Genomic DNA, 71,798 nt, shown 5'->3' on the forward strand with positions numbered 1-71,798 from the left:
AGAAATTCTTGAAACAAAGCAGGTGTCAATGAGGTCAGTGAAAATCTGGATATCCAGGTTTTCCAAAAGCCACCCCTTGTCTTAGGTTTCTAGCAGAAGAGTCTATGGGCACTTGTGGATATAATCATGTAGACAGTGGGAATAATAATGTGGGCATTGCTCAGACTGGAGGAATTGCCAGCGTACTGCAGAGAAAAGTCTTTGCAAGAAGTTCACGAGGAATATCCTGTTATAATGTTCTACCTCACTTTGCATTAAAGATGCAGAGCTAAGGAGTTCTGTCCTAACAGAAGAAAGTATTAACAATACTTTCTTATATTTTTCTCATCACTTTAAGATATCTTTGGCTCACTCAGTAGAAAGATCTAGTGTTTCCAAATCCTGCCTTTGAAAAATCTTGACAACTTCTTACTTCTATATTTTGGAAAACTACCTTTAAAGAGCATGAAGGATTCACTCTCTATTATTTTTTAAGTAAAAAACTTTGATTTCTAATGAGTAATAATGAGATCAAAGGTTAACAACAGCGGCTCATTGTGCCATAAATAAGCCTCGTTCTTTCGTTCTTTCGTTCTTTTTTTTTTCTTTATAGTACATTTTGGAGAATTTACAAAAAAAGGAGAATTTACAAAAAAAGGAGAAATCATTTGTTCTACATTACTGACCATCGTTATTGCAAGAGTCTACAAATGTGTCTCAAGGAAGCCAGTAAAGCTCTAGGGCTTTATCTAAGCAGATCAAACCTACAGCAGCATCTGCATCGTTAGAAAGATGTTAAAATATTCCAAAAACCTTTAAGAAACTTTAAAGTCTTTATGAAACAAAGAAGATGATCAAGTGAAAACATAAGAAGAAATGATTGGCATGGTTCATGTTTCTGTGTTGCAAAGTCGATACAAGACAGGAGGTAAAATCTTAGTGGAAAGCAGATGATACGAGCTACAGTGCTGTTATGGTATAATTGGTCTAAGTCTTTCATTTCTATGCAAATTTTAGGTGCTTGATTTGTTGGTTAGTTCAATATTATCTCTGGCTTGTGCTTAACCCGCAACCCAGAAAGTCARTGGAAAGCTTTACAGTGTCTTAATTTCATCCAACCCCATATATGTACTGGAATTAACTCCATTTTTAAAAAGATGGTTAAGTGCTGCAGCCAGACTAGCTCTTGCTTCTGGGTAATTTGGGGCAATATTTATTTTAGGTAAAAATTATTGGCAGCAATAACTTGTTTTTTTCCTAGTAGTACCACCATTATCTCCAGCAGTTTGAAAACATGTGGTTTWGTGTGTTAAACAAGTTAATACTGCCATTTGCCAGATGGATGATTAACCAGGTTTCCTGTTACTTGAATTAAGTATTGAGCTAAACTAGAGCGAAGTTATTCATTCTAGGGCTTTTGAACTGTGTCAGAAATTACGTAATAAGGAACTGGATGGAGTCTTGCAGAACAGCAGAAAATAATGAGCAAATGAGGGATGGCATGGAAATGGATTTTGCATCGACATACACTTATTTGAAAAGTCCTTTGAAGTTTACACATGTAAGMTTCAAAGATTTGGTAACAGATTTGGCTTGCAGATTTGGTAACTTCTCTAAAAGTGATGCAATTCAATTTCAGTGCAGGAATTAGCAAGACTGCCCATCTGAATGATGCTAGCTATTGATTTTATGCAAGATTCATAAAAATGGATAAGTTATTAATAAATCTTGTGTACTCTCAGTACTACTTGTTTGTGTTTAACCTAGCAATCTCCACAAATACACATCCTTAGTCCAGAGCCTAGTGCAGATTAATGTGGATTTAGTACAGATCAAGTCTAGTTTTCATGATTTCTTCTAACCTTAAGTTTAGAGAAGTTGTGCATTGAAATGTAAGCACAGTTGCTTGGAGACTTGGGTATGTGGGCATGCTTTCCCTGTGCCTGTACTGCAGATGCCTTGTCAGGCAAAGATGGGAATGAGGAATCCAGAGAAAAAGGAGATCCCAGGTAGGGAAAAAAAAAGTCCTTTTATGCTTGTTCGCATGTCCATCTGACCGGTAATAATACCTATTTTCTTGTTAAAAGGATTTTTATTGAAAATGCTGCTGTTCTGGTAGATCCAGAGAAGAACTTTTTGAGACAGATGACTAAAAGGCCTCAAGTTCCCGATTGTTTATAGTTATAGAACAGCTTGATAAATAAAGCTGCTGGTATCATACATCAATTTAAAATGAACAGATGTGCAAGATTATTTTTCAGTTTAAGATGCCCATTTCTAAATGTCCAAAGAGTGCAGCAGAGAGAGTAGCCTTGGTAGAGATGAAGTGCATTTTTTCCTTCTCTTAATTTCTTGATGAAAAATTCTGAAAATATTGGTTCTAGGGAAGAAATATAGTTTAGAATAAATATGTAGTTAGGTCCTATTGCTGATGAACAATATTTTTATCTTATTTAAAAAAAAAAAAATTGTCAAAACCTGTACTTTTTCTATACTTTCCCCTTGCCTCCAATAGGCCTGAGTTAGCAAGAGGCTCATCAGGGATAAAGAGYTGGTAAGTATCCCAACTATGCAGCACTTAAATGTTAATAAAAATCTTGGAATATATGCTAAAGGAAACATGGCTTTGCAAATCAGGGAGGGCTTTATTTAGTATAGCAATTTKATTTAGAGATTGCTCATTAATTCTTTAAATCAGCATATGGTTACAAGTGTTTACTTAAGTTTATGCAATATAAATTGCATAACTACAACTACTACTCAAATTATTCATTATGAATAATGTATTTCAACAAATATAGGCCTTTTATCTGTTTGCAGTTGATTTGCAATCAGTTCATGATTTTTATGTCTAAGCTCATTTTGTTCAAGTTGTTTACTAGCTTAGGTTACATGAAGTGGGATTTTACATAACTCCAAGTATTTATTATGCAATTCTCAGGGTCTGGGATTTATTGATGGAGATGATTTTTTTTTCCCCCATCTTGAAAGTCTTTATGAGACTACCTGTTAAGCAGCCTCCTGAAATGTGTATTGTGCTTGGTTTTACTGCGCAGGTAATGGAAAGAGAAGTTTAAACTGATGGCAAGCACTTTTCTACTTCAAATCTTCTTGGGGAAGTATTAACACATGCAATTGTTGTGCTGTCTTCTAAGAAATTTTTGTTCATTCTTTCTAAATGAAAATGCACAAGTCCAAATATTCATCACCACATTAATAATAGTATGTGTTGTATTCTTTTTTATAAAAGAAGTAGAAAGTAGAAAGGTTGCTTGTCTGTCTTGTGCAGGAGCGGTAGCAATCCCTGATCTGGAACAGGCTGCCACCGTGTTTGTGTCAAGGTCAAGTCCTGTGGAAAACTTGCAACGTTTCTGAAAGGCCTTGAGGSAAACTGTGCTTTGAGCCCCAAGGCAGGAGCAGTACGGGAGGCTTTGCGCCCAGGATGCAAGCGGTCAAAAGGGGACAGTTTGACTCCAGCATTTCCATCTATTTTCATCAGCAAGTGCCAGCCATATGCTGTGGGAAGGAGCAGCAACTAATGTAGCATGTAGTTTGTCCTAGAGCTGCGTTAGTTTACAGTAAGGCTACTTCAGCAAGAGTAGCCTTTAGAAAGAGCAATCAAGTCCCTACATACAACCAGGGCAAGCTGACCAGGGACTGGTGTCTGAGGCAGGAGGTTGCAGCCCGAGCTCCCCGGTGAGGGCCAGGGGTTTGTTCAGGCTCTTGCCTGGAACTGCACATTTACAAGTGCCTGCACAGCCTTCCAGGAGCAGGGCTGGCTCTGGTGTCACCCTTTATTTAAGATATATAGTTTCAAAGCTGTATGACTCTTCAGAGCTTTCACTCACCTCCTTCTGAAGAGCCACTTAAATTTGCTGTGCTATTTTTATCTGTGTTCTGTGTCATGGCTGTGTTGGCTTACATTGTGATGAGATTTTCCAGGGCTATTTTCCTCTCCTGATGAAATGTTCTTAATGTGACTAGCTAAAATAAGTGTCTGTAAGGAGGCTACCTATTAATATGCCATCTAATTARTATGTCCCACATCTTTGTTCAAGTGGCAAAATCCGAGTTGCCCTCTCTGGCACTTGGAGTTCCCTTTGCAGTGAGCTAGGGGAAAAGGCCACATCATTGGGGACTCTACCTCTGTGTTCCACAGTCCTCCTGTCTCTAAGAAAAATGACTCATGGATGAGTTTGCACAGATCCACTCTGCTCTGTGGGGAGACTTTGTTGCCCAGGCAACCGTTACCAAGAARGACTGGTTTTCCTTGGGAACAATTTCCTTGCGCTATTTCTGTAGAGTGAACCATCTCCATGGGTCTGTTGTTATACTCCCACAAGGAAGTTCCCTCCTGGAATTTTAGGCAGCCAGGAGCCATCAGGAAGGGCAAGCAAGCCCCATGATCCAAGGGGAGTCTGCAGACTTGTGTGGATCAACACAATTTTGTGCTCTCCAAGACCATACATGCACTATGGGGGGACATGGGCCCCAAAACCTGCATGGTAAACTATTTCAGGCCAGGACACCAAAGTGACATCTGAAGCTTGTGGTCCTTCTCAAAAGTACAGCTGGAAAATAGCTGAGATGCTTAGGGATATTCTGTATTTTAGTATATCACTATAAAGATTCTTATGACTTATTTCAGGGGCTGTAATCAATAGCTTGTGTATGCTGAAGGCRCTGGTTTGCACTGCCTGTCCCTATCTGCAATAAGTTTGTGCTTTTTGGAGGGACTGATAGATGCGAAGAGGAGCACTGTGTTCCTGTGGAAATTGTTTGTGGGCTTTATATCACCAGACAAACTGTGGGCTTTATGTCATTTGGCAGATTTAATTTCTTTRACTTTATTAGTGACTTCATGTTAAAATCTGCAGAAGTCAAGAACCTCGCACATTACAGTGGCTTCCAAAGTTCATGATGCAACACCTTACCATTTCTTTATTACTTCCCAGYATTTGCATTTGATAAATCTGGTTCAGTGAAATCTGCTGATTGTTGTGTAATAAGAGATAAAATTTAAACTGGATACATGCAAAATGTTTGAATTGCTAAGCTACTCAGAAACACAAAGCAGACAAATCCAACACTCTTCTTGTCCACCAGAGGTCACCTGCAGGCCACTTGATTGATTATTGACTGTGCTTTGACATGCATAGTTTGCGAATTTGTCCTGTTGACCACTTCTGGACCAGCGGTGCAGATGCATGACGCAGATGCGTGTCTCTACTGTTGACTTTAAATCTTGTCTTAGAATCATTAATATTTAATGCAGGAAAGTAAAATCCCATGTGAACATAAGGGAAATAATTTTTTAAAAAATCTGGTATTAATTGGCCCCTCACTTTGGCTAGCCAATCTCAGTAAGTACCTCATACTTTTCTGCCATTAAGAAGTATGAGATTTTGCATATTACAGTGTTATTCCTATTTATCCATGCTACTGCTATGATATTACTCCTATTATGTCCTGTTGTATAAGTCCKCTACTCTCTGACAAGTAAATGATGCTCTCACTTTACTTTTAACAGTGGACACAGGAGATCTAAARTAGCTTTTTATCTTTATTGAGGATTGAATCAAACCATCAGCCCAACTTAGGAATCAGCTGTTCACCCATGTAGTTTCTGAGGAAGGTGGACAGGTGAAAAGAGGTAGATAAAGATCTTCAGCTCTGCTCTATACTTCTTACTGTGCAGAAGGATGGTTGCATGATAGGTCATACAAGCAAGGAACAAATTACTRTTCATTCAAATGCAAATGATCCTGCTCAGGATAGCATCCATTTGTGTCTTGCTTTGGGCTCTAATTAAACTCACTTATATGAATGCCTATTAAGAATGATGCCCCATAATGCCTGGTCTGAGATTTTTCTGAAACAAGGTTATTCCTAGGGTTTTGTTCTTCAAAGCTCTTTAATCCTATCTCTACTTGTCTCAGTGAAAAGTCTGAAATACTTTTTCAACTCCTGGTTTGGAGATAAGAGCGCTTTGTTGGTTTGACATCAAAGAGAATCAATGAGCTTGCTGTGTATCTCAATCCATTGCTTTAGCCATATATTCCCTTGCAAGCTTCTAGAAGCTGTCACCCTGCTATGTCATGTTGAAAATAATTGGATGTGGTTCCCACTTCTGTTTTTCCCATAAGATATTGCTGCTGGTGAAGAATACTCAGAGCTGATGCTTCCAAAGGCAATGCTGAGACTTCAAAAGCAAAATGTTCTTGCATGTTGGGCTGCTTGCTTCTCCAAGGGATTCTTCAGACAGCTGCACCATGTAATAAAGAGCAGGCAGATATAGGAAGAGACCATTCCTCAGAATAACTGCTATGTAGASAGAAAGTATATTTAAAAATCTAACTAAATACTAAATACTCAACTGGGAATAAAGAGAACCAAATAATTCTGGAGGAAGAGAAGGCAGCATAGAAGAAAAAGGAGAAAAGCAATGGAATTATGAGTCTGATGAGGAGAAACTTTTAATAATTTGTGAATGCCACTTGCCTGTTTTTATTTGACATTTGATGCAGGAATTTATGGGAGTAGTGTAATTATAGATAATACATATAAACATGCTGCTTTGCCACAGATGAGCCAAATTTCTACAATGTGACAAACTGCATTTCAGTGAAATGCTTCTCATGATACCATTTTGCATCTTGAGCTGGTGAGAACAAGGGACGTGGAAATTGCTGATGTCCCTGTATATTTTGTTTTTTCATATTTGAAGTCAAAGAACCTTCGAGCAGAGAAGTTCAGGAAGAAAATACAGACCAGGCATTATTGTGGGTTTCCAGATGAGCCTTGGAGTCCRAGCATTAGCATATTTGTACCAGGGTCTGGTTCTTGGCCAAAATAGCAAGGGTCAGCTTCCTATTTTGCATGTTCCTATTTAAAGAAACAGATCTACAGAATTCTAAATTGGTATATAATGGTCTTGGCTCTACAATGTTGTTATCAAATTATGGCTGACAAATAATGCTGTTCTGAACTGATTTTTAAATTTTATTTTATAGAGATTAAAGCCTTCTGGCTCCTGAAGGGAAGAAGTGCAGAGGCAGTCTGACCAGCTACAGCATCTCAGTTTGATTCCACCATGTTGGAGAACAGCCCCAGAAATAGGATCCTGAAAACAAAATCAGCCTTGCATCTGCCACGGAGATGGAGAATTTGACGTGGTTTTGCAGCTGGAGCTCTCTAGCAGAGCATCTGGTGGGTAAGAAAGTTTTGTGCTGGCAGAAGAGTCAGAGACCCTTCCCTCAGCATTAAATTTTGTTGTTCATTTTGCAGAGGTAACCGTGGCAGTTGCTGCCACTCTAGTTCTCATGTCCACACAATAGCACCTTAACCAGCTCTACAAATCCAGATCTAATCTAATCGGTAGCTGTATGACTAGCATTACAGGAAGACACGTGTTAAGAAATTTACTTACAGGTTTAAAGTTTTATTCCTTCWTCCCATGTTATTTCCTGAAGCCTATACTCCTGTTTTTAAACACAAATGGATAGGATTGAGTTGGCCAAGGGTTTTCCAGGAATAACTCAGAGCACACTGCAGGGAAGGCAGCCAGTAGGCTCAAGTTAAACTGCCTTCCCTCTCCTAGGTTACTCAGAAATGGATCCATTGGCTAAATAAAAGAGAAGAATTTTGTAGTCAAAATGTCAAGTGCCTGCAGGTGTTGCAATTTTTTGTTCAGTTGTTCAGTTGTACTGTAAACCCACAGCCAACATCCGTCCAAGGCTAGGCAAAGAGCAAAGGGCTTGCTCCCAGAATGCCATATGCAGTACCCATTAATAGGGGTGGTAAGACTGAGTTAGGCAATAGTTAGGGTTGTGTAAGATAGATGTGTAAGAGATAAGCCAGTAAACCACATCTTCCCCAAATAAAGCACAGAATTACAGATTCCAGCAGAAATGTGGTCAGTTTAGTGGTCATCTTTCTGGAGAGGGCTCTCAGCAGGTTGTCTTAAAGATGAAAATCCAGCAAGTTTGCATTTCTGTTCATTTGTGTTTGATATTTCAGCTCCCTAAGATTTTGCCCTGAGAAATGTGGAATATTATTTGGAATTCTCAAGTGCTTTTTTTCTCTAAACCATTTTAGTTGCCAATTGCTGCCTATCTCTTTGTGGACTCATTTTGCTACTAGGAAATCCCATTGCAAAATCTAACTACAAGAACTGATTTCCAAAAGGTAAACAGGCAGTTCAGCTCTTCTCGCATAATGAACTGTCATGTCCAGTTCGAGAACTGTAAATACCTGCGTATTACCCCCTGAGGGAGATGAATGCAGGAAAAAACGAAGGTTTGTGTGAAGGGGAATCTCTCCAGTGAAATAACTTCTCTGAGAATTTAAGTTTGTTTTCAAGTTTTCTTTTATTGGGCCAATGTTATGAGCATCGTTTTGTTGTCCTCAGAGCAGATAGCAGAGATGTCAGCTTTCCTGTTACTGGATATTTAACATTATATATATCTCTCTCACACACACACACCCCCACACATATATATATTTATATATATATATTTATATATATTTATATATATTTATATATATTTATATATATATCATCAGAGGCATGGGAAGGACTGGCTTGAATATGCTAGTGATTATACTTTTTATTGTGCTTTATCGGATGGAATATGACAGGAGTGGCTACTCCCCGTGGGTAATCTTTTATGAAGCTTAATATAAAAAGAAGTAATTGAAGGGAGTTTCAAAATTCATGCTGGATGTGATTTGTCTGTCCTTCCTCCAATATGTCAATATAATGATCCTTCCTTGGACTTGTTTTTGTTTTAAATTTGACTGATGGAAGAGGAAGAACATCAGCCCAATTGACTTCAGCACGTGCCTCATTTACTCTGAAAGTTTACGTCAGTTTGTTGTTACATCAGATGTTTTTGCTAGGGTTTTTTGCTTTTTTTTTTCTGTTAAACACAATTTAACATGATTGACATGATTGTCTTAGATTTGACTCTCATATTAAAACCAAGGATAATTTCTGTGGTGCAAATTGTCAACATGTTATACAGAACTTTTACTTTACCRTGTTCTTGTCTGTTTTTATTCTGCTCAGAGAGGGCAGCAAAGTATTGCGCTTCTGGGATCCGAGAATAATTCAGCACTGAGRTATAATTCTGAGGACGAAAGGCATGCTAGTGATATACAAGCTCTGAAAGGAATGGAAATGAGAAGCAGTTATATCATGACTACTTGAAAGCACTTAAAACTTTTGTAATTCAAGATATGGGCATTTACTGCTAGTGGAGCTGCTATCTTGAGAAATACTTAAATCTAAGTTTAGATACCCATTAATCCTGATAGTTGCAGAGAGAAGAGTCTCAGGAGAGATGCAATAGCTGAAAGGTTTAGGATCGGTCTCAGACTGGAATTCTATATGATGCTTTTGGCATAAAGAGAAATGCTTTAGATGCAGACCTGCAAGAAAGAAAGCATTAAAATGGTTTTGCAGATTAGTGAAGTAAATGACTGTTAGGTATTTTCATTGCACCTTGAGATTTTAAGATTCCCATAAGCTTTGTTGGTTCTGTGATACTGTAGGCTTTTATGATTCTCTTGACATTAGCTACTTTCAACTAAAATGAAAAATGAAACTACAGAAAGGTAAATACAGACTGGATTTAGCAGGAAGAGATGAATACCATGATAGGGAAGGATCATGGAAGGACCAGGATTTTTATCCACAATCAAATTGCAAAATTGAGCAATTAAGAAAAAGGCTTTGTGCAAAGCTAAATGTTTTAATTGGAGACCAACCTTTCTCTTTTACTTAGTTTAAGAAGACTTTAAAGCTAAAGACCACCCCCCCGCCCCTTACCTAAATAGAGGGAAGATCTGTATGATAAAGCATTTGGTGCTGAGGACCTTGTGTCTGCATCACATTCTTCTTAAGCATATCTCCTGGACAGGCTGCCAACCGACGTTTGAAATGTGTCTTCCTGCWCATGTGGTCTGGCCTATTGACTTAAACTGTACTTCATGAGCTCTTGAAGATAAAATATGAACCAAAGTAAATTTTATACTTTTAAAAATACGGAAATGTTTACTGAAGAGAGGGAATTTCAAAATGAGTTCATATAMTATAATAATTTTAAAAACAGGTTGGTGGCCAAGTGGCTGGAGAACAGCTTTGTAGAAGAGACCTGGGCGGGGGGGGGTCCACGTTGGTCCTGAGGCAGCCATGTGCCCATGTGGCAAAGGCCAATGATTCAGTGGGCTGTATTAGGAAGAGCATTGCCAGGAGGTCAAGGGAGGYGGTCCTTTCCGTTTGCTTAGCACAAGTGAGACCCGTCTGGAGTGCTGGATCCAGTTTCGGGCTCCCCAGGATAAGAAAGAGGTGGAGCAACAGGAGCAAGTCCAAGGAAGGACTGCTAAGATGATAATGCACTGAAGCATCTCTCTGACAAAGAAAGGCTGAGAGAGCTGAAATTGCTCAACCTGGAGAATAAAACTCTCAGGAATCTTACCAATATGTTTAAATATCTGAAGAGAGGGTGTAAGAAGGATAGGACCGGACTCTTTTCAGTAATTTCCAGTGGCAGAACAAGGGGTAACGGTCACAAGCAGAAACACAGGAACATCTTTCTGAATCTAACTTTCTCACTTTTTGTGCTCCTGTGAGAGGTACTGAGACTTACTAGTCTCATTCTAGAGAACAGAATGACTCTGGAGAGTCTCATTGACTCTCTCTGTCAAGTGCCTCTTCCTCCTGCAGTGTTTCTGGAAGGTCTTGGCTGCGATTCCAGCACACCTGTGAGTGCACAAACACAGCTAAGAGGCAAGTCACCTTCCCATCCTTTTTCTCACTTTCTCTGAGGCAAGATTAAGTGCTGCTGAATAAAATATCTAGATTACAGAGTCAACCTAACAGCTAAAATGCAAGGACAACATATTTGACGGTTGTCATGTTTGTTCACGATAAATAGTAGGGTTTCTGTGTTTGGCCAAAGACTTAGCTCCCACATGACTCTACAAAGAGGCTGCATGTGCAGCATGAAGAAATTCAGCCTCTGGTATATTTTGCAGAGCAATGTAAAGTGTGAAATGAGGTGTAAAAATACAGACTTGTCTTAGTTTAGTTGAGGAGAACTCGGAAGTTACAACAGTTTAATGCTATGTCAGTGTCACAAAAAAAAAAAGACACTTTAGGCAGTGCTCATCTACTTCCCTTTCCCAAATCATTTGTTTTATGAGTCTACCTGTGTAAGTAGTGACATTTATATACAGCAAGTCATACAGATACAGTGCAAAAGTAATTACAGAAGATGATGGATGGAATGAATTTTCTAGAGTATGGCATATCTGCTGGTCTGCATCATATTCTGCTTGTCTTTACTGTAACACATATGGAATTCTCAAGTGAACTGTATACCTTTTCTTCAAAAGTTGGTGTCCTGCAGCTATGAAAACAAGAGGCTTTTAAAATTTGTCTGGGAGCTTTTAATGAATATTTATTATATGAAAAGGAAGACTATGCTGCAATATTCAAAAAACAGATTTGGGTTGATTTAGGACACAGAAGAGACACTCCAGGGAGTAAGTGCAGTCCTGCTGTGCTTCCAGATTTAGGACTTGGTGGTAATTCAATCTCCAGTACATTCATTTTGAATGAATGAAAACTTGAGTTCTACTGTGAGAGTGTCCAAAAGCACTGTGATATTTTTATGACCCTTTAATTTGGAAGTGCTCTAACAGTCATGATGTATCGTGCCTACAATTGGTCAGCCAGTAGATTAGTGACCAAGTTCACTGATTTGAACATGGTTTGGAATAATATTTTACRGATATGAATGCCTCTGATTCCCACTGTCAGTCGCCTGAACCWTCCAGTTGTCCTGCGTGAAGATCAGCTCAGCAGTACCCATGACTGATGTTCAAGATCTTCCCAGTGAGAAAAAAAAATGAATATGTGCAAATGACATGTCCAGAACCACTACGGAAGGCAGCAGAGCCAGAGTCTTTGAGCTGCAGCAACTCGTTCCAGAAGGACAAGCAGATCCTCTCAGACTGGAGAAGAGTCCATGAGGCAGAAACAAAACCTGAAAGTAGTAAGTGAACTTTTACTATATATTGCAATGAGGTCTATCCAGTATGCCCTAAATTTTGTCCTTCCTCACAACCTGTTAAGGACACATTTCTACTTCTTTGAAAGTGTTTTCTCTTTGTTTTCAAGAGGGTTAAATCAGCCTGTCTAATAACCCATTCACTTTGCATGAATTACAAACTGATCTTTATATTCTGTTATACCACTGATACATGAACTGTCTTACTTGGTGTTAACATGACCTCCACAGACCTTYGGAATAATTCTTTAGAGAGCAGCATTCATTAATCAGCTGCTGGATTTATCTTTCTAAGACACAGCTCCATTTCAGGCATAGTAACAGCTATCCTGTCATGTCTGAAAATGCAGAATTCCTGAAAAGCTCTTTTCTTTCTCCTTATTTTTCATGTGGCTATTTTTTTTTTAATTTGGAACTACAAGACAGGAAGTGATTCCATTCAGTAGTAACTTCAACTTGCAGCTTTACTTTTTGTATGGTTTTGATGTGCTGCAAAGGAAAGGAGTGGACAAGTTATGCTCGGGGCAGGGGAGAAGCGTGCCCTTAGTTCTGGCATGTGTGCTGCTGTSGAAGAAGGCATCGCTTTCCTGTGCCTGTTCTCCAGGCTCCCGTGGAGCGTGYGGAGAAGTGTTACACAGGGAAGTCTGTGGCTTTAGCACCCTTCACTGGCTTTGCCCTCTGGCCCAGCACCTGGTGACATAAGGGAAGAAAASTAATTCCCAGGTTGTAGCTTGGCCAGGAATATCCAGGAAGAGAAAGGCTGCAGGAGAGCTTAGGAGGCTAAGTGCAGTCCCGTGTCTCATCTAAACTCTCTGGCAAACCTCTGGGCATTTGCAGCATGACTGGTCTCCTGGACTAGCTCTAGGGAATGGCTGTATCCTGAGGCACTTGCACTCACTGTCCCTTGTTACGGTCTGTGACCCTGGTGGTGTTTCAGACATCGGTAGCTAGAGCTCTTTGGCTCGGTCTTCAGGGCATGAGAGCCACTCCTGGGCTGGCTCTTGGCTCCCTTTGGTTCGGCTGTTCAGCTCACGGCACAGCTCATCCTGCAGAGCTGAGCATGCTCCTTAATCCTTCTCGCAGCTCCACGGTGGGAGGAAGATCCTGCTTTTATGTGACTGGCATCCTCTCCCAGCCCTGCAGAGTGTTTAAGTACAGATAAAACTTGAAGCAGCTGGAGTGTACTTGGGACTAAGTGTACAAAACGTGAGCGGAATAGTCAGCCCCACTTGGGTGTCTGCTTTCAGGGAGCCTGGACGCGCTGGCATGTTTTGGCTTCCCGGGAACCGTCTTRCATCAGCTCAGCAGTGCAGCAGAGACCGAATCTCAGTGTGTTTCATTGCGGCCTTAGCAGAAATCAGTAGTACAGAGCTGCAAAAACGTGTGAGGGTATAAAGGGTATAAATTTTCTCTCTGAATTCTGCTCTGTGCAGCCTTCACCCATGCCGAGTATTATTCCCAAGCATATTTTTCATTCTGAGACAGGTAACTGAGGATTGTAGAAGAGCAGAGGCTTGCTCTACTGCAAGTTTTTATCTATGTGAGATGGACACAGCACTTTCCAAGTATAATTAGAAATCCTGAAACCTCTTATAAAKTGTCAAAATTTCTAAGGAATAATTTAGTCTTGATTATCTTGTCCTATCTTGTACTTTAAGGGTCTAGTGTCACCTGTATTTGGGTCAATGCAGCTTTTCTTCTAGATCATAACCTTTTAACTCCTCACGCCTTCTCCATCCTCCATACATAGATATAKGTATGCATAAAAGCAAGATAAAAAGGTTAAATTTCAAGAAGGAGAAAGGAAGAAGAAATTATGTATTTGTTTAAAAAATTAAGCACCTGACAGCTAAGCTGAAAAGAGTGATATTGTTTCCTAAGCATGTTAAATAGATCTTATGTTTATGCAGGAAAGACTAGTAAAGCAGATATTACTATGAAACCTCACGTTTCCCTCAGTGTGCTGTCATTTTCTAGTACCTGGTGTTTAGCTTAGAAGTGCAGTTGCAGCACTTGSAGAATCTCAGCTTTCATTTTCAAGACCAAAGTGCATTTAGAGCTTTCGTGACAATGATGGAAAAAAGCTTACAAAKCTCTCAAGCGAAAAGTCCTATACAAACAAATGGCTAGTTTCTTTTTTATCTCATATTTTGAAGTCAATCTTAACGCAGAACCTCTGTTTTAACAAATGAGGATCAAATGTCAGGAAGAGCAGGAATCTGTGTAGCATGACAGGCTTCAAGCCCACCACTTGTAAAAGCTATTTAAGAAATGTTTCAAACATTGCCTACAAGCCTTAAGTGCATTCTATGTCAGTTCACTTAAAATCATGTTCTCTGCACTGTATCATGTTATAGGCAGCCTATATAGCCTTCAGTGCTTCTATATACAGCTGTCCTGATGTTTATCTTTGTCTAACACTGTCAGAACAGTTTTGAATTTGGCCTTTATTCTAGCAAATTGCCTGAGTCCCTGGTAAGTGTAATAGTTTACGTGGTTTGTCTCTGCTACATTGGTACAGAATGCTTTCTTTGGGAAAGTTTAAAAACCAAAAGCATAAAAAGCGTAGGTTATTAAGGAGCTTGGCCCTGTTTCTGTGGAAATATAACTGGGAAAAATAGATGCTGGAGAAACAGATTCATGGCGAGATCATTATTAAAAGCCCCAAAGAAAAGCAGGGAGGTATGACTGAGACTGCAAAGATTTCATGCGCTCCTTAGAGCAACACATCATTTGTGGTAACACTGTACTGCCAGGACAATCGTTTTCTGCAGGTTTTTCAAAAAGTGTTTTTACAAGTGAACACTTGACATCCACTTCAGGCTTAGGCGCTTGCCCGGGCCGAGGGGCGGCCGTTGCGCAAGGGGCGCGCTGTGGAGGCGGCTGAGCCCCYGCAAAGAGCCATTGAAGGGCAGCGCGCCCGGCTGCGCCCGCTCTTCACTCCCGAGGCGTTTCTGCGTTGCGCAACGTGCCCGCAGCTGCAGCGGCCCCGGTTGGCCCCGCACGTGGAGGAAGACACTGCTCAAATGGCACTGAAAGGCTAGGCCTGCTGTGCTTGTGTTCTGGCTTGAGTCCCCGGAGCGCTCTGGTAAGCCTCAAGCCGCCCTAAGGACACGTGAAGTGCTGCTGCAAGTGCTGGCTCCCACCCAGCAGCAACACCCGACAGGCATCCTGCCTCCTGCTTGTGCAGGTGTGAAGCGCTCTCATGGTTCCTTCTCCCTGTGGATTCAGCATGGCAAGATGCCCAGGACACCATAGCCTTTGTAGAGACTGTGCTACAGCCTGCGTCCCTCTCGTCAATGTAGGCAAGAATATTTAGGGAACGATTAGTAATAATTTTCTGGAGTTTCTCTTGTCTTACAAGGAAAAGAACTTTTAGGCTTTAGAACAGGGTTATTAAACATTCTCTCTGATTTGTCATGCTAAATTGTCTGCTGTGCTTTAATAACCTACTAAATAGTTTTATTTTGAAATGTTCCAGCCTCAAGCAATATTTAAGATCTCTCAGTTCAAGTCGGATGGAATTTGAAGTTCTAGGGGTCTGTTTGTCCCCTTTTGTTTTCTTTCTATTTTTCTCTGGGCCTTTCATATGTCCCATGTTTTTATCAGCATGATGAACTCTAAGGGGATTTAATCAGCTAGCTAAGAAATGAAAATACACCGCAGAGCAGAATGAAAACAGTTGGAAATTATTCCTAAGCTTGCACTAGACAAAGAACCTCCTCCCACCGGTTTCCTAGATCTTCCTTTGAATTTTCTCTTATTATCTTTTATATTTCTGCTGAGCTGCTGGTGTGCCTAAGGTGGCTTCCAAAGGACAGTTCCAAAGGAGACCTCAGAAAATCTGAGAGGTGCTGCGGTTACTTTCTAGACTCAAAGAAAGTTACATATTCCTATCTTATCACACAATATTCCCTTAATTATTCTGTTTAGAAAAAAAAAAAAGGCATTCTAGAGGATTTTTTTTTTTTTAAATAACAATACCCCCACTTGAAGCTCCCAGAGATTTACACTGAGCAGCTGTGGATACTTTTCATGGTAAATGAAAGTAACAAAAAGCCATAAGATTGGTCTAGTACCTGAAAGATCTAAAGTTCATCTTTATATCTGTGCACTATTAAGAATCTGAAATATGCCTTTATAGAAGGAACAGATCCAGTGTAATAAATACTATATGCTTCAACAACACAATTAGCTAAAGCATGTAGAGTTTTGGTGTTCAATCTGCTGAAATGTTCTGTGCAAAATGAAAATCCATAATACCTATTTTGTCTTAATTTTCAGCTTGTAACAGCAATAATGATCATAATATGTGGTGTTCCCTGGGAATTCATTGCCGCTTTGGTTCCCTACAGTAAGATGCAAAGCAGCCTCATTTTATTGTGACCATCAGACCTGAACAGCAGCTTGGTGAGTTTATTATTTTGCTGTATAACTCTATTTTGTGCCATGTGTTTTCAATAATGAGGTTTTTCCCAAGGACTTTGAATTTCAATCACAAATGAAATAAATGTTGACARTGCTTTTGGATATAGATGTTGTAAAACTTATCAGTAATACATTAGATGGGCCATTTCCCAACAATAACAACATAATAACAGTTTAGAAGGGTTTTTTTGTTGTTGTTTTTTGGCCTTATTGTTTTTTTTTTTTCTACCTGCAGTCTAGATTATCTTTATTTTGAATTGACAACAAGGGCCAGGTGGCTGTCTATAAGGGCAAGATATGAATTATGAGCAAATGTTTCCAAGGTAATTTTGGCCGGTGGCTGTTGAAGCATAAATTGCTTCCTATTACCACTTTCGATAAGAGGGACTCTGTACAGTTCATCTCCATGGGAACTATAACATAGCAGGATACTTCAGTGGTTACTATTCTAGTTACTATTTCTAATAAAATAAAATTAAAGAAAAGACATATTTAACCCATAGAGGCACTACTAATTAACACTACAGTGGATATTTTTGTTTTYTTGTTGAACAAGATCCAGCAACTACCTCTCATACTGTCATGTACTGTTCCCATACTGCAGCCTAGTATTATTACCTAGTAAGAAGGAGCTCAGCCTCGTCGCCCTTTGCTCGTTGTGATTTAGCTTTCTTGATCATTTCTTCAGTGTTGCACTTGGTTTCTTGGTACCTTGATGTCAGGCATGGAATCCCCTGTGGACTGAAATAAGAGGAAGGCTTGCCATTCTCTCATGAGTCTTAAATATTCTTTATTCTGTCCAGTTGAAGTAGCTGAAAAGCTGTAACTTTTGGTGCATGTTATCTACTGTAGGTTAAACTCAGTCTGTACTTTTCAACTTTTACTTTGACGGGAAGAGTTAAATATATTCTTTCTGGAGATATGCAGGTAATGTTAACTGTCACCTCATGTGTCAGAGACTAAGAAATAAGCTCTAATAAAACTGCAGAGTACCTTTCCCTGAAACAATTCCCTTTTTTTTTTTTTTCCTCCAGGGGTCCATCCCAGTTATTCTAACTTAGTGAGACAATAAGCTCCTCGGGTCGTGTGGTATGCTGCTGTGTGCATCGGCGGTTTAAAGCARTAACCACAAGTGTATGGCCAAAAAAAGAAATGGATATAATATGAAGATAAAAAGTAGATTTTCTGTCAAAAATAATTTTAAGGTTACATATTTTTGACAGGGCAAAACCATGCCTGCTTCTCTCAGAAAAGCTGTGAAACTCCTGCCCTTTCTTATCTTGAATATAATTGGAATTTGCTTTTCCTGGAACAGAAAATAGAAATAGAAAAGGACTTTTCTTTTTTCTTCTTAAACTTAAATTTTATATTCTTTGCAAGCATAGCGCTGTGAAAGGATAGTTCAGTACAGTCTAGGAGACAAGCCCTTATAACCAGGTCCTCTGACCTGTGTTCCCTGCCACTGCTGGGACTGCTCTTTGGGACTCTCGTTGCCTGTACTCAGCAGTTCCATCTCCTCCTCCATCCACCCGCTTACACTGGGACCTAGAGGTGCCCTGGGATCCACCCCTGAACTGGCAGTGTATGAGTAAGCTGGCAGTACCTTACTCAAACAGGGATATTCATAAACATAAATATAGCTTAGCAGCCCTTACATTCTCCCTGGTAAAGTAGTATGAGTCTGTAGGACACATAGCAATAATACCCAATAAATAGTGTGCCTAGCGTACTTTCATCTCTACTTTTTTCACTCATAATGCACTTCATAAATGCACTTTAACTAGAATTAAAGTGATTTTATTGATGTTTACTTTCTTACTTTCTAAAGTCAGAGAGACTGTTTTATTTTGATTTCTCCCAGTTAAATTAAACCAGAGGTGGGGAAGAGGGCACACACTTCATTGCTTTGTTGCTTAGTAGGAGACAGGGTTTAATTCCCTATATTTCTGATGAAGGCTTAAGCTGATGTTAAACAGTCTTTTTTAAAATGGACTGTAGGTACCTACCTCTGGAGTATTTTAACACCCACAGCAGCAGCAGTGCTATTAAGTTACTGTAGAAATATTAGGCAAATATTTGAAATTACTGTCATTTTGAGCAGGCAAACATGGAGAATCAGCCCCAGCTGCTTGCCATGCAAATGCAGTGTCAAGGACAAAGACAGCAGATATCAGGAACTTGCAGCAACATGATACATTTAAGATTAATGTCTCTGAGACAGCTAAACCAAACTAGTGGCTATATAGCATTCTCTGGTATATGAAAGAGCAGTATGTAGCTTTATGTGTGTTGGGCTGTGATAAAGGTGTTGGTAATCAGCTTTTCAGAATGGTGAGCTGAGAAAAATGGAGAGTTCACCTCTTTTTTTCAGGAGGTTAGAGATTAAAGGCTATATAAAAGAAATTGATTTCAGTTTTGAAACCCTCCTTAATAGTATTCAAACTAGTTTTGTGAGGACAGCATGCAGAGCTGCTCCTTAAATAAGTGATCTTTCTGGGTACAATGGATCTTTGAACATTAAGTTCCTTAATCTTCCTTTGCTCCTAGCTGAGGAGGCTGTCAGGTTTGGGTTTGGTTTCCTGGCACTGACAAAACAGTGTAATTCATGCTTCCTAGGTCATCAGAAGGAATCTTGTTGGTCTGCTTCATTGACTGGCCCGAGAAACAAGGGTCTGAGTCCGGATGAAACCTTCAAGTGTCCTGGGTGGTTTCTGCTGTTGCTGCCCCTCCCTAAAGGCACTACCACAAAGGGCTTCCCTGTGAATTGCAGAACCCTGAGCCTCCGAGTTATTGAACAGCGATGCCAGCTTGCAGAAAAAGTATTTGCTTTCTTTCTCCTTCCATCCGTAGTATATTTGGTTTCCTTGAATCTCTGCCACTTCACAAAGGAAAGTAAATCTAAAGAATTAGTAATCTCTGACGCTGGATGATGTTTTCTCTTATCAGYTTCTGTTGTTGAATTATAATCTGACTCATAGTAGAAGAATTTTACTGAAATGTATGTGTCTTTGAGGGTTTAGATAAAGATAATAATTTATAAGCCTTTACCCATCTTAAGCTATTATAGGTCATGTTTTCTTCATTGCACACTTCCCTGAAAGGACAGAGATATGTAGCTGGTGCAGTTTTACTGATTTTCCTGCTTAATGACTGCAGTACTTAGGTAAATCTTTGAAGTATAAATTGTGTTAGCTGCAAGAAATAGTAGCAATTTACAATTATTACTATTATCACTATTAAAGTATGCATGAATTTGTATACAAATGATACAACAAAATAGTATTAACCATTACAAATATTACAGACTTGCCTACAGACTGAATCTATAGGAAATTCTATTATGTGATATGCAGAATTCACAGAAATTTGGACTACTAATCACTTAAAATACTTTTTCCCCAACCTAGGTTCGTTAACTTCATCCTGCCACAGCAGAGGCTCCCCAGAGCTGTAGTTACCCTGGAGCTCGGCTGCCGTTCAGAAACGGATTTACCCACATTATTGACTGTGCCAAAACGTTTAGTGCCCGGGCTGTCCTGAGGATGCAGCAGGATTCCAAAAAAAGGTAGGGAACCTCCAGTGTGCTCCTTAACCCTTCTTCACATACATAACACCAGCTCTTTTCATCGGCCTCCTTGGGACAGTATAGAAGTAGGTATTTCAGCTGGAGTGATTAGAGGTTTTATAAAATGATGCTATCTGCATTGAAGTACTTGTCCTAGAGGAATGTTTTGAATCCAGAWCTTTAGTAATAATTGTTCCAGTTAATAGTTCGGTAAAGGGACACTGATATCTCCTCAATGTGCTTGCCCTGGTTTTTTTTTTTTCTATATACATGTAGCTCTCGCTCTGGGAAATCATAAGAAAAGGCAACTAGGCCAGCTATAGAGAAGAAAACCTTAGAATTCTGATTACCAAAGCAGACTTTATCCAGAAAGCAACAGTGCTTTCCCTAATTTGTAAGAGCACCTTTCCTTCAATGAAAGCCACTAGCGAGCACATATCATTTTYGCTCTTTTAAAATAAGAAGAATCTAGTTACAATATCAATAAATTTATTGCAAATGTCTTTAAATTTCCGTATCATTTGTATGAGTATGTAAACCAGGAGTTTTATGTTCTCTTCAAGATTGGTTTCCTTTTCCCCATTAAGAATAGAAATTAGAAAGTTTGCTTTCTGTTCTTATAAAAGAAAAAAAAAGAAATGTCTCAGCCCTCAATGTTGTTCTCAGTCTTTGCATAACAAGTGTGTAAGGAAATTACACAGGAAAATCATTCCTGCCCTCCTTATCCAGTCTCCACTTCAACACTTTGGCATTTAACAAGCCACACACTATATAAAGGGGATTTCTGAGAACTTCGCTTTCATTTCACTTTGAAGCTGAAAGGTAAGCTGAATTTGTTTTTTTGTTTGTTTTTTTTTTTTTTTTATAAATAATGAAGATTTCAGCTAGTTGGCAAACCTGTTCCTTTTCATTTCTGTGGTTGTATTTGCATTTTTTAATTACATTTTCTTTTATTACTGTTTTTGTACTTTGCTTATATTAACAATTTTACTAGATGAGGAGATGCCTGAAGGACACAAGATTGCAGTGACTGATGAAGGTCATTAAACCTGAAGAGTTGTTTTTCCATCTTACTAGATGACTGATCAGGACTCTGACTCTGCATCGTGATCCAATTATGAGTTGAATGCGGTAGTCATTCATTCGCATGTAATTCACCAAATGATCCGCATCAGAGGAAGGCTACCTGATGTAATTGCATTTCCTTATCTCAGGGACAAGTATTCTCAGCCACCTACAGCAGGTTTTTCACAGACACTTCACTAGACTGTTCTCTGGAGCCCGTGGCCTGCACTGCCAGAGATTAGAGGCTCACCCCACAAAATTCCCTAATGCTTTCGGTACAGCCTGTGTGTTCTGAGGTGCTTTTCATGTTCTCACAAAAAGTGAATGTTCTTGACAATAGAGACAGAAATGCCTGCAGCTTAAACAGATTTTGTGTACCGTTTACCGCTAAAATTTATGGCATAATAGGTTCATATGGCATCATAGGTTCATGATCAAGAGCGTGTTCTGCCCAGTTCATTTCAATGAAACATTTCTCTATAGAARCACACTTGAACTTTGCCCTCAGAAACAGCCATTTTTGAGGTAGATCTATAACGAAGCTAAAAGCCTTCTACAATAGAGTCAATCTAGAAGATAAAACCCCACTTCAATTTTTAAAGCACTCTGCAGCGTTAATATATTTCTTAGAGAATCGTTTCCTGACAACTATGTTCTTGACTCTTTTTTACAGCTGCCCTGAGCAATCATGTTGTCCTGTTCGTTCTACCTGGTTGCAGCAGTAGCTGCTTTGCTCGGGTCTTGCCGTGCAGAGGAGAAGTGCGCCGGGATACCTGGGCTGCCTGGTGCTCCCGGAGCCAACGGGCTGCCTGGAMGGGATGGCAGGGACGGTCTGCGAGGAGAACCAGGGCCACCAGGTAACTGCACTGGCTGTCTTCACTCTATTGCACATGTACCCATGTACGTGTAAGACTACAGTAAGGAAACAAATGTCTCGTGGTACATTGTCTTTTCATTTAGACAAAAAAAAGCAATAGTACTTTTATTTAAATGTCTAGTGGGTACCAGTTCCAGTAGATTTCCAGAGAGATTTTCTGCACTGAAGTCTGTTGTCACCTATTTTCAGCCCAAGCTAACTTCCTGTTTGGCAACAAATCTTTCGTCATGATGGCTGCAAGAAGACTGACCCTTAACACAGAGGAACAAAAAGATGGAAGAAGTGATTGATTTTTCTTTCTGAAAGATAAGACCCTTTTCTGGTCAAAGAGGGGAAATGAACAGCTTATCGATACTTTATATTTAAGCATCAATCGATGTATGTGTATATATGAATAATATATTAAAGCATCAATAATATAAGTATTGATATATTTTATATGCTTATATAAGTTTATCAATAAATTAATACACACACACACACATATGAGCACATATGTGTATACACACACACGCAGTGCTCTTATATTCTTTCACAGCAGAAGGATTTTAAGTATGAAGAAAATGTTATTCCCTAAGTAGGAATGTAATTAAAGAGCTTCTGATATGTTTTTACAGTATTGGAAGGCACTATTTGTTATAGTAGTCTGGTAAGGAACACGCTACTTAACCTGGTATCATTTTCTTTCCAGAAGAAATGCWTTTTCTAGGTCCTGAAGGTCCCAGAATATACATCAATTGGAAAAAAAAAGTATATATAAATCATTTTATTTTCATGCTTCTTGTTTCCAGGTCCCATAGGACCCTCTGGAGGTGCAATGGGGCCTCCTGGAAGAGATGGACTTCCTGGACCTCAAGGTCTCAAGGGAGAGCGAGGAGAGAAAGGAGAAAAAGGAGACACTGGACCACCAGGTGAAAAAGGCTGATCCCCATGTAAAGGCTGTCAATTGAATGCAATCTTATTGRGTCAAATATATGTTTCTTGCTGGCCCTGAAGTGCAATAAGTCAGAGTTGCAGCACTGCAGCTCAGACAGAAGGAGATGGAGCAGCATTTGGGGCGTCTCCTTTTCCCTCTCTTTCAATTGTGAGTAGTGGCAACGCACAAGCATACTCCTAACTTCCTTCCATGTGCAAGTCCCCTGTTGCCAGTGGCTTTTTGCATGGAAAAACAAAAAAACATCTATCTTGGCCATCAGTGCTGGAGTAGCTGTACATGTTTCACACAGCCTGTGCAGAAGCTCTCCTGTACCAGTGTTTACAGTTCACATTAAAGTAGGATCCCACTGTAAAGGCACAAAGGATCCAGTAAGCTAACTGAAAAAAGTGGTACGATCTGAATTCTGTTTGATGCCATAACACAAGTTCCCTCCCCAAACTCTGCTTTGTGCCTGTTCAGTAACAATCACCGGAATGAAACAAATTCTCTTTGTCAAAGACACAGCCAAACACTAAGATGCTATCTTAGCATCTTTGCACTTTCACAGGAATGCCAGAAATGTGAGCCTGCAACCTAGAAATATGCATCCCATTTCTTTTACAGTTTTTCCTAGACCTCTTCTATCTATAAGTGAATTATCAGCATTTTAGGGGTGGCGGTGGATATTAGGCATATAGAGTAACTACTGTGTGAAAAAAATAATGGGGAAATTATAGCTTTACCCTAGATGATGCAAGAGAAGCATGTTATGCATGACTTAGTTTTGTAAAGTGATTAGTTTTGTTCAGGGAATTGTTCCTGTCAACAGAGCCTGGTTTTCACTTGATTGTATAACTTTTTTTTTTTTTTTTTAATCTGTACAGGTCTACCTGCTTCTCTAGACACTGAATTGGGAAATGTTTTAGCAAGTTTAAAACATCGAATTGCCAGACTGGAAAGTGGTAATATTTCTGTTTGTACTTTTTTAGCTCACATACAATTTTAAAGGAAAGACTTCACAAAGCATTTATAATTTCTCTGTTTTCCTGGCTCAAAGTTGAAGCAAAACTTGGCACTGTCAGAAGTGCACACAAATAAATAGTGCTGATACTATACATAAGGAAATGGTAATGGCACATCCCTGCTTTAATAGGCAGTGATGACAGATGGTTGCATGCAACATAATATACTTATTGAATAAGTAATAAGTTCATAACATTTTAACAGCTTCTTTCCTGTTCAGCCTTTCCTTCATTCTCATTTTCTTGCCCTCATCGCTTTCTTCCTCCTTTCACAAATCTTAATTTTCTCCTGTTCTCTTGTTTTTTATCTTTCTTCACTTTCCCATCACTATGCCAGAGGAAATAATAATATTAAAAAAAAAAAAAGAAAAACACTAACTAGCTCTTTCCTTTTCAATTTCTAGTGCTTGCTTTGAATGCAAAAATAACAAAAGTAGGAGATAAAATACTTGCCAGCAATGGGAAGGAAGTTAATTTTGCATCTGCACTAAAATCCTGTGAAGAGGCTGGAGGAACTCTTGCAACTCCCATGAATGAGGAGGAGAATAATGCTATTTTGGGTATCGTGAAGCAGTATAACAGATATGCTTACTTAGGCATTAGAGAGACGGAGGCTTTTGGTCAGTTCAGCTCTATGACTGGCATACCTGTGAATTACACCAAGTGGCACCGGTATGAGCCAAATGGCAAAGGGAAAGAAAAATGTGTGGAGATGTACATGGATGGAAGCTGGAATGACAAAACTTGCAACCTGTATCGCCTCACAGTCTGTGAGTTTTAGAAAAAAATGGCATTTCAGGCACATGAGAATATGAAGACCATGAAATGCTGTCTCAGCTTTATATAGTAGAATTTCTGCAATTTTTCTAGGCCAGAAAACATATTATAAATCTTATTATGGTATGATCCTCTAGAAAATCTTAGTCATTATTTCATTTAACTTGATTAAAATGTACCTAATTTGATGCATTTCTCTCTGTTTTAGAGGGTTGGAAATAACTCAGAATTCATTGTTTATGACAGACACTGTCTCAGTGTGTTGTGCCTATATAGAGATTAGAGGGAAATTCCTCAGTCAAAGGTTTGTCTGGGGATATAAGAAAAGTCAGAGGTTAGTTAAAATATTCTTTGGCTTCGTAGTGGAAATATTTCCAAGCATTTATTTTTGCTTTAAGAGAGAGGCATAGTTGCTGACTTCACTGTAGCAATTATGGGTTTGGGATTTATACATCTCTTTGAAGTGCAGGGCTTGTGTTATGCTGTATCAAAGTGTGCATTGATAAATTCAGCATCTGTGTACTAAAGGCACCAATTACAGTGCATTTTCCTAGTTAAATCAGAAGGTACTGGCTATAAAACATTAAGGTAAACACTGCATTTTACTATGTAAACATATGAAAATGTATGTAAAATATTAAACACTGCATTTTTGTCAATAAAACATTGCATTCCCTCACAATATCACTTTCTCTTGAGTTTTAATTATTTAGAAACATCTAACAAGCAAACCTTCAATGAATATTTGTCTTTCAAACATAAAGCTATTATTTTAGAGCAAGATGATTAGCTAGCATAAGCAGTTATGCTTTAGAAGAGACCCAAAATTGCTATGCTCACATGGCCTTTTATGGTCCAAGCCATWTACATAGATCTCCAACAATATTTGGAGTATCCTGTTCAATTCGCACTGATGTAGTTTGGTCATATCTACGCTTACAAGATGACTACACAAAAAAAAAGGCTAAAAAATCTCCAGTGTTTAAAATCTCACAAATGACTTAGAGTATATCACCTATCTTTAAACAGATAGCACTTCAAAACATTTTGGTGCTTTTTACCCAATTAAGAAATATCATGGTTTTTGAGTCAACAGCTAATCTTTTATCATGGCAACAAGAAGATCACGGCAACAAGAAGATCATAAGCTAAGTCTCCAAGACCAATTCTTTCTGCTTAAGCCTTTAAAATTATAGAAGCAGAAAGAACAACACACAGACAGATACTGCTTAGAAATAAAAAGTCCACCTTCCTTTTATATGGTTGAGAAGCTTCTATCTAGACAGTAGTTTCATCTATATGGTTTGCAATTTGATTGGTATTGCAACTAAACTTTTCAGTTATTTTCATAGTTAAAGCATCTTATTCATTTCCTCTTTTTCTATGCTTTAGCATTTTGCTTATAATATTCTGAAGCGGGCCTCCTTGTTCAGTGTCCAAAATTCTGACTATATCTTATGTATAAAACAATAGATATCAAAAAGAATGTCCCTCAGTTTCCCATTTTCTCTTCAAACTGTGCCGCCTTTTTATTTTAATTTTTTTGAGTGGTCTTTTAATCTCCTAACTTCAATGGACTTAACGTTGTCCAAGCTCAACTGTCATGCATGGACAAAATAAAGAAGATTTTTTCTAATAAAAGGTATGGTATAGATACACAAGGAATTCATTTATATTTCATTAGTTTTTTTATGCTTTGAAATTTTTAATCTGAATGATGATATAAAAAATAACTACCCATGTACATACTGAGTCCAATACTGTTGTGCTTATTCATTTCAGTTCCATAGAGGAGAAGGAAAAGTAACCTAAATAAATGACACACAAGATAAGCGCAAGCTAAAAGGATAACATAACTCAGTTTAAATGACATTTAAAATACTTGTAAGCATTCCCATCTATTTGCTGTCAAAGAAAAAAATCTAACTTATGAGTTTATATGTTAATGAAGCTCTTTTGTAAGATAGGGGAAAGAAAGAAAAACAGGTCAAATAGAGGTGGAACAAATTGTTTCTTCATCTGTTTTTAAAAGCTAAATGAGTTTGATAAAATCTTTCCTTAAAAATMCATCAAGCAAAAATATAATTGCTGGTGCATCACGACCAGGCCAGGCAAAAGACAATTTGATTTTTTTTTCTGATTTATAATACTTTGCTACAGAAAAACAACCTAACAACAAGGCCTCTCAATTCAGATGGTAACTTTTTCTTTTCTCAGTGTTAAAAAAACAGATTTTGAGAAATAAGTTCTTAGTATAAGTAAAAAGTTGAGATGCTTTCAGTCCCATATCTTATAACCTTGTAATTTAATTGGGTGTTTTATCTTAGAACTACCGTGAGCAATGTAGGGGCACTCAGATCCTCTCCTCTCCCCTCAGATTCCCAACTGCATGCAAAGGAATCGACTTTAGGTAAAGTAGCTAAATAAGCCAAGTACAATCTTGGTAACTTTTTGATTTTTTTGTTGAAAAATGATAAAAACAAGCCTCAGAGTTCTCAGGGAAAACTATTCTCTAATTCCATTTTAAATGAGCATAACTGATAGGACAGGGTGGCAGGGCTACCCTATCTTGTATAAGTCATTATATATATGTGCATGTGTATATATATATATATATAGAGAGAGAGAGAGAGAGAGAGAGAGAGAGAGAGAGAGATGGATGTAGTGTGTGTAGCTTTTTTGAATATACCTAGCTAACATATTAAGTACATTTATTCCTTTGGGGTTTTTTTTTCAGGAGAAAGTACTTGATGCCACAATATCCTGGCAGTGCTGTGAGTACCTTGCTGACTAAAGGTTAATCCAGCATTTTATGTTCATGAGTGGCCTTGCAGTAGCAAAACAGTAGATGGAACGGGGAGAAATACTTTCCATCAGGAAATTTGATAAGGGTGGTGAAAGAACTAATGGTCCTATTGCAACTTACGAACTGGAGGAAAATGATGTTCGTGGGTGTGTTGTGCAATGAATTAACAGACATGTTTACTTGGGCCTGAAAGACTTCAGGCAAATTTCATTATCTGAAGTAGAAACTTAAAGGTATAACATTGTATTAATCCACAGTTATGCAAACAGGCCAAGATGCTTGGAAATTAGAGTACTCAGTGTTCAAAATAGGGGGTGGCTAAAGGAAACTTGGTTGATGGACCTGCCTGCAGGTAACTGGGCGCATAGGAGCCTGGCAGCTAGCTGCCACGAGGATAGTTACACAAGTAAAGGCTACAAGGAGCAGCCTAACCTTCCTTTGCTGTCAATTAATAATGGAGGCCCACTGCAGAGTATATAGGATCAAAAGCATTTCCTCTGCTTCATAAGCCTAAGTTGTTCTTTTTCCTCCCTGCTCTTAAAACCCAGTTTTGTTATTAAGAATCACTGCTAAGTGAGACATGTTGCTGCTTTCCACAGGTTATAAACACAAAGCTACTCTTCCTTCCCATGTCTCTCAGCTGARCTAATACTGCGTGATGATCCAAGGACAGCTGGTGACCGTCACGTGTAGGTCAATGGAGCAAGACGGCAGTCGCATCAACATAGCTACAGGTAAAACTAAGACTTTCTACTCTAATATGCTGCTCCTCGCTTCACCCACAAGTCATGCTGAAGCTTGTCATATTGGATGTCCATATTTTTCTGAATTCTTTATTTCTTGTCCTTAAAGCTTAAGAAAAATAGCCTCACTACTGCTGTCAAGCTCAGAACTGGGGTGAGCAGTTGAACATGCAGGAGGTCCCCCATGCTCTGAGCTCCCTCATACCCCTCAGCATAAAGGAGCTGTTCAGAGTGGTTTGACAAGAATTTAGAAGACGACATGGGGAAAAAAAGGATTGCAGAAAGGACAGGGCTCTGTAGAGGGGCAGAATGGAAACAGCAACAGCAGAAACAGCATAGAAACGGTGTAAACAGCAAATATAAATGGGGTCTGGACTATTTAAATACAAACCGAGAGACTAGGGGAAGACTCTGTAGGGTTAGCTGAGGTGGGACTAGCACTATGAAGGAAAACAATCAGACTTCTGGAGATTAAATGTACAGAGGGAAAACTAACACACATGCTTATAGAAGAAACCAACCAGATTCCAAAAACTGACATTAARTTCTAGCTTCTGTATTTGTTTAGGCAGATAGGAAAGTACTGCTGACTGAAGGTTGTCCTTAGTATGTTTTATATTTTCCTCGCTACCTTGTGTAACACTTAACCTAATCTCAGAATCTCCATAATTTGTTTCACTAGCCTTTTAATTAAATATCAAACTGCTCAGTGAGAGATGGACAAGTACGGGAAAAGTTGTTTTCATCCTCAAGAATTCTGTCTTATGTCACTTTTTTGAAGTATCCCTGAGTCTTGCTAAGCTTCTGTGGCATGCTGCTCAAAGGCAGATCTGCAAATAGTTTATAGTAATTGCTCTTACAAATAATGCTAATATCAAGCTATTGATCATATATGAAATATGAATAAGTAGAAGTATCTATTTCTGTTTTCTATTTCTTATCAWTACACTGATAAAGAACTGAAGCTTTAAACATACAAAATCAACATCAACTCTTCTCAGGAGTCTCYTGCACCGGAAAACATGACCAGYCCTTCTGAGCCATCCTTCAGTACACGTGAGGTCTATTAACAGAGGCTGTACCACGTCCCATCTCACCCTGCACAAGCTGCACCTCCTCCCAAGTGCTCAGGTTCTCCCCACCATAACAGCAAAGGTCCAACTTCTGCAGTTGACCTTTACCATAGCTCATATGGTCCCCAGGTAACAGCATGTCCTCCTATTCTCCATTTGTTTTTAAGAAAACAATTGGAAAAACATAAGCCAAAAGAATGTTAAGAGCCATTAGGTCAAACACTCAGAAGTTAGGAAACCTGAAATTTAGAGGAAACTTTAAACAAAAGTTGCACATGCAAATTTAAGTTGGCCCTCTCCTACCCAGGTACAAATAACTGGGTGCTGGGTATTTATTTTTCACGGGCTGGGTACCCTCTGCAGAGCATGCACTAACCTACTCCAGGAATCCTTTGGACTTACATGGGAGCACGGGAAGCCTGGATGGGCAGGGTACAGGTCTGCCCTGTCCATGGAGGTGATCCCGGTTCACTTAGGAGACTTTGGCAGCTTATTTAAGTATGGGCTTAGGGGGCTATTACTTCTGCCAAGGCCACAGAAGCGCCGCTGCCTTTGGGCTGGTTTCTGTTGTCGGGAGCTTCTGTTCAGGCACAAACTTTCAGTAATTGTCCCTCAGTCTCTAACAAGAGAGTAGTACAGAGATGTTGCTGGTGCATGTTGTATTTCCTGAACTCTGTTTTTGATTGTCTTCAGTAATATTTGCAAGGGAATTACATAGGAACAGTAAATATCTCAAGCAAGTCTTGACAAATAACTTTGTTTTACTCTTTTTTAACATGAAAGCATTTCTTAAAAACAAAAAAGTACTCAAATATTTTCCTCACGTTTTAAGTACGTTTACTTCTTGAAGAAAATGAATCCTTATCACACAAGTTAAAGTCCTTGACATTTCTATTCATATGCAAATTCACATTACAAGCTCTCATAGATAACAAAATAAATCTCCAGTTACAGGCCTTATATATTAGACCATGCAATAAACTTTTCTTATTTTATAGTGGAACTGCTAGGTAAGTTGAATATATTGAAATAGGCTGTAGTTTAAATCATGCTGACTACTTAAACTCTATCAAACACCTTYCCATTTCAGAACTTTTTATTGTCTTTTAACATTTTTCTTCATGAATACTGTAGCCTACATTTATGAAGGATGTCACTTGAGATGTGGATATTTTAAAAGATAGATTTTTATCGTAATGAAATAATAAGCCTTAATAATTGTTTCTCTCAAAATAAGACAACGTGTTCCATTTTATCTTAACATGGCTTTTCTCACTAAAGCAGACGTAKCTATTGCTCCTCTTTAAAATTAACAAAACTAGCATTTTTATAAGGAAAAATAGTACTGACTGTAGAAAAGAGAAAGGTTTTGAAAGGGGTGGGGTTTTTTTCCCCTCTCTTCACAGTGTAAGCGGAGTCTAAGTTAAGAGATTGCTTTTCSTGAAAAAATATTTGAATTATTTGATACAAATAACAATTTTATAGCTATGTCAGTGACATCCATTTCACTAAAGGCAAAGCTTGTGGTTAAAGAAAACTTGAAAAATTGAAGAGCAAAATTTTGAAGTGTCATTTTTTTAACACAGGAATCTACACTGGAGAGTAACAGTTTGTTTTTCAKTTGGCTTCAAAAAAAATGCTGTCACCACAGTTGTTCACCAAGATGTTTGGCCTGGCTTTTTTGCTCACATGCTATGTTCAAGATAACCCAGTGGCAATTCCTTCTGGCCCCAATTTCACACACTTTGTCTGAAGCTGGGTTAGATGAAGTTTTCCTACCAGGTATTTGCAGCTGTCTATTTTTATTTAGGTGTAATGTTGTATTCCATTTTTGCTTCGTGAACCAAATGTCATKTTGTGTAATTTGTCATGGGTTCTACCTGATACCCAAAAATTTATTTACTGTTTTTCCAAATTTTAACAAAGCCTTGTTAAAGCAGATAATTAAGCTAAAACAGATCACACAAAACATTTTAAAAGTTCATATTAATTTCACATAGCTATCTCTACTTTTTCTTGAAGTCCCAGAAAAGTTAAACAAAATGTATAATAGTTGTTTCTGTTTTCAGATTYCTCATCGCTTGCTGATAATGAAAAGGAGGATGTCATCCTTCAATTAGACCATCGCATTTCCAGACTTGAAGGAGGTAATTTATCTGCCTTTCCTTTCAGCTGTAACAGGATTGGTGAACATATGCAAAACGTACAGGGCAGGGGGGGAAAGCTTCTTAGAAAATAGCAGCATTTTCTGAGTTATTGTTTCACTCCTTTTATCTTCTGTTCCTCAGTGAAGAGGTGACTGGTTACTTAAAAAYGGTAGGAGGAAGGTGAGAATTGTTTCCTTAACTAGTGCCCGATGCCTAGGTAGGAGCAGTGAAACATGGATGCAAGTCAGAAACATTTATCAAAGTAAAATTCTCGCCTGTGTGAAGGTGCTTCATTGTCATCTCCTGCTCCTAGTAGTCACATATAGACCAAATGGTAAAGATACCCTAATACCCTAATAARCCCAACAGGATCGTATCTAAGGTTCTACTCCCTGAAGTATTGGCATACTTGTGTACTCCGTAACCAAAGAACTTAAAGATACAGAMTAGGGACAAAGAAAAAGTTACACACTTGGTCTAAATGTAAAATTCCTCATTTCCTTCCCTCCTTTCCATCCACTTGGTTCTCCTATTACATTGGCCGTAAGTATTTCTTTATTTTTTTTTTTCTCTCCCCATTTCATCTTTTCAGATTTCTTCTGATTTTTTGTTTTCCTTTTCTAGTTTTGAAGTTTCCCTCTCCTTTTTCATAGGTTAAATCTAAAGTTATGAAAGAATACAGGCACTATTGCTAGCTAAATGACTACAAAAACAGTACATAAGGAATTATTCTCTTTTGCTTGATCTTGTAGCCCTCCGTTTAGAAGAGAAGATAACCGCCTCTGGAGGAAAAATATTTGCTGCCAATGGGAAAAAAGCCGACTTCTATACCGCAGTGCAAGAATGCAGCCAGGCTGGGGGGACCATCGCCATCCCGAGGAGCGAGGGCGAGAACGCTGCCGTGCGGCGCYTGGTGCAGCGCTATAACACGTACGCCTACCTGGGCATCAAGGAGACCCTAATTCCAGGCAAGTTCCGCTCCCTCGGYGGGGCAGAGCTCAATTACACACACTGGCACGCGAGGGAACCTTCTGGCAAAGGGGAAGAGGAGTGTGTGGAGATGTACACGGATGGCACTTGGAATGACAAGAAGTGCAACCAGAATCGCCTTGTTGTGTGCCAGTTCTAGTGCCTCCCCTCCTGCTCTGTCCTGGCCCTCCTCTCTGCCTTCTTGGTAGTCAGCAAACGCTCATAATGCAGCATGAAAAATAAAGGTCRCTCCTGGCTATCCAAACTTGGCTTTTAAACAAGCGCCAGCCCCGAAGAGGAGATTACTGGTCACCAAAGCAGTGTCCATTTGTGAGTGAGTTTGTTCTTGATTGCTTCTCCTGCGCCTGTTGCGTTGCTGGAGAGCACTGTCCCTGTTCAGGTATGGGTACAGCAGACGAATCTCACATGGTATGTACAGAGGTGCTGGGTCCCCATTGCTCACACTTTTTATCATTGACTTATTACAGTAAATGGAAAAAAAAGGTGAATTTTCTCACACACACACACACACCCTTTACCAGTAAGGCTCAAAACTGAGTGTATTTTAATCCCTTTCCCTAAACTTCTCTCACCAAACCAACACATACAGCTACTCTTGCATACAGCATTGTTGTTGTTCACCTGCCTTTCTCTGGCYCTTTTCACCTGCACCACAAGCAAGCAGTGCCACTAGTGTGGGTCAAGCTATAAGCACAAGGGCTATATAAGCACCCTTACATTTGCTATGGGAAAACTTCAGACCCAGCAGCTCTTTGTCCCTCTCACACCTGCAGGGCAGCAATCAGGAACTACCTCTCAAACCCCTCTGGCAACTCCTAATCCCATTCCTGACTCTATATTAGGAGCTCAGGGGACCTGCTTGGAGGAAGATGCTTCCAGCCTCAGCCATGCATGTTGCTCTAAATACAGAGCAGCTACATTCCTCAGCTGCCTGAAATGCAATGAGTGGAGCAATATTTTGAGTACACCTGCTCACCACTTGTTCTGTGACAAGGCATAGCTCTTCCTGGCTCAAGTTCAGCCCCTCTGCTTGATGTCATAGCCTGTGAACTATTCTTGCTGCTGTTCTGAGCAAATYAAACAACTTATCTTAGAAGTATTTAATTGAGATAATCAGTGCATCAGGATGCATGTCAAATCAAGACATCTTTGTTTAAACAGTATGGGGTCTGCAGGTTGCCCACACCCACGTGTTGCCTAATACATTCACTCTAGCAAGATTCAGTTCCTTATCATGCAATATTTAACAGAAYTGTGTTCCCCTGTTCATGAATCTAAGATATCCTAACTATAGGAAGAAATTATGAGCAAAATCCCCCRTTGAGCCCATGGATCTGTTGGGCATGTAAGGAACTAACAAGCTKCCAACTAATGTTGTATTTTGGGACAACCTAGCCAGAATATGAACCAGTGCTACATCTTTTATCAGACAAGGTCTATGTAAACTATTGTGWTTATGTGTTAGCCCAGTTTGAAACAGGTGCATATTAAGGGAAATGGGAATCAAAAGTCCATGGGGACTTCTACTTTCAAACTGTCTTTTGACTTATTTGCAAATGTTTTAGAGCTTAMCAGGATCCATCTGCATTCATCAGCTCCCCCGCCCACGGCCTCAGCCTTGCGTGACTCCTGTTGTGAAACAAGCCCTGCCACTGAGCACGAGGAAACAGGAACCCAGATGTCACCTCGTACAGTAGATTTCCACTCATCATGTTCCAGTCAAGTTTGAGAAGTTCACAATGATCAACATCAGCATTGAAGCCTCCAAGYGTTTAAAACAATGGTAAGTTTTTAATTTTATGCCATCTGTTTTAGGTCTTAGGTTTTGGTGCCAGATCATCTCCCTGCTTATCTACAGGCATTTAGAGCCACAGCAAAATTTGAGTTAATTTTCAATAGATAAAATGACATTGCTATCCTTGGTGTAGAGCAGATGAACACAGGCTGCCGCAATGTCACCCGCTCCCCAGCGCTCAGACACTTCCCTCCGGGGCCTCCCCAGCAAGGARTGAAGCACTAGATCTGCAACTCCACAGCTAGATGTAGCTGGATGCTACCCCTGTCACATTGCACCAAGGACATGTCGACCTCAATGAGGATCAAAAAGCTGGAGTAGAAGTCACTCTTGCCTTGCCAGGAGTTCATGTCTCCAGAGATCTGGCTGCAGCAGGTCTGAATCAGCATTMTGGGTTCTCCTCCCCCAAAAAGCAGAAGTTGGGGTTTGGGCTCCAGTTTTCCTAAATCTGAGTGGGAGGGCAGTAGAATGTTATCTGCCTTGTAAARAGGATTCATCCAAACAACTCTATCATCTATGGTTACCTCTTATTTTCTGGAATGTTTATGAACTTATTTGAAAAGCCTGATCCGGTCTGTATCCTAAACCTGGAGGCTTCTTCTACCTGCCCTGACTGCCACTCAGTTAACCTTGTGCATAGCAGTGCTTGCTCACACCCACCCAGCTTGCTGACAATCTAAACAGTGCCACTTGTCGTTCAAGTTTCAGTCAATTAAGAGCACCACTTCTACAAAGGCCATGGTAACACCACCACTACCAGCCCTGGGAGCTTCAAAATCTCACTAATCTTAACAGCTTTCAGGAAAACAAGGTAAGCAGGTTTCATACCAAGAAACTTGGGGAAAAAGGAACAGGTATCTGACAAGCTCAGGTAATATTAGTAGTGAAATGAAAAGTTGCATGTCAGTTTGGGGGTCAGATCTTCCTCATTTACCCTTCTCTCCTTGTACAATGGAGAGAAATATTTCCCCCAAAGATAAATCACTGTCAGAAAATTTTACTTTGGAAATACAGAAAAATACACATTATACCCAGAAAGCRATTCTTACTGATCATTATTTCCTGTAAAAAAAAAATCCTAGCTGTTTTGTGCAGTTTGTAAGAGCTTTTGTTTGTTTTAATCGCCAATTAGCTGACTTTGAGCCCTTGAAGATTTCAAAAAGGTAACATCTGTTAGGGTAGGTGTAAATGGAGGCCCCCTCAAACATACATATATATATATATATATATATACATATATATATAATCATCCTAATAGCAAGGAGGCAATGGTAGAGTTGTCAGTGTCCTCAAACTGCCGCTTACCCTGGCTGCACTTGTCTAACAACAAGGAAAGATGGGAGGGCCAAGTGCCACCTCTGAACAAATGTACTGTCTCTACAGCTGCTTTCAAAGAGCCTCTGAAAAGGTTTCTCTGGGTTTGGTGCTTTCTACTCAGTGTAGTAGGTATTTCAGTAGCCTGACCATAGCTATGATTTTTAAAAGATTTAAATAGGCTTAGTTTGAAGGAAACAAGCATGTGGGACCAAAATAAAGGAGGATTGGACATGTGAATCCATGCATCTGGAGTAATCTTTAGGGTATCAACCTTCATACTCCAAAGGCTGCACTTGCTAATCAGACTTTTGTGTAAATATGATTTATAGAGAAAGACAAAGTGGTTTCCTAAGGGAAAAAAAAAGTCCATCATTTATCACTTAAACGTGACTTTCTCCTCAAGCAGTTTTTGGGCATGTGTGAACACCAACCGCTGCTTTAGTGATGCCAAAGCAGCCCTGAGTGTTAGTGCTCAGGCAGGACGGCTCGTTCCTCCTTTGAAAGGGATTGTGCCACTTTAAGAGCCAAGTGGGAGGCGATGCAGGCACCACCGCACAGAGCTACCTGCAGGCTGCAGCGCTCACCTGAGGCGCGCTCACCTGAGCGGCACTCACCTGAGCGGCACCCCATCTGGGAGCCCCCTACTCACAGCCCTGCCTTTCTGCTGCAGGTCGAGCACCACCACCTCTAACACACAGGCCAGCAACGCAGGATGGAAGCCCTCGCAACGCAACCTCTTTTCATCTGTGAGACTTGCAGGACACCCCTAGGACATTAGAAAGGTAAGAGCGGACAAGAAAGAGCAGAATTGCTACAGGGTCACTCTGATTCATCACTTTGCCTGTATTTTGCATTAGGAAAAGGCAGAAATGACTTCAGATTGTCAGGCTGAAAGAACCAAACATTCMACTCAAATTCAACTACTTATTAATCATTCTGCAAAAAACAAGGGAAAAWTTGCTTTATTTCTAAAGAAGCAGGGAAAATATCAAAGTTGCCACTTACACAGTTTGTATTAAGCTCATTAATAGCAAAATGGCTAATTGATTAAAAACATAGAAGTGTCTGCAAGTGCACTGCATCTGACAAGTCCTTATTTTACCTTTAAAGATAACAGACCCACAGTTTCTGTAAGTTCATTCAGAAGTTTTTAAAGGCTAAGCATTTCAGAACAGGAAAAATTGTTTTTACTTACAGGTGTATACAGCCCCTCTGTACAACAATTTCAAGGGCCAGAACACTAATAGAAGAATAAGAAACACTAGGATAACATGAAGCCACTTTGTTAGATCAAATATGAGAAAAAAATCAATCAGAAGTTACGTATTTAGGAAAAGAGATTTGTGCATATTTTAAACAGCGCATTTAAAAGCACTTATCTGTTATATTTTAACTTTCATTGTGGTCACCTGCTTATGTGGAAAAGCAAGGTGAAGCAAACTGCAAAGGCACTCTCAGATTTTAAAATCCCAGTGTGCATCTCACTAATAATCCCAGAAACTCTCTATTTACCATCCTGTGAGAGTTTTACATAAAAGCAAACTACAAGACCCTTTATAAAGAGGCTGAAATTCTTTTAAAGAAAATACTGAAATATTTTTTATAACTATCTCTTTATTCAATTGCAACTTGCAGAGGGCATTTRTCACATAAGCACATTCTGAGACTGCTTTGAATATTCTATGACTCAGGATTTTCAAACCTCTGCCACGACCCTTGCTACTCTATTTGCAACATTTAGCCCTATGCGGGATCAGTGCATGTTATGAGATGTGTCTGAGGTTTTATGTAGCTGAAGCATGGCTTTTTATCTATGTAATTTAAAGTAGCAGTTTGATTTCTCTTTACAAGTGCTTAATTATATTTTGACTTACGATAATAGTTATTTCTTGACTGTCACCTTCCCTTTCAGTAAAACAAAAGGCAAGAGCTCCAGATTTCAGAGCTTTTCACATTCTTCCCAATTCCTACACCTAGTTTTAACGAACTGTCACAAAAGCTTTACAGGAACTACCGAGTTTCCTGGTTTGTAGGAGTCCTGCACTGTAGTAGTAAGCAGTGACACATATTACAAGTCACAGYGTACAAGTCACATCACAGCAGTGATAACTGCTTCAGAAGACAGATCTAGGTATGTGTAGTTATTTTTAAATATTAGTAGGAAGCTGTTAGTTCTATATGAAAACAGCTACACAGTAGCACTTGTTTACCCTATTCCAAGTCTAGAGATTCAGATCACTGTTAGCAGAACAAGAAGCAGAACAAGTTGTTGAAGTTTTGGCCATTTATTTGTTCCTCCATTAGGATAACTGTGCATGGGAGAGATGTTTATCTTTGCCAAACAGGAAGTGTTCTGCAGCTCCAGCTGTGCTAAAGCTCCAGGGAGTCGCTTTGTCTAAATGGGCATCTCACATCTAAGAGTTTGTGCAGGAGGGGCTTTACGTGCTATGGGCTCTTTCTGGTATCACATCTGGTTTATCTGGATGCACTTAATTAGTATATTTTAGTAGGATTGATGGCCTGCTAAAATGTCAAAATGTTTGTGTAAAAAGGTAACTAATTACTGTAGAATTTGATATATTTAACACTGTCAATATCATGTTTTACCTCCAGTCCGACTGTACTTGCCTCCACCAGTACAGCAGGCCAGTGATCAAGCACTTCTTTTCCTCAAAGACTGTTCTGTGAGCAAAGTGCAGTATTCTCGAAGATCCAAAGCTGTACAGAACATATTTGTACTGTCTACTGTGGATTTAGCATGTTTTGGTAAAATGCAAATCCAAGCTCATACTAAAGGCTCAGGCCTCTAGGGATGGGGAGAGGGAATAGGGCAGGACCGAGCCTCAGCAACGTGTTGCTGCTGACCAGTCCAGCAACTGTCAGAGCTCCTGCAGAAACCTGCCTTGACTGCTCCTTTGTAAAGCCACCAGCATTTTCCTCTGTGGAAGGGTAGTCTGTGTCCCCTTCCAGCCCAAAGCAGAATGAGAAGAGACCAGCAAACAAACAAGTTCCTTAATGAGGTGCCTGACAAATTGCACCCCACTATCTGCTTCAGGGACAGCGGAGTCAAACCTCCCAGGTGTCCCCAGCCACATGTAAGTGATGCTTTTATTAATGGGACCTATATGCCTGCGTGTGTCAGTGTCGCCTTCCCTAACAGCATCAGAACATATAGGAAAGAGACCAGGGCTGTTGCTGTGCATTGCAACTGACATTGGAAACAATCTTAGGGTAGGCCACTCAGCACAAAATTATACACCATATTCACCTGCTTGGACATTAGTCTGCTAGTTTCCCTGATAGCTTCTATAAATAGTCACACAAGTCATACATATATCAAAGCTTACCATATGTCTATGCTTGCTTTACAGACTTTTAGCATAAGGTTTTTTTACTCACTAAGAGCAGCTTTAAGTAGTTTACCAGTTGGGAATTTGTRTTGCAAATGCTGAGGTTCTCACCAGCTTGAAGTTACTGTCTGCCAAAACCCCTGAAGAATCGTTGGATTTGCACAGATTCTGTTTTACAAAATCATGTAAACCTGGTTTACTGCCTTGGRGAAATACTTCATGGGGGAAATATGAAGAAATTGTGGGTTTTGTTAGAATTGAAAATGAGGAAAGGCAACAGTCCTTACTCACATTTCTTGTTTGCTTCCAGCTGTGTCTTTTGCGCGCAGGTGCTTTGATTGACATTTAATCCCAATTAATGAGAAGGAAGTTACTAATGAGAAGCATATCCTGAGACAGGAGAAGATATCATTAAATTTATAATTAAATTAAATGGGCCTTGTGGACTTCAATCCACTCTGTGTTTTGGTGGCTGCATTTAAGAATCTGAGGCTCCCAAAGGAATCTTTAAAACCTGTTCTTTTCTATTCCCAGGCACCGGTCAGCTGTGCTAGACTTGTGACCTCTCCAGCTGGGGGAAAAAATAATTTGGGCTAGCCAAGCACTTTGAAGTCTGAAGCCACATTAGATCCCAGCTCATCTTTCTGCCCCATGCAAAGAATCTTCAGAGGAATCACTCCCCTGAGCAAGTAACTCGGCCCTGCCGACCATCGCCTCCCAGAGGCATCTTGCTCAGCAGCCTTTGCACATTCCAGTGCCCCACGAGCACGGGAAGGCTGCTTTCTAAAGCTTGATGGGTCCTCTACAGACCACAAGCCAGCCTATTTTGCACAGAATTATTGCAACGCCTCTAGCATGTGGCCTCATCGCAACACTGAGGCGATTTAGCTTTGCTTTTACAGTTGTAGTAAGGKGAAACTCAGATAGAAATAAATACATCTAGCTTTTCAGAAAGTTTTTTACTGTTCTTTAAAATTGAAAAATATTTTTGAGTAACTTGGAGGCAATATGCAAGATTAGCAGAAAAATAGCTTGCTCTTTTTTTAAAAAAAAAAACACAGACTAAAATCAAAGACAGTCAATGCAGCAGTGCCTGCAGAAGGCACAGCATGTGCTCTTAAATATCAGCTGGTGGAGAAAGACAGGGCTAAATTCCCTGCAGGCAGAAGCCACGAGGCAGCTATCTCCTCTGCACCCCACCCACCCGGTTTGCAGGCTGCCTAGGTCAGTAAATCACCCCTTCTTACATTTTTATAGCTGCTGTTTTTTCCTAACCAAAAATTAAAGCTWCAGATGAAATGGCCCAAATGGAGCATTTTCCTGGCTTTTGTGCTGTGACAGGTTGTGAGTTGGCAGACCTATATGCTCCCTAAATATACTACAAAGCAAGCCTGTTCCCTCCTTCCGTAGTTTTCAGCAGCATTTGTGTGCCGTGATCTCAAAGACATTACATTTCATAAGTGAATTTGTGGTAAGATAAGAGGAGCAGTGAAGCAATCCCCAGTCTTCAAGACTTGCATTTTTACAAGGCCTAATTTAGATTACGTTAACCATATGCAGTTAATCAAGCAGGCAGCTTCATTCCCAGAAGTCCGTCACAGGGTTATACTTTTATTCTCTGTGGAGGCTGATTCACAGATTATGGATTGTTTTTAGAGAATCCAGTCCACCTCATGCTATGAAAATCTTAAGAGTCCAAACAAATAGGTCTTAGTCAACGTAGTCCAGAAGAAAAGCTTTCCTCTGCGTCGCTTTGAACAAATCCTAAGTCACATATTGAATGTGGGACATATAGCTAGAAGCACACCTTTCCCCAATAGACCTCTTTTTAACTCCCTATTAATTTCTGATATAATTATATGCCTCACCATGTAATTTTCTTAAGTCATCATTATTGCCTTAATCTTCAATCCTTGMTTTACTTTACTCTTTACCCAGGTGTTACATTTGAGGAAGGGATGTAGAGGACCCTTCACTGCAAAACATTTTCTTTATGTGGTTTAGAGACTAGATTTGATGCATTCATGCACTGATAAGGATTTTCTATGAGACAAATATACAAAGATACATTGATAGTGTGTTTATTCTGAAAGAAACACTAATTCTCTTTCTAGAGCTCTGTTCTCGTTGACATCATTTTGAATCATTCATTCATACTCTCCTGTAACCAAGAGAGGTTTGGAAAGATAGAAGGGCTGCTGTTTGAAAAGATTATTAATCACATACCAGGACAGCCTGTGTACACTGAACCCTGCCACAAAGCAAGAAACGCCTCATTAACTGAACAGCAATTCCAGACCTATCAAATGAATGGAACAGGCTGGCTGACACAGGTAAGCAAGGCTTCAAAGGGTAGTTTATGTTGTGGTTTCCAGCTGCTGTACTTACTAATTGCACAGCACCACAATATACCAGGATCACATCAGTGACTACATTTCTACTGTCATAAATTTATCTTAKTTCTAAGACATCTTACTGGAAAGTATATAAATTAGCCGTACTGATACATGATCTGACCTTCCCCTCATATGCAATGTCGCAGTTTTGTTCATGAACAATCCCTTAAATGCTCCATACCCACAAGACTAACAAAGAGCTGCCCGCTCTGCACTCCACCACCAGCCAGGAGCCCAAAGTCTTAAAACACAAGAAACCCCAAGACTCATCCTAAGTAGGTGAAGGACAAATCAACAGTTCAAGAGCTTAGATAAGACTAACTGCCAGATTTATTAGCCATCAGCAGCAGTCATGATCAGCAGTCATTCCTGTGAATGTCTCATGAAATTCCCACAGCCCTCTCAATTCCCCTTGCTAAAGGTCAGTTGAAAGTCATTCAGAATAAGCAGCATCTATATTTTAAGCAGACCCACTTCTGTGTCAAGAAATGTGCTGCTTGTGAACTGAAGCTCATGTACCTGACAGTCCTGTTAGAAGGTAACAAGGCCCTGAATATGTAAACTGCTCTTGACAGCCTAGCACCACAGACTTAACATAAGTTAATACTGGAAAAGGAGCCTGCCATAAGGTCAAAGCACCACATAGCCTATGTAGCTCCAGAGCAGCCTGCATTGGTTGGAACTGGTGAAGAAAAAATGGCACATCTGAGCAGATGAAAAACGAGCCAAGCCAAGCAGCTGCCTTACAGCTCCRGTGGCATGGGGGATGAGGCCACATTCCAGGCCCAGGCCTCAGCTATGCAGCCCAGCTGGCCAGGCAGCAGCCCAGCCCTCAGCTGTAGGCCTCAGGCTCTGAGCAAAGCAGGTCTCACCTGCACCTTCCTTATTGGCCACAGGTGGCTGGAATTAACCGTAATTTGAAGCTTTACCTGAGCTTGCAAAAGCCTAGGCTTCCAGGGAGGTCTCTGCACTTTTGAGGACTCKCACCACAGATACTGCTAACTTTGGGGAGAAAATGTGTTTTCTACTGTTGAATTTTCTCTCTCAGAAAGCTTGAAGTGGTACCTCAGCACAAAACAAGAGGGCAAACCTACGCAGAAGTTTGGTACTAAAGAGTCAGTGCTTGACTAAGTAACAAAGCCTCTGTCTGGAAGCTGCATAACAAATTTTTGGTCTTTGTTAAGGAGCATCAACAAAATCCTCCAGGATTTGTTATTAGACAGCTACTCCTTCACTTCATGGAGTGAAACAGAAAGCCCTTTCTTGATAGTGATTTTAACACTCTTAAACGAGGTGGAAAAAAATGCTCCTAACTCACCACTTTTCCGTACATGCTCCAGTTCTCTCCTCAAATAAGCACATTCTACAAATGTTGTTTCAACTCTTCTTCTTATAAAGGGGAACATTTTGTAACAAAGACATATCTTACCACCAATTTGGAGCAAGAGTGGACAATCTCTTGGGAAAGCTGGACCAAATTCCTAGGCTGAAAGGAGTGATGATGTCCCTCAGGAGGCACCCTACTGCCATGCTAGAAGGGCAGGGGGTTGTGAGGGGAAAAAAACCCCCTCTGCCCCAGCTGCAACCTTTTATATCATCATCAGCTTCGTTATAGTGCTCTGTGCAGCTGTGGTGCTGGAGGAGCCCACACCTCCCTTCCTTAGCTATCACTGCCCTTGCCTCCTTGCATTTCAACCCAGCACGATTTAACCCCTTCCTAGCTGGTCTGCTTTGCCCAATTCAACACATGGGAATTACTAGTGATGGTTCTGCTCTGCAAGTGCACTCCATTCCTCACCAGCGACTAAACTCCCTGCATGTCTTAAGCTCACAAATGTGTCATGAAGCCATTTCAAATAGAAATCAGCTTTAGAAAGATTTAACAGTTTCATTAAAATATGTGTGTGGTCTTTCTCAAAGCATGCRATTCCTTACTGAGAGCCCACTGCAGCTCTTTGGCAAGCACAAAGTTTCTAATGGATGTTTTAGGAGAAGACAAAAAATCAGAGAGGGRGAGAGAGAGATTTATTCTGTTAGCAGGTGATTCAGTTTTCTTTCCAGCATATACTTTACCTGTGATAGATACCAGTATGATTTTGTTTTGTCTAACCATACACAAGTAACTTTATTGTCTGAGACTGAGTGGATCTGAATTTTGCTTAATTAATCAGTTATGCCAAAATGAATATAAATTAAAGAATTGGAAAATATCCTGAATAAATTAGTCTTTAATTACAGAAAGGAGTTTGTCGCCTGCTTACTTTCYCTCACTTCTTTCTCAAGACATTTTATCAACTCTACTCATTATTACGTGCCTACTTGGTAGGCAATTCACCTGTTGGATAAATGCTAAATATTTGCTAAGTATAGTCATTTTTTAAACAAAAACTTCCTTTACTGTGTTATCTGTGGGTCTTAGGTGTAAAATGACGTAATTAATTGAAACACTGGGCAATTAAATKCAAATAAAAATTGAAAGCTTTGACTTTCCACTGACCCACTCTGACTTTGCCAGTGCCAATGAGAAAAGCCAATAGAACAAGCTAGTGTCTCAATGACATTCATCAAAACTGAAAAGTGCCAGCTTTAGTAACTACCTTGGAGGCTCAGATGGCAGTGACTTGCTCCTCAGCTTGCCTTGTGCTCTCCTCTTTCAGGGCCCTAAGTAGAACAAGCATTTCTGTACATTAATATTGCCCTTGTGAGGAAGTAATGATATATATAGGCCTTTGTTTTACAGATTCAAATCCTTGGCATTCAGGAAGTCATGGTGGAAACGATCTTGGCACCATGGGAAATAGYGCTGGTCATCTTTGCCACAGTGCTGATAATGAGTCTCCTCATGATGCTGCCCCCCGCTGCCGTGGTGCTCTGGAGGATGAAGTCTGCACCTCACATCTCACTGCACGGGGCCGTGTGAGCCCACCCTAGCACACGGGGTGATATGTGCATCTCTCTAAAGGATGTCCAAAGCAATAAAACCCTCAAAACCACAGCACCCAAAATGATATTTTTCCCAATCTGTTGCTGCTGAGTTGCTGTGATAAAAGAATATGTATAATTTTCTCTTCGTTTATTGTAGTTTTCAACCCTTTGCCTTCTGGGGCCGAGTCCAGCTGGAGGCCTGTGATCAGTGGTGTCTCCCAGGGGTCAGTACTGGGCCCAGGGCTGTTCAACCTGTTCATCAATGACCTGGACGAGGGCACTGAGTACACCCTGAGCAACTTTGTGGACTATACCACAGCCAAAATGTTACCTTTTTTTTTTTTTTTTCAGCAGTTTTATTAAGTTGGCAAATACATAGGGCACAGTGCTAGACATGCAGTGAGCTATACCTAAAGGGGCTCTTTTTCTGTGGGATATTTTCCAGCTGACACATTCAGAGGGAGAGCTGATGCAAACAAACTGCAGAGCTTCAAGCTTGCAGCTCATGAGAAAGCCAGCACCTTCAACAGCTCTGTGTACAGTCTGATTAAACCCCAAGCAAGGAAACAGCACGAGAATAAAGTGTTACATCTCTGCAGTCAGGAATTGCCATGAGTTGCATCACTTGAGCAGCCCTCCCAGCAGCAAGAGCAGCTCTACAAGCAGCTCGGAGCATCATCACCTTTTCACAGCAATGATGGTTCTAGCAGAAGAAATTTTCTGCTACACATTACTGTGTTCAGCTAAAGACACAGCCATTAAGGAGCTATCATTCTTATTTAATTAGACAAATTTAAGCCATGGAAAAGTGATCCTTCCTTTGAACCATCTCCATGAGTTATGTGATTAAGTTTATCCTATGTCACCATACATCCCTTGCCAAGAGCTTAGGTCAAACGATAACTACGATCTTTAATCTCTTAATTAAATAAAAGCTATACATTTTAATGTCTTAGCAATGATTTTACTGCCCACTTATTCATACCAAAATACCCACGGCAAATGGTAACACCCGGCTGGTCTGCAGCAGCGGCGTTCCGGCCCTGCCTGCCCTGGCACTAGTACCCGCACATTATGCAGTCGGCCTTGTGGTCCTGCCTGCCAATATCTATCCCTTCCTCGCGGAGCTCTTGCAGAAAGATATTTATCTGCTCTTTCTCGGCTTCAGCAAAGGCAATCGTGTGCTGGCAGGTGCTGTTTGCAGGGAAATAGGCAGATTTAGCTCCACTGACAGCCACCTCGGAGGCTGGAAAGACATAAGCCAAAAACACAGTAAGAAGTAGCAGCTGCTGAATTACTTCACTCTGCCCAGCACCTTGGCAGGTTTGTGCAGGATCCCGGTCTGAAGGCAAGCTCCACCACCCCCACTTTCCAGAATAAAAGCTTTAAATTGGAATAAAATTGCCCAGCCAGTTTGCTTTGTTAAGCCATGGGAAACAAGTCTAGCAATAACAAAACACAGTGGCATATTTTTCACCAAGTAACAGGGAGAAGGAGATTGGGCTTTCTGTATATGTATATGCCTGTTTATAGTAAAATCAAGGCAATAACAACAACAGGTTGTTGATGATGCAGGTCACAGGTTGCTGCAGGCAGCAGTAGGAGCAGTGTGAAAGCCCCAGCTGCCACGTGACGGAGGTGACACTACTGATGGGGTTGATTAGGTGCCTGTGGGGACCACACTGCTCTCCTCACAGCAGCACATGCACGTGCAGGGCTCCTTTACGCAAACCAGCCTGGGCCTCCCTTCTGGGGCACAGAGGTGTTTCAGCCACACTCACGGCTGCAAACAGCCAGCTCGTCCCCGCCGATGTACTGCGTCGTCCAGGCAAAGCCCGTGGTGTTTCCGCACGTTTCATACAGCCTCGTCTTCCGGAGGAACTGGAAGTCGTAGCCCTGGGAAGACCAAGTGTTAACAGGCCAGTCTCAGGTGGCAGCACAGCAGCACTGAATCATCAGCGGGCCGTGCAGGGAGCTGCACACACTAGGGCTCTGCTTTCCATTTGCTTCGGTTTTCAGAAGCAGGGGCCTGAAATGCGCTGAGAGCACTTGCTGGTGYCTTGAGTCGCCAGCTCCCATAGCGAGGAAGCTGCTGCAGGGTACAGCTTGTAAACTGCAAAATTAAGCCAGGACCCTCACAGCAGTAAAGGCTCTTACCTTGTTGCACATGGGCTTGCAGTACTGCAGGCCGTCAATGGTGACACACACCAGCCCGCCGTTTCTGGGGGCCAGTGGGTGTGGGCACAGGGCTAGCGGCTTACAAACTTCTCACGGCATTTAAAGAAGAAAAAAAAATAGTGAAAAATGAGCATAAATAGTTCCTCCTCCCTGCCCACCGACCAGAGCAGACCATGGGCATACTCCCAGACCAGGGAATGGGTGACCACTGACCCTGCCACTATTTGAACCAGACAATGTGCACAATTTTGTCAATTTAAAACATCTTTCCTTTGCRGGGAGGTCAATACCCAAATTTTCCATTAAAGCTCTCTGTGATAATGAAGCCCCAAGTGGGCTTTAACCTCCCTGTAAGCCTGCACGGCTCAAGCCGGTGGGTCTGTTCTCAGCATAGACAGTCAGCCCCACGCGAACACCAGGGTGAACAGGCCTGGGTATCCCTGGGAGCTGAGGGAGCTACAGGTGCAGCTGGTCCTTTCTGTGACCTGTCACTGCTGCATCACTTAGAGACGTGCACAGAGCACAGGTTAAGCATCTCTCAATTTCTAGCTATCTTGTCACAGAAACAAGAGATGTTCCTCAAGAAATGCAGTGAAGTAATGCTCATGCTCACTTCTTAGAAGGACTCTTTGAGGAATTTTTGATTTTTTTCCCTCTTTCTTCCCCTCATGGTTTCTCCATCACTGATTTGTTAAGCACTCAGCAAAGGTGAACATAGTTGGGATGTGTGAGGAGGACTCACGTTTTTCTTGAAGAGGTCGGAGGAGATTCAGCATTTCTTGAAGCCTCCAAGCAAGCAAGTTGATGGATGTTTTTTCCCCTTCAGTGACCATTTTATGGAAACATTCTGAATATTTCTAATGATGTTAGGAGAAAATCAGAAAGGCTAAGTTGTAGAGGAAAACCATTGATATTCCTTTGTAAAAACAGTAGCTAGAAAGCATATTTTTATTTCTATATATGAAAAGATGTCTTTAAGAACAGATATATATTCCTTCTATACAAATTATTGGTTGTTATTTCTTCTGAATGCTGGCATCTCTCACAAACAATTTTGTGGGGGGGGGGGGGGATGCAAATGTATGTATGAAGAGAATATCAAACATAAAAATAAATAATACAACTCAAGTCCTGGGGGACAGAGCCCAGATGCCCCGTGCCGCAGGTGCCCAGGTTGCGCTGCCTCGGGCCTCGGCCRCATCGTTTCCCCTTGCGACGAGCCGATGCTGCAGACAGAGCAGCCAAGGCCTTGGTGAGATGGGGAGCCAGCTCTGGGGTGAAGGCCAAGGGACRGGCTGATGTGCAGGTGTCTCTGCAGTGTGTCAGAAACGACGTCTTTACATGCCCTGCCCTGGCATTTCTTTACCCTGCCTCCTGTTCTCAACGCGCCCGCCTGATCCCTCCCTTGTGCTGCCTCTGAGGCATGTAGATATTTAGCCCTTCACACTTGAAGGTGGGATTGAAGGCAGTTATATGAGGCGAAAGAGATGGTTTGCATGCAAACTAGCCAGAAGGCATGGCAAGGTACCAGCTAGTTTATGAACTATAACTCATGTTTGTGTGTGTGGCTCAACACAACACTGGAAAAGGCATCTCAGGGCTTTTGACTAGCAGGAGCAGCCCTAAAGTCACCGCAGGCAGCAGCTTACCTCAAGTGTCTCGGCCACATCGGCTATGCTCGCACCTTTGCAGTCGCTGTGGCTGGCAGAAGCACCAGCTTTGCTAAAATCTGAAAGACAAGCAGAGGAGCAGGTACCCTGCTGGTTAATAATCTCTGCCAGAAACCTTGCGTAACTGGGGCACTATTTTGTGGCGCCAGTGCTACCTGGTCTCGCTGAGGTTATCAAGGCTCTAACGTGAACAAACCAGGCACCTATTGATTTCTTTTAAACAGTGAGCAGTTTGTTTGTCTGCTCGGGGCTACGTGGAGCTTTAGGTCCCCAAGCAGGACGCTTGCTCTCCCTAAGATAAGCAGTATTTCAGCAACCGTTACTCCTCCACAAGCACCGTAGCAGCTTACCCTTAAGAAGCCCGGCCAAACCCACGATGACCAGTGTCCTGGCGAGCAGGCAGGAGCGCAGAAGCATGTTTTGCAGGTGCCAGGGACCAGTTACCCGTTGCCAGCAGCCTCTGGAAGCCCAACTGCCAGTGTTGGGGGCTGCAGCTGCCTTTSTATGGGCCACAGGTGTTTACTCGTCTCAAGCCAGCACAGTAGCGTCATAAGCCATGGCGTGATAAGGCAGATATTACCCAACATGCTGGGAAGCCGCTGGTCAGGATGCCAGCACGCTGGCTGGGCAGCATGGGCGTTCTTGTGGTGGGGCTGAGCCAGGCTGGCTGCCCAGCTGCTGCCAAACCTACCAGGAAATTCTCAGATTAGTTGGTTTACTGTAAACACTTCCWGTGTAGAGCCACGTTCACACATGCTCGTACGGATGGTGTAAGTCTGCCCAAGCACTCAGCGATGTATTACCCTCTCCAAGCAAAAGCCCAGAAGGGTGATCATGGACAGCTTGACAGGCATCCCAGACTAGCCCTGGGTCCTGCAGCAGATCCTCAGTATGGAGGACAAGTTATGATCAACAGGTTGTTGAAGACAAATGAAACAAAGCAGCAACAGCAGCAGATGGGGAAAACATCATGAAGGGCATGAAACTACTTTCAGCATGTATTTTTTATCATTTGCATGGTACTTCCATGAGAAGAAGCTTTTCAATAGTGGGACCATGACCTTTGTAAGGGAATTGCTGACTAGCTACCAAAATTGCCACAAAAATTGGGTTATTTCTACGTATCCTGATAACGTTCATAACACTGGGGATGCGACCAGAGCTGCAAAATGCAGCGGTTGGTGGCCAGCCGTGGTCTCCTGGCCAGCTCCCAGCAGGCTGCTGCACACACACACACACACACACACACACACACACGCTCCCTTTGCGAGGCTTGTACAGCTCCCACCTGCACGAAATCAGCGCGACATCGTCAGCGCCTCCATCCAGGAGGCCGGTTCTTAGAGCCCTGCATCATGTATAGCCAATGGTGACAGTCTGCATCTCTCTCACACACGTGTGCATGCATGGGCACAGATCAAGGTGTTACCATTAGCATCAGACCTGTTTGTTTTGTCTGCAACTGTTTTTGTTGAGATAGGCCCATACTGCTTTCTGGTTTCGTTACGCAATGTACTTATCTATACAGCACTCTTTCTGCTTGTTTGTTACTTAGTTTTGCAGGTCTGTTTGCTTCTGTTCGTTGCCAATGTGAAGGTGCTCRTGTGTAATTCAACCTGTGCTTTACTCACGTGCCAAGAGAAATAGTGACATCCTTCTTGTTATTATTACTATGAAGATGCCCTGTATACACTACTGACAGGTGAAAAGCCTGTCAAATGCTAAAATTTATGGTTCATGGTAGATGAATAGGCCTTGGCTTCAAGCAGTTTACTTTTGGGAGGCTGGCAGTTACACATAACACTYTTCATTGCATGAGCAGTATCCAGCTGGGAAAAATAGCCTCCGGGCAATTTTTTGTCCGTTCTTTAAGAAGCAGCTGCACASTGAGATAATTTCCTGCCAAACTATATCCAGGTGTTTGAGGAAGGCCACTGATCATTGCATTAAATCCACAGGAGAACAGAAGCTCCATACAGACCTACTTACTCTTCTCAAGTCACATAGTACATGTATTTACTATGCATATATGGACATAGGCACAYGCATGTATATGTGTGTATATAATATATATGCAAATTAGCATAATTACTAAAGAGAAAAAGCTTTAGGTTTGAATGTCACTGTATTTGTGAGATATTTGACCATTTTTCTTTAATCACCATCAAAGGCAGACAATATGTTTCTGTCTGCATATCTGTTTGGGAGATGCTACGCAGAGAAGCTGTGTTTGGAGAAACACCCTTGGGCAGCAACATTTGTCCAGTACAGAAGATCTAACAAAATGCTGCTTAAACTGTAAGGTTAGGACTGAGAGACAGASAGAGCTAGAGTGGGTGTACAGGCACATGTCTGCATGTGTATTTTATTGTAGAGGAGCCTTCCATTGCAGGATTAATTTCATTCTTCTTGCCCCCTGCCAAACAAAACCAGTTACAGAGGATTCCAAATGCTGCTACTCCCTCCTGATTTCCATAAACCTAGGATCATCCCACACTCCCCAAAACAGAATCTGTTTCTCGATGGGAACTAGCATATGAATGAATGAATGAACTAGCAAGCTAAATGAATTCATCCAACAATAAATGTGTCGTGTAGAAAAGACTAAATTTTTGTGACAGTTTTGGTAGGCAGTCTGCTCTTCCCATCATGGAACAACAGTCGGTTTTGCTCCGTGCACCGGTGGAAGGGGTAAAGTGCAGAGCAGCCACCATGGCAGCAGCGGGCGCCTGTACSGGGCGACTCGCTTTCCGCACGATCCTGCACCCTCGGCCGTGCCGGGACACACGGCCACCTAGCGGCTTCCTCCTCYGGGAAACGCTGCTGGACAGCTGGGCGGTCCAGATTTTAACCTCACACTCTGTATATTTTTGTTAATGTTTTACAGCTATTTCTATCTATTGCATTTTATTCCAAAATTACATTAAGYCTAGTCAGCCATGCAATAAACTTAAAATTTGGAAGTAAAAATTACAGAATGAGCRTCCTGTCAAGCAAAAAGAAAATTCTAATATTTAAAATTAAAAATCAAATATATATTCACCAAACCTCCAGTAATTTCATGGAGTAAAAAGCAATTACTTTTACTGAAAAATATCTTTGCAGCACAATTACAAAATCTAATAAAATTCAGTTACTAGCTGCAGTTTTTTTCCTGGCTTTAATGTTTTATGCATGTTGATAGCTCCTAAAATCCAGCAACAGTGTAAGTAAGAGGCTGAGTTGAGATGGAACATTATGCAGTAACACCCATGCACACACACATGCACAGACACATGTACACACAGAGCAGTGCCTTTTAATACATGGTAGGAAACAAGCATTTTATTGAATGATTGTTGTTTTATAGGAGTACACACGTTTCAAAAACACAGGTAATTGAAACATAGCAGTAACAGCACATACCCCATGAAGATTTAAATATTATGCATATGATAACACCTTGTACAGAAAAGGCTGAGATAGATTTATGCAATATTCAGCCTTCTTCCATTAAAATGACCCACAGACATATTCAGTGTTAACTCTGGTAAGGAAATTGGACCCCAGAATTTCCCACTGTGTAATCAGAAGCAAGAGATCTACTGACCCATTGCCCATGCAAGATTTGAGGTTCAGCCACGGTTTGTGTACCTGAGTCATGTTCTGCTTTTATCACAAAAGAACAACAGAGCAGCAATAAAAAATAACCTATTTTGTTGCATTCTGCTGATAAAAAATCCAGACTCTGCCTTTTATATCTTAGATAATGAAAGATATTGAGGGCTAAAAAAATCAATCTCCATGAAAATAACATTTTCTTTCTTTCCATTTAAAATCTGAAACTCTTTTTGTTGAATACATAGCCGTAAAATTTGATTTCTGGAAGTAGCTTCAGTGTTATTGGACTTCCCTTTGTTTTAAAGGTAGACGGTTATTGTCAAAATGCAAGTTTCTTTGGTATCTCCCATGAGAATTCATTTCTCCCAAAATGACCATAACATGCAGTCTTTTGATAAATGGGCTTTTTTAGGTCCAAATCCCTGTGTATACAATAAAAATAAAAATTTAAAAAAAAAAAAGAGAGAGGGAGAAAGAAAGAAGAATTCTTCATGTTAAGATACTTTATGACATTTACCACAATGGCTATTCCATGCCTTCAAGCTAGTGACCATATTCTTCAAATGCAAACATATCAATGAATATACCCAATAGGAAAACCATAAAAGTGGAAAGAAAACTTAAATGTGATGTACTCTAGGGCTAGAGAGGAATTATTAATTATGAATAATTATTAATTTTAACAGAAAAGGAGGAGTATTATCGGTTAATTTTTTTAAATACAATTTTCTCTTTTTCACAGCACTGTAAAAGCAAGGTAACACTCTTGGAAGCCAAAACATATTTTATTTCCATTCCATATACTAGAYAAGGCCAAATGCTGAAAGCTTTATGCTTCATATGGAATTTGAGAACTGCTTGTGCTATCTTAGAAGATACAGCACACTGGTAGATTCATAAAATTTTTAAGCTCTGAAAAATGATTAATATATATATATACACACACACATATATGTATATAGATATATACATGCATATGTGTATATATTAAAATATATTTTTTATATATTATAAATATATATATACACACACATATACATATGTGTGTGTGTGTATATGTATATATATATATATCCCTACATGGAGTAATTCCATGTGAGCTCAGGGGGCTTCTCTATCACTGCCTCTTCATTGTAACATCTAACAGCTTTGCAAGGCTCAGTTCTAGGCTGTGATCATGCAGATACTTTCCTACCCACGTGTTGCTATTACTCTACCTGACAATGACTCCGGGCCGAAGGTCGAAGTTTTTGTGCACGATGTCCAGGAGCTCCTTCTCTGTTTTTTGGGATGTTCCATAAGTGAACAGTGAAATGGACAGCGGCTGAGCTACTCCAATGGCGTAAGAAACCTATGGCAAAAAAGATGCTATAGTCCATAAACATGGATGTAACCTCAGTCAGCAGCAAACCAAAATATTCATTCATGAGCCATCTTAGGAAAAGTACAGCCCCTCCTTTACTTCCTATAACTGCACAAATTACATTAATAGAAAAACAGGAAATCTTTGAAAATTCTGACCTGCCTGGATAAGTTTTGTCCCCTTCATTGAGTCATCCAGTGCTCACCTCCATGACAGCAAGTGGCAGGTTGCTGAGGGCTCAGTAAAAGTCCAGGAAAAGAGCCAATAAAAAGAAAGCCAAGCTTCAAGGAACTCACGTGCTGTTAGCTACACTACAGTGGTCTTCAACCAAGCACATCCAGGACCTTGGTCCTCTTTCCCCCACCCTAATTAAATTCTCAGGACTGTGTCTAGTATTCTAGCACTGCACCTAGCTATGTTCATTCAAGGAAAAGCTGAAAAGGAAACCTTAAGAACAGTTAAACTCGGGYTAAAGCAAACCTGAACCAGAACACGGCGACAGAGCCCAGCCTTCACAAGGGATTTGGCCACCCAGCGGGCCGCGTATGCTGCTGAGCGGTCCACTTTGGTATAGTCTTTGCCAGAGAAGGCTCCACCTCCATGGGCTCCCCATCCACCATAAGTATCCACGATGATCTTCCGACCAGTAACACCAGCATCACCCTGCATCAGGAAAAGAATTCTGCCATTTTGCAATCCATACTGTTATAATCCTCAAACACAGATGTAAATCCTGATGAAGAAGGCACTAAACTGTAACTGAAGCAGACACTTGTGGATGCTTGTGTGTAGCTGAATGAATAAACTTGTCTCACGGAGATACAATCGTGGCTATGAATGTTCCTTAAAGTCATATTTGTATCACAAGCTATTCACAAATAGTATTTGGTAGTCAAGCAAAATCTTGAATAGTTTGAGCTTCCAGTGCCTGTTTCAAAAATAAATATTTAAAGCATTACAGTAATTTTGGTGGTACCCATACCTATTTTTAAAAGTGACCTCTCCACTGCATTCTAATGAAATACAGAACCCTTGCTAAGGAAACAACATAGAACTATAGAATCCTTAAGGTTGGAAGGGACCTTTAGAGATCATCCAGTACAACCCGCTTGTACACACAGGGCCATCTAGAGCATGTGGCACAGATTGCATGTCACATTGAAATTTTTTCTGAGTTAAGGAAACCTGGATCAGGCTGCTGTATCTTCTGGTTAAAATCTGAAGCTATGTGAATATTTGATGCTAAAGAATAGACATGATTATGTTTACCCTTGAAAAATGCATTGCTAGCTAACACAGTTAGAAATTGTACAGCATCCACCACTTCTAGTCCAGCATTAGAATGCCATGCCACTATGTGTGAAAACAAACTTTCAACACTAAAATATTTATATTCCAATTTAAGCAATATACAGCATATAGGGAGTTAGAGGTAATCGAAAATGAGGAATTAAAACAGATACTTGYGACTGTTTTAAAATATTAAATACAGAAGCAGAGATGACCCTCTTACTGGTCAAACAACTACCTTGATTTTCATACTTTTGATACTACTTTGATACTTTTGACAACTTGATATTTGCATTGGATCTTGACTCATTGAGCAACACCTGAACAATTATCTGATCCCCAATTTCCTAAGTGCTTCAGCATTCTCATGTGAATGGAAACATGATCAAATTTGAAATCAACTTTCCACCTGTGCACACAATTTTTAAAGACTTTCTATGGACTATTATGCCAATAAAACTCAACTGCTGGAATGTTTGTACAGCAAACATAAACGCAGAGCCAAAGATCTTAAAAAAACTGAATACAGAGAAAAACCTTTAGCACTGTTTGCCAGTTTGTCCAAAAAAAAATCTATGAGATAGAAACATGCGTTGCAGATAGCTGAGCTTGTCTAAAGGAGCCTCTCCTCCAGTTGTTCATCTGTTTGATTCAAACCTCCATTTCTCATGGCACAGATGATTGCAATGAGAACAACTTTCATGCCATTAAGACTTGACTGTAGAAATGATTAAGAAGATGGGGCATGAAAAGAATAAAAATCTCTTTTTAAAGAGGTTGAAAGAGCACAAATGAATTTGTAAAGTGTGTGGAAGTGATGAGCTGTAACATCCTCATGATACCAGCAGGTACTGCTGTTGAAAAAATAGTGTTTGCATGCTGCAAAATTACTAATTTTGGCACAGACATAATTCAAGGTATCACTGTGCTCGAAAATACAAGGTGAAAATTCCAGTGTGTCCACCTTAAATGAACAGAGCTGGTATTTGAGACTTCTACAGCTAGCTTAATTAAAAAAGAACATTTAATACTTTAGTAATCATAAAGTTTAAAACTTAACAGATAAGAAATGAAATAGTTATTTTTTGGTTGCTACAATACTCACATTAATTGCCCAAGTCCAGTGATGGCCTTGTAGGGCCACGGACACACAGGCAGATTGACCTCTACTAAGTAAACTTATCCCAGTTTTAAAAAGCTGCAAACATATGCTGCAATGTGCCTGTGCTAGTACATGCAAACACAAGCTATACAATTCCACTGCAAGAGCAGAAAAGGCATTGCAGGTGGGCTTACAGCTAGTTACACTACTTTTTAAAAAATTCCTGCAGTTCAGTGCACTCCTGAAAACTTATGGGTAGCCTTCTTGGCATGTACCTGTTATTGGCACATTGGTTGATTTGCTCCAAGCTACAGCTCAAGTTTGTCACTTCAGTGATTTGTCTTTATTCTAAAATGTAAATGATGCACAAAATTATAGTGATATCATCAATCTGACTCCATACAGATAGTCAGGCAATAGCACAGGCAATAGCTGAAGTTAATAATGATTAACTTCAGCACTTTCCTATGTATGCCATGGCACTAATGTAAAGGTGCCACCATAGAAATAGTTCTGGCAAATTCCACTAAAAATGATTATTTTGAATAGTAAAGGAAAAACAATGTCTGTTTGGATGCTACTTTTTAAAAAGGAGCAAAACTTTAGAAAGTTTTGTTGGGATAGTTCTGGAGGGAACTGGAAGCAAAACCAAAAAAGCTGTAAATTTGTTTACAAAAACTGAAGCTCAGAGTCCTGATCCTAAATACAGCATAAATTCTGTCTGACTTTAAGTGCAGGATTAAGTTATAAATCCTAGTTCCTTCATCGCCTAGATAAAGCAAAGCAACATTCTTTTCCCACCTGTAGAAGCCCATTAGAGACAAATTTTCAGAACTGATAAGCCTCTTTGTGCCTCACACCTTAGGAAAGCCACACAAGAAAAGATGATCATTTCTAAAAAAATGTGCTTATGCCCAATGACAATGACAAGCTGATAAAGTATGAGTGCAATAAAATACAAACCTGAGGTCCTCCAATTACAAAGCGTCCACTAGGCTGAAGGTGATAAATAGTCTTCTCATCCAAGTATTTTGCAGGAACAACAGCTCGAATCACACTGTCCTTCAGGGTTTTGCGCATAGTCTCCAGAGAAATGGATTCATCGTGCTGAACAGATATCACAATGGTGTGGACACGCACTGGGATAACTGCTCCATTCTCTTGGATATACTGAACAGTGACCTGAACAGAAAAGGTAGAAACAGGAAGAAGAAAAAGTGAAGATACTATAAAATGTATTATCGGTCTACATCAAACTCCATGCCATGCCATCCCAAGAGTTCATTGTAGGAAAACAGTAGAAGGAGGAAGTAGAAGGAGGAAGAAAACAGTAGAAGGAGGAAGTAGAAGGAGGAAGAAAACAGTAGAAGGGGGAAGAAAAGGGAAGAAGGAAGAAGAAAAGAAAAAGGAAAAAAAAAAGAATAAAAGAGAAGAAAGAAAAAAAAAAAAGGAGACATCCAATAGAGGCAATCTGTTTACTTATGTAATTGCCCAAAATCTGTCTTCTGATTAGTATCTCCAGGTAAATTCACATGTTACAGAGGAATTTACATTTTAGGCATTTCTTCAAAAAGGTCAGCCCAAATCACTAGATGCAAATACATCCTTTGGATTTTCTGACACTTTTTCAACCAAGCCTTGCCTTTCAAACAAGCTAAKAGTGCTTAGCTCTGAGGGGTTAAATGTTTTTCCATTAGTAGACAGTTAACTGCTGCTTACACCGTGATACAAGTTAACCGTTTTCYAACAGACAAGGATACAAGAGCAAAAGCATTGGAAATGCCTTATTTTCTACTTCTAGGTTACACATAATAGGAATCCTAATATTCCAAATATCAACTGCTCTCTTTAAAAATACTTACAATTTTTGGAAAGCAGAAAAGCGATAGTTCCCAGCAGTTTGGACTACCTAAAAGTGACTGGAATGCTACTATGGTGGCAAAAAGAACGAAATTAATACGAAAGTGTATTTACCTGTGTCTTAGAGTCCGGTCTCAGCCAAGGAAGTTCTCCAGTGCGCCTCAACTCTGCCAGCTTGGCATTCAGTTTATGAGCAAGAATAATCGTCAGAGGCATACATTCTTCTGTCTCATCTGTTGCATAGCCAAACATCAAACCCTACAATGGGAGGAGATGAGATGTTTCAAAGCACTGAAAGCAAAGACCACAAGATTTCTCCTGAGACAAAAAGTAAACAGCCCTCAGGTTTATTTTCCACTATTTTACATTTTTGTCCAAGAAGCCAAAACACCAATCAGTCTGCAACATGTACCAACAGAACAAGCAACAAATAATTTTCCAAGAATTTTTCACTGAGGGCCTGAATATTTACATGATGAAGGATGCAGACAAAACCCCACAACTTTCTCTGAAAAAAGTCTTTTTTCCATAGAAGAAAAGATCTGTTTGATCAAAACAGAATTCCAGGATTATTCTGCGATACTAAAGGTACTCTCATTAGTGATACAAAAAGTGTTCTTGTTAGTGTGAAAAAGCCCTAGAGAGTTTAATGTATAGACACATTTACACTGCAGCTTGCACCTAATATTTCTGGTATTTCTCCACTGGAATAGAATCTGACTACTACGTCAAGGAAGCACAACATGTAGGTAACCTGGCTCAGACTTGCAATGCTTCTAGCCCATCCTTGGGGAAGTCATGGCTTCTATTATTACTCAGCCATACTCCCTATATCAGATTCCCATTTATTAAATCGAGTTAGCACTTCCTTTCACCTCACCCAATGGATGTTGCGATACAAAAGCAATAAAGGCAGGAAGCTATTCAGATACAACGGTAAGGAAGGCCATGAAAATGTCAAAGAAAGTAAGATACCCTTTTATTTGATGTAGCATTATGTCCCCATGACAGCATAAAAGCATTTTAATTTAATTCTCTAGGGTTATTTGAACAATATTAGCTTGGCTCCTAGACTAAGATATCTCCATTTATAGTTCTCAACAGCACTACTATAAAGTAGGTATTAATACTAATGAGAATAACTGTAAATGTTAAACATATTCATCCTGGCATCAGTCGGATTATAGAGTTTTTACGTTAGCATCTTTCTCTTGGGAACACACTGTAATTATCTACATGTGTTATTTAGCTCACAGAAATGCAGCTTGGACAGCCTTAATTATGTGGAGCACCTATTATAATAAAATAGATTTCTGCCCCTGGGAAATAAGTAAGCATTAAAAGTATTCTGGAATATATGCCTTCATTTTACTAATGCTGCAGATATTTGAAATATCACCTCTAATTTTTTTTGCTGTGTAAAATCTCAAGAGCTCTGTGAAAGTGTTAAGATCCTTTGTTTATTCCATTTTAGACAAGTCTAGCTGCAAGTTGAGTGGTCTGAGAAATCTAACGCTACTCGAAAGAAAACTTGAAATACATTAGCAAAAAAACTCAGCTAAGTTCTCAGGACCACATCCTAGGCTACCAAAAATAGCTGGATCTCTCCTGACACGTGGAGTGCCATTACAAACACCGGCAACTGTGTGCCCTCAAAGAACTGGCAACCGCTTTCAGAAAAATATAGTTTTGTTTTCTGACCTAGTCCAAGATGAAAGCGTGCAGTTTTTGATTTAGAAATCAAACTTCAGAGAGTTTTTGATTTAGATAATAAGGTATGAGTTGGGGTAAGTTCCTTCTATTCAAACAACTTGATGTTTTAAATGTGATAAGTCTTGTCCACCTGATCTCCAGCACCAACATCCTCTTCATTCCTGTGTAGATGAACACCCTGGGCAATATCAGGCGACTGCTGTTCCAGTGCCACTAAAACATTACAAGTCTTGTAGTCAAAGCCTATTCAGAAGGAAGCACAGTGGTGAATTAGTTTTTTTCTGCCACAATTAAGGAAAGTAATATGGAACCTTACACCAAAATTTTTATCCTGAAGGATGACATTCATAATCCATAATCTAATTCCTATTTTTGGTTAAATTTTTGTCAGTATGATACTCCAAAGCTTTTGTGGCGGGGGGGGATGAGTGTACACARGCTTACTTTGCTTGCTTGCTTTTGGGATATTCAAAATTAGAAGGAAGTTTTACCTCACAAGGTATTTGGCCAGAAGGTATAAATCCAGGAATGAAGCTAAACATTACAGTTTCAGCTTACCTAACAGATCACCACCAAAAAGCAGGTCCCTGCTCTCCCTTCCATCTCTCCATTGCTGCTAGTCCTCTCTTGCTTTGATATCTTGTGCAAAGCTGATTCAGTTTATGAATAGCTAAATGCAGAAAACTAGTCAAAAAAGCAAACATCAAGCCTCTCCCAAAAACTAATACTAAAAACATCTATAAAAATTCCTGTGAGGTGATGTTTTCAGTAACTGGAAGCTATGATCTCTGATATGCTACATATAATGTAGGTACAAGTAGCTTACGTACCTAAATTCTAAGAACCGCAGAAGGAAAAAAAATCCAAGATGATCTGCAAGATCTGCAGCAGACCTTGCTTGACATGGAGCTTTACTTTAGATTACTCTCAAAGATTTTAAAAACGAATTCAAGAATTTCCAGGTGATTATTGCAAAATTTTCCACCTCTTTCTCTAGGTACTTTTGCTTCAGTTCAAATCCTGTATTTCCCAAAACTGTAGCTACTGTCAGCTGCTGACTGAACTCATGTACAGACAATACAACACATATATACATTCATATTATCCACTTGAATAGTGCTCTTCATCCCCTCTTGAAAAGGCTATATACAGAAGGAAAATATAGGTCTGTGTGCAATTTTGTGTTTTAGTTTTTTTATTTTCAAAGCGAAGCTATTGTTTTTCTAGTGGGTCGCTGTATTTTTCCTTAAAATTATCAGTGGCTAGGCTAAAACGGAAGCTTATGAAATACTACTTTTGCCAGTACTGCAGGTAATCTGCAGATGTGCCACTGCAATACTCTCCCATTATAATCTCCATGGAAAATATATAGCAATTAAAGGACTGCAAAAAAAAAGCTGTTAACCAAAAGCTCTTAAAGGATATGCTCCCTGGTAACAGCATTTATATTTTGAATGTATAAATAAAGAGATACACTGTGAATAGGAAAATGAAGTATGTCAGGGATAAAAATTACTTTGCCCTTTTCATCATTTGTACAAAAACTTGACCTCAGTATAGGAATTTGTTACAAATTTACAAATCATTCTGCACAATGAGGACCTGCTTTACGCCTGAGAATCACAGGGGCTGAACAGACAAATACATAGTGAGAAAATAAAATGAAGCAAGTTTCTTCTTCTTTCTCTTTCTCACCAAGATGCATCGACTTGCCAAACGAATAGGAGAGATTCAAGTGCTGAATTCAAGTGCTGACAAGTTTGAATGAGCGGTAAATTCTGTGGCTAAATTTGCAGTTAACTCTATTCTACCCTAACGGTACATACTTTTCCAAGTATGTCCTGCCCGCTCCTTTTAAGTTTCAACTAATACATGATGTTTTTTCTACTTAGTGGGATAAACCCAGAATGTGCATCATGTTGCAATGTGCCTTCATATGGGATATTCAATTTTTATCAGGCTTGCTGAAGTTCAGATTCAGAAGTGGTGACAGACCTGTCAGGCAGTTGTCAATTGCCTACTRTTTAAGGATTTCATGATTTTTTCCACCAACCTTTAGCTGAATCGTCATAGCCAATATGTCTAATTGCATCTCGGACAACTCGCTGATAATCCACGATAGCAAGAGACGTGATCTCCCCACACAGCAACACCATCCCTGTCTTGCACACTGTCTCTGAAAAGTGAGATGAAAACAGGATTACAGAAGCATTATTAGGAAAGCAATATTAGGAATAAATATGCTTGTGACGATGATGATCTAAAGAGAACTGCTGGGCATTTAAATTGTAAGTACCTTTTGCCCATATTATTAGCAGTCCTAGCTCCTTCAACAACAAAAGATTTTCACATTCACCCCAAGTCTGAAAGTAAGAAAAATCAAGTATGTTTAATTTAGAACTGGGAGAGCCAGAACACTGAGCTTGTCTCAGTGATATGCCCAGATGTTCAGGGAAACATGGCATTCAGATGCAATTTCTAGTGCCCTAATCACTCTCAGGTTCATACTTGGGTCAAACAATCCTCATCAGCAACCAGCTCTTTGCAAACTTGGTTCCAGCCTGCCACAAGGAAGAATCTCCCCCTCAGATATAGTCATGTAGTGAATGAACCAGGCTGAGGAGCCCAGAATTTATGGTACAACTCTCTGCACAGTAATCAGGAAAAAAAAAAAAAAAAAAAAGTTATGTGCAACTAAGACTGAAAAAAACAAGCCTTCACTAAATATAGCAAATGTATTTTTTTTAAGAAAATATCAAAATTGTCCCTGAAAAATTCACTATAAAAAATTCAGTTTCATTCTCCTAGGAATATTATACGCACATACTATATTAACTATCCTACTCTTCTACAGTATACTACCTTTCTGTATGCTGCTCAAAACTAAGTCTTCAGAAAAACTTTTTTTGCTTCTTCTCATCTCTCCTTCTCTAGAAGATTGCAATTTTTACATAATTATTTCAGAGTAAAAATAAGTTGGCACATGACAGTATCAAATTTTGCAAGCGCGTCACAAAAAGAGCAGTGACTGGATGTGATGGTGCCAGGAGCTAAAACAAAGCAGCAAACTTACCACAAGCAACCTTGGCATTTGGGTCCTGTTTGAGATGGGCGTCTAGTACAGCATCACTGATTTGATCGCAGATTTTATCTGGAAGACATCAAAGTCATGACTCAAGCCCAGAGCCTTCAAACAAAACATGGACTGTTTACATCATTTTGAATAGGGAGAGGCTTCAGCAAAGAACTCTTTTATTGCTTATTACTAAAGTGTTGAAGCTAATTAAATGAAGAATAAAGCAATATGAAACACACATATATAAACATGCATGTGTGTGTGTATACATATATAACACAGATACACACATACACACACGCACAATAGGGAATGAGGAATTACTGGTGTAAATTAAACTGAATACAACTTCAGCTACAGTTTTCCAKATGTAAGTGAGAAATAAGTACGTTATGCATAGATTTACCTGAGAGGCTAAGAGGCTTTACTCCATACTGAAAAAGAAAAGCCCACAATTGTACACAATGCTTAGTTGTTGCTATAACATGAAGTACAGTAAAACAAACGAATCTCCTGACTTGCCGCTGTGCAACACAACATATTGGAAAGCAACGATTTGTATTGCTGCACCATTTGAAATTTCTAACACATTTATTCTCAAATTAAAATAATCTTTTAGTTTCAAGAGAAAAGTGCATTTTTAGCTAACAGAGATAAAGCAGAGATTAGACAACTAATGTGATTCTAACACTCYTTTCTCCCATATTAACCATTTGAATACATAAAAAAAATCACAAAATATTAGTAGAAAATTTATGCTAGATTGGATCTTTCAGTCACTTGAAAACTGTTTATGGATTACTGCATTTGAGCAGCTACTACAAAATAGGAATCAGATAGGAATTGGATGCTATTCTTGAAATTTAGTTAATTAAGTCCAAATGAACTTTGTTTGGTATCTCTTGAAATTTTCCATTTCTACTTGAAAAAAAACAGCCATTTCTACACCAGTAACAATCTTTATCCCTTCCATGTGACACAGAAAGCATCTCACCCTCATTAGATTTCAGTATCTCCAGATTTGTGCAAGTTTCCTCTTGGCACATACAAGGATACAGGGATACGTATTTTCTTCCAAAAAAACCCAAGAGGTTACCAAACGCAACTAATTCATCCTCATTTCTCTTTGTGACACTTACCTGGTACACAGAACCTTGTGTTTGTTGGCTTCGCATGCTGTGGTTAAATCTAATTTATGGCTTAAAGCTTCCCTAATATTCCCCCAGGCAGTATTAGTTCTAATGAGCAGTAAAACCAATGAGTGAGGATGTAGCAGGAGGTTATCATGTTGTTTTATTGTGGGGTCAGAAGGGATGAGATGAAATATATTAGTATTCTACATCTACAGTATTTTATGGATATTTACAGATTCCCTTTCCCTTTCAGACGTGAAATAATACAGCAAATATTTATGAGCTAAGAACACAGCCTGCATTTACAGAATGGAAAACTTTGTTCTGGGAAAGCATCATTTGGAAAATTCATGACAGAAAACCCATCATGACATTCATGACAGGTGAACACCCATCCATGGAAATGAAATTACCTCAATTTACAGCATTAGTGAGGCTGCTACAGAAATACTGCTTTTTGTGGTAGTATTTCAACATTCTTGACAATGTTAAGAAGCTGTGGGAAGATTTCAGACAAGGCAGAAGGATGCCCCAAGACCAGAAAGCATATCCTACAGGATGAAGCTAGTCAAACTCAATTCAGTTCTGAAAGGTTGAAGAAAAGGCAGCCAACCAGGGGATATACTAATAGGTATTGATATCACAATCCCTAGAGTACCTAAACATCACATTTTTTTGATGAAAGAAGGTTTCAGAAAATCAAAATCTTAGAAATAGGAGAGTAACGACCATTAAAATCCATTCATCCAAAGGCATGCAGGATTCTTTATCTCTTCAGATCCCTGAAGAAAAATTGGATATATTTTTAAAAATTTCTTTTAATTATCTGTATATGAAGGAAGGTCAGATTATAGCAAAGGTCTATATTTTTGGCCTTTAAAACATATGTGAGGATTTTCATAGGAAAATAATGAATTAAAATAATACATTTTACTGTGCTTTTTGAATGAAAATAGGCTGAGACAAATCAGGTTGCCACTTCATGCCATTTCAGACTGTTAGTATTGCTTGGGCATCTAGATGCTTTTATTGACCAATATACATACAACTATTGAGACGTGAAAGAGAAATCTAGCTAGATAATCAGCTGATTAATGCATTAAATTAAAGGAAATTCAGCTGTCTATTACTCAAGGTCTTGAATGTAAAATAGAAGCAGGCATCTCTATTTTTAGCAATGCTTAGGAGGCTTTGAGCACTCTTCATTCTGTTATTTAAATTTCTCATCTCAGCTGTTCAAGTTCTCTTATTAGCTGCTAAATATGACAGGATATTTAGGGACCATCAACTAATAATTTGAGGGAAAAACACCAGGAACCTCTTACATGTAAGAGATCTGAATCCTGCTGATGCACATCTTCATGTAGTGAACCACTAGGGTAGGACTGAAAAAAAACAGATATGTAATCTAAGGATTTCTTGACCGAGCAGGAAAGTATCAGAAACCCATGAATCCTTAACAAAAATCCCATTATTCCATATAGACCCAGCTCATTCAGCAGAGATGCAGGTAGTTGTACAAACAGCTCCTGCTAGCTGTAAAGAGAGCACACAAGTCTGGGAGTGCTGACAACAAACCACATGCAAATGCCTGCATGTCGAAGTAGGAGGTAAGGAGACACTCAACAACAAAGATGATCTCCACTAATTAGGGGAATCTTCACATTATACATTTTCCATACAGTTGGACATAGATTTATGTGAATTCAGCCTATATTAAACAAATAAGAGCCTAACACTCAGGGATGAACTTAAAAATGAACCACTCTAGACAAAAATCAGTGGCAACTCCAAGTTCTCAGGACATCCCCAAGAGTTTGGTTTCAAGAAGTCAAATGAGAAAAAAAAGATGCACGAACAACCGCAACCACTAAAATTCTATTTCAAAAAAGCTCTGTCTTTGAAGCAGAGCAAACAGGTTCAGCCACAATTCTGGCCTTGACTGAGTAGTAAATTCAACAAACATCAGACATTTCAAAAGGTCTGGTTAATATTCTTAAAAACAGTGAACACCAGAATAATATTAGGTAGCTATGTGTTTAATGATACGTTATTTACATCAACACAGACTAACCATTTTAAAGTATAAAGAGGAATTATACACTCACAGTATGATCAGCTGAGCAATTCATGGTTTCATGATGAAAGAACAAAAGTTTCAAGATATGCAGATACTTATGAAGAGCACTTAATTTAAATAATATGCTTTTCACTCCCCAAAAATCACATGAAAGACTTGAATAGCTGACTTTTCCCTCTATTGTATTTTTGGTGTTGTATTTAAAAGACTCTTGAGGAGCGTTAATTGAAAAAGGCAAGGTAGTTCAATATTAACACTACTGTTTAAAGAAAAGGCGTCAAGGAATATACAAGATAAGCTTGTACACTTGTTCTTTTTGTTCAATACATAGTTTACATAAGCTTTATTTAAATGTTAAGTATATATAGCATTGTTAGGTATAAGACATATGAGCATCTACCTGCTGGGAAAAAAAAAATGTGTTTTCTGGGTTTCTTTGTGTGCTTTTTTATTCTGTAAAAATTAAAAAAAAGGATTCTTGCTTAACATACATGAAAATCTGAGGTTGGTTTTAGTAGATAATATTCGATCATGTTTCTAAAGACTCCTAAATACTTATTAGAGAACTGACTTACGAGTTTGCAGGCAATTCCACCTGAAGTTACATCAGAAAAAAAAAAAAAAAAAAAGGAGGAATTAATCGTAAGTGGTTTGGCACCTGTAAGACACTGCGGGCCACAGAACCACACAATGTCTTCCAAAGCACAATGAGGCCCTTGTGCAGCACAGACACTTTTCCAGAACAACGCAAAATGCAGCAGGGGCAAAACCAATTATTGAACAATAAACCAACCCTCTTCCTCATGCTGTTATCTACACACTTATTTTATTAATAAATGCTACATGTTAATAATTAAATAAAGCTACATGTAAGGCTTCTGGGAGTTTGGAATTAGTTCCACTAAATTCCAAAATTTCAAGACCTCTGGAAGGAAATGCTGAACTCAACACATAGATGATGTAGAAGAACTGGACAGAGAAGATGGAATAAGAAAGGTCTTATATAAAGTTTTTTGCAGAACATGAGTAATATCAGAGTATTAATTATGGTCTAACATTAAATGCTTCTATGGAATTTGGGCTTCTTAGTTACACGGAACATTTAAGCGTTGCATAGGTATGTGGCAGTTGTCTATACCTAAATATATAATTTCTCCCTCTTCATTTCTTAAGAATGAGGTCTATGTGAGAGCAAAAATCTTCAACTACTGTAATTAGAACAAGTCAGAATTCTACCAGACAAGGATATGGTTCAGGATATTTACTTTGCATAAGACTCTAACAAAATTATAGTAGCACATACAAAAAGGAAGCAAATAGGAACAGGCTTATTATCCATTATCCGTGGTTATCCATCACAGGACCTCATAATATTCTAGTTCTACTGACAAGATCAAAAGCCCAAATACAGCTTTAGATGCTGATGCCACTTTTGAGAAACAGTCAAAAATTTCCTGGCCATCTTCCACATCTGTGGTGCAAAAACATAGGCAGGAAAAAGGGTGGGTTGCCAGGATATAAAGGTGATTAATTTGCTGTCAAAAATCAGACCTACTGCCCAGATCTTTAAGATCTATTACCAAGCTGTGCCTGGGAACAAGAATTCATATAGCCACACAGAGCGACTGTCAGCCTCCATTCATYTGGAAATTCTGGATCTCTATTTTGTGGTGTCTGTAGGTTTAATGTTGCTTAGGAAAGTGTAARCATCCTGGTTTTGGAAAAGTCCCAGTAAGTTTCACTTTCCACTCCTTCACCTACAGTGAGCCTCTTGTGTTCCTTGGTGTGCATCGGGAAGTACCCAGAGATCTATCTAACAAATTATAACATTTTCCTGACAGCCTGCTGAATATTTCTAACCAGGAGAAGGATAACGTTCTTTGGAGAAGGTCAAGAAGGACCAATGGATTTTTTTAGGAGTAAMGAAAGGAATGTAAGAACTGAAAAACAGGTTCACATCAAGAAGCAAGACATGAACTGCTGAATGAGGGAAGCTAAGGGACAAAGTTAAATCTATGTGGAGTAACCTGAACTAGATCTCTTGTTCTGGGACTTACCTATTACTGCCCCAAAGAAATTAAAAATAATGATTAGGGTAGCATAAGTTGTGACCTGTCATCTTTGGGAATAACAATTATACCTTATTTTTCCTACAGAATTATATTTCCCAACTCACCAGGTGTAATTATATATAAATTTGAGAAGGGACTTATGTCCCAGGGACTGAATGTGTCTGTCATTTTCTGACCTTGTTACATCAGAAAGAACCTCAACTGGCTTAACCTGATGTGGCTGCCCTGAAACCAAAAAAAGGTAGTCAGTTGCATCAGCTGTGGACTCTTTCTGCAGTAATACAGGTAATCTTGTAGAAATGTATTGGAATTATAGATACAAAAGTGGTTTTCGTACTACTWCTTTTTCTTCACTGCTTTGTCATCACTCCAATTTATGATTTATTCGCATAACATGAGTATGGACCTGAAAAAAACCTGGTCATAGCAGAAGGTACAAGATGCCAAATGGTCTTCTAAAATAAATACACTTTTCAGGACATCAAACAGCCTATTGTCCCCTGGCCTCATTTGGGGGAACACTTCTGTTGACATAAGGTACGTATTTGTGGCAGGTGAACATTCGTTTTCAATAAAACTGAACTAAACTCTGCTGACCATACTATTTAGCAAGTAACTATCCACTATTTGCTTAAGCAATTCCATATATTGCATCAAAAGACAGATGATCGAATGGGGAAAAAATATCAGCAGCTCTGCCATGTACAGCTGCTGAGACCATTGAATTTAAAGGCTTTAAAATAGCTTGCTTAAGAGATATTCTGGAGATGGGTGTCAGACCGTTTTAGAGCACAGCATGCACGCAGGAGTGTTTCACAGAGCCCATAAGGATATGGAACTTGAGAAGCAAGTAATGCATTCTTATCCATATGGGAAACTCGAGCCTATTGGGGATACAGTCGTGTCTCCACTGGAACAGTGAAAAAAAATCAGATGAAAGGGAAGGAGCAGCAAGAACGAACCCCATTGCCCTCCCTGGTGTAACACACATCCAGCAAAGGCACAGGAACTTCTGTTGGAAACACCCTTGTTATCACATCTCTACAGTCTGTACTAACAAGGTACAATGGAAATAATAAAAGAAGTACCATGCTTCAAATCCCTTCTATAATAATACTAATAATGAACAAATTCTTTGTCATGCCTTTAAAAAGAGACTGTAAATAAAAATATTACACCTCTTACATATTTGCCATAGCCAATTTCTTACCTGGATGTCCTTCTCCTACAGACTCTGATGTGAACATGAAAGCCCCCTCATCGTCCAGCGTGTGATCACATAAGCCATCCACTGGTCCATTCATGATTGTGATGCTTTTCCTGACAGATTATTCAACAGCAGATGAAGAGTTCTGACTTCAGCGCCTTCTTCTTTTAAGGGAGAAGGTTCTGCACCAGCAGAACTACTACTGCTTTCAGTCACTACCTCTTACGCCAACTTGAATTTCAGTGTGTGAAACCAGCACCTGCTTGTATCTGCATGTGTGTGCAGGCAGTATGCATGTGCCTTTGCTCTGCAGCCCTACCTGGCTTGATCTGTCAGTCCCTGTGTTGCTCCTATATATGGAAAAGTGAAAGTGCCTAGATAATCATGTGAGAAAAATGGGAGAGCCCATTTCCTAGCAGGGGAGTTAACTAACTTTACGATATTTCACCAATTAACTCAGCTCTTGGAAACATTTTGGATTAAAACCATGCAAGACTGGTAAGGCTAAAAATTCAATTGAGCAAGAAATAATGTAGAAGTACTGGTTGCTTTTCAGTCCAGCTGCTTCTTTAGTTTGACTCTCCCCTAATTCAGGGATCTATGTTGTATTTCCAACTGTTTGTTGTGGTTTTAGAGGGACAGATAAAAAATCTGTAAATGCATGTCTGTGCAAAAGGCTGGAAGAAATTTGTTCTGCATTATATGACTGTATTTTCTTTTTCTTTATTTTTCATTTATTTAAATGTAGAATGCTCTCCTGAAATATCTTCATTTTCATTCATTCTACATGCATATTTAAGCAACATCTGAGAAGAGCTAGTTTACGAGTAGTTTCTCGTTTACACAGATCTCTCCCTTCCATCTTTTCTTACTCTGTCCTCTCTTCCATTAGTTAAGATCCATCCTAATTCTTTTTTATATCATCTTATATTCCATAAGCATTAGAGATGTATTAACTGCCACAACTTTCAATAAAGGTAGCTGAAGCATGTCAGATTTTTTTGTTTACTGGATGAGGAGAGACTGAGGTGGATTCATTTTTGGAATACAGCTTACTTCAGCTTGAGAGAAAAAAAAATCAACATATTTGTACCTGAGACACAGACATCCAGGTGCAAAATTCATCAAATCCAAAGAAGCTGCTGCTCAGTTTAGCTACTGAATATTTCTTCTACAGCAAGACAGTTAGTGTCTGGAAGGTAATGTTGGAGTGACAGGCGTAAAAACAAGCAGCATTCTGTGGCTGTAAGTTAGTATTAAAACTCACAAGTAAATATATCTATGAAGCAGCTCAGAAAATACTCGGCACTACTGAACCATTGCTAAAAATAGTGTAATTATTCTTAATTCATTTACACAAATCATTCTGGTGTCCATTTCAGACCAAATCATTGGTCTACCAAAATCAAAGGGAAAATTTACTTTACCGCAGTAACCATTGAATCCCATTCCTTTAATAATTTATTCAGATGTGCAAGTGAAGTACCAATACTTGGACTGGAACAAATAACCTACTGCTTGTTCCACAGCCCTTGCAGTTTTGGCAACAGTGAAATCCTTATCACTCTTGTTTAGCAACTGAGCTAATTTATAATCAAACACTTGGTCAGTATTATTCAAGAGATCACTTCTTATAGCTCCTTGAATTTAAATCTCTGTATTCCTGCAAATTTATGTAAAGAATTCAAGAAAATTTTCACTTTCTGCCTACATTCCTGGAGTATTGACTCAATTCCTGTGAGTGTTGACCAGTAATCTACTGTAGCATTGGCCCATCTCTAATTACCATTGACATGGAATAGTACATTTTAAAGAACATTTTGTTGCTTTTCTGCTGCACAGAAGCCATTTCACAGAAATGAACAACAAAACAAGACAAAACAAAGTAAAGGTTGCCCTTAAAGCAAAATTCACGAATTGAATACATGCTATAAGATATAACTTGGTTGGGAGTAAACTGTCTTCACTTCACAGACACTAAAATTCTCTCCCAACCTGAATAAATGATGCATTAACAGCACCTAAAAATCTGGAATATTACAAAAAATTAGAAGACCAAAGAGTAACTAATTATATTAACCCTAGTTAATGGATAACATTTACAAACATTAACTTTTTGAAGTAAAACACCAGTGAGAGTCATTCCTTCTTAAATACAAATGCTTCCCTTTGCAGAAGCACAGAAGGATGTAATGGGATGGACAAAGCATCTGTGACAAAAGTTCATTTTGCACACGTAAGAGTTTTCATTCTAGTTCTACAAGCTATCCTCCAGCAGAAGCAAACAAGACTGAATATTGTCAACATGAGTTCCACCCTCGCTTGCTTCTGATCCCCTTATCTTGGTGTTCAACCCCACAAGAGGTCAGGAATTGCAGTTTGGAAATAGGCGTTCAATTTTTTTAAGGTGACACTTAGGCAAAATGCAAAACAGGCCTCTCATAATTCTGTTATCAAATGGAAACGTTCCTAAAATGCTGAAGAGTGTAATAAATTTGACACACAAGAAAACAGTTTGTAGGCCTGCTGTTTATGCTACCCTTTCAGCAACTCTCTTAGGATGGTTTCTGGATGGTTAAATGCACTGGTCCTGCAGGCCTTTGGAAGGTCATCTTCATTAAAATAGTGTCTCAGTTAGCAGTATTCTAGAAATGCTGCACAGCTGCATTTCACATAACTTGGGTAAAATCTCCTGTTTGAACTGTGTGGTCTTACTATCAAAAATAACACATTTGCTTTCATGACCATGAAGCATCTCAGTATGTTCTTTTCTAGGGTTATCTGTGACTAGCTCTAAATCATTGTAGAGTTAGGTAATGTTTAATTTGGATTCTCATCCCAGACAATTTGATTTGTTAAATATTTGTAAAAAGGTAAGGCTGTGCTCTACCATCATTTACCATTGGCACAGATCTTGTGCCTAGGCACACAAAAAAAGCAAAATAATGATTGATATTACTATTTTTCTCTATTATATACTACTGATAATCTATCTACTGACTCATCTATCAATGTAACAGGCTCCCAAAATTTCTATCATCTTTATTGTAAAATTCAGCAGTTTAATGGATGATCCCAAAGAAAGTCAATTTCTCTGCTAATGTCTTTATAATTCCTACAGTGCTCATCACTATATGAAATATCTTTATGCCACATTCTACTACTACATTTAGTCAGAATATGCCTAATGGGAAAATCTTCTTGGT

At 39.6% G+C, this 71,798-nt stretch overlaps 3 protein-coding genes and 1 long non-coding RNA gene across 4 annotated transcripts; 2 read left to right on the forward strand and 2 right to left on the reverse strand.

Moving 5' to 3' along the window:
• Positions 1 to 11,782: 11,782 nt before the first annotated feature.
• On the forward strand, positions 11,783 to 32,604 carry LOC112950447 (pulmonary surfactant-associated protein A-like). The gene is made up of 11 exons (XM_026042981.1): positions 11,783 to 12,041; positions 16,341 to 16,466; positions 19,101 to 19,303; positions 19,892 to 20,049; positions 21,788 to 21,971; positions 22,783 to 22,902; positions 23,792 to 23,869; positions 24,334 to 24,699; positions 29,363 to 29,457; positions 31,382 to 31,475; positions 32,228 to 32,604. Exons 5-11 carry the CDS (start codon positions 21,803 to 21,805, stop codon positions 32,602 to 32,604), a joined length of 1,299 nt encoding a protein of 432 aa, XP_025898766.1. The 5' UTR covers positions 11,783 to 12,041; positions 16,341 to 16,466; positions 19,101 to 19,303; positions 19,892 to 20,049; positions 21,788 to 21,802.
• Positions 32,605 to 36,260: 3,656 nt separating this feature from the next.
• On the forward strand, positions 36,261 to 44,128 carry LOC112950479. Its single transcript, XR_003250014.1, has 3 exons — positions 36,261 to 36,359; positions 41,042 to 41,260; positions 44,064 to 44,128. It is a non-coding gene; the product is annotated as an uncharacterized LOC112950479 (long non-coding RNA).
• A 520-nt stretch (positions 44,129 to 44,648) lies between these two features.
• On the reverse strand, positions 44,649 to 48,565 carry LOC112950480. Its single transcript, XM_026043019.1, has 6 exons — positions 48,447 to 48,565; positions 48,076 to 48,155; positions 47,169 to 47,283; positions 46,406 to 46,512; positions 46,030 to 46,144; positions 44,649 to 45,494 (listed from the first exon to the last, which is right to left on the reverse strand). The coding sequence occupies exons 1-6, from the start codon at positions 48,511 to 48,513 to the stop codon at positions 45,307 to 45,309; spliced, it is 672 nt and encodes a 223-aa protein (XP_025898804.1). The 5' UTR covers positions 48,514 to 48,565; the 3' UTR covers positions 44,649 to 45,306.
• Positions 48,566 to 51,476: 2,911 nt separating this feature from the next.
• Positions 51,477 to 68,944, reverse strand: MAT1A (methionine adenosyltransferase 1A). The gene is made up of 9 exons (XM_026043091.1): positions 68,596 to 68,944; positions 62,098 to 62,175; positions 61,078 to 61,200; positions 59,155 to 59,267; positions 57,426 to 57,569; positions 56,415 to 56,633; positions 53,540 to 53,722; positions 52,914 to 53,047; positions 51,477 to 52,118 (listed from the first exon to the last, which is right to left on the reverse strand). Exons 1-9 carry the CDS (start codon positions 68,687 to 68,689, stop codon positions 52,016 to 52,018), a joined length of 1,191 nt encoding a protein of 396 aa, XP_025898876.1. The 5' UTR covers positions 68,690 to 68,944; the 3' UTR covers positions 51,477 to 52,015.
• Positions 68,945 to 71,798: the final 2,854 nt, after the last annotated feature.

The sequence above is a fragment of the Nothoprocta perdicaria genome, unplaced genomic scaffold (assembly GCF_003342845.1).
Source record: "Nothoprocta perdicaria isolate Ctin4 unplaced genomic scaffold, notPer1 scaffold_32, whole genome shotgun sequence".
Classification (NCBI taxonomy): domain Eukaryota; kingdom Metazoa; phylum Chordata; class Aves; order Tinamiformes; family Tinamidae; genus Nothoprocta; species Nothoprocta perdicaria.

Coding starts and splice junctions, on each gene's coding strand:
- LOC112950480 (XM_026043019.1), bottom strand. CDS start 48,513: ATGCTTCTGCGCTCCTGCCTGCTCGCCAGGACACTGGTCATCGTGGGT. Junction 48,156..48,446: donor TTTGGCCGGGCTTCTTAAGG/GTAAGCTGCTAC, acceptor CTTGTCTTTCAG/ATTTTAGCAAAGCTGGTGCT. Junction 46,145..46,405: donor GCAAGCCCATGTGCAACAAG/GTAAGAGCCTTT, acceptor TGGTCTTCCCAG/GGCTACGACTTCCAGTTCCT.
- MAT1A (XM_026043091.1), bottom strand. CDS start 68,689: ATGAATGGACCAGTGGATGGCTTATGTGATCACACGCTGGACGATGAG. Junction 59,268..61,077: donor CTATGACGATTCAGCTAAAG/GTTGGTGGAAAA, acceptor CCTTCTGAATAG/GCTTTGACTACAAGACTTGT. Junction 57,570..59,154: donor ATGTTGGTGCTGGAGATCAG/GTGGACAAGACT, acceptor CTCCCATTGTAG/GGTTTGATGTTTGGCTATGC.